At 49.4% G+C, this 72,089-nt stretch overlaps 1 long non-coding RNA gene across 1 annotated transcript; it reads left to right on the top strand.

Annotated features, from left to right (window-relative positions):
- The first annotated feature begins 24,775 nt into the window (after positions 1–24,775).
- LOC146870111 (uncharacterized) lies at positions 24,776–68,650 on the top strand. The gene is made up of 3 exons (XR_014958988.1): positions 24,776–24,906; positions 25,459–25,570; positions 68,586–68,650. It is a non-coding gene; the product is annotated as an uncharacterized LOC146870111 (long non-coding RNA).
- The last annotated feature ends 3,439 nt before the right edge of the window (positions 68,651–72,089 follow it).

Genomic DNA, 72,089 nt, shown 5'->3' with positions numbered 1-72,089 from the left:
GCCGTGTATGTACGCACCGAACCCCCACCCGTGTATGTACGGCCGTACCCACACCCCACCAGGGAATGTACGGACCGTACCCCCACCAGTGCATGTACGGACCGTACTGACGCCAAAAACACACGTACTGAACCAGGACAAACCATATTTACACAAGGAGAGTCAATTAGAGTTTCCCCACACCACCAAACATGCCCAACAACCCCACAAACATCACATACACTCACCTGCAACTGCCAAACTGCCAAACAGAGGCCCAAAACTCAATCACTCCTCATAACACACCCACACAAATTTCAAACACAGCCACACCCACAAATGGACCAATAAGAAATGGACCACACACACAAACCATGAGCCTTTGCAACAGACCCACTGCTGCCAGAGCCCACAGACGACCCACACCACCATACTTGAACCTCACACTTGCATACCTTCACACAACCACCTACACAAACACCCCCTCATCACATTCACACACACACCTCCACTACCACACCCACACACCCACAACCATCCACACCCACACCCCACGCCATGTCCACCACCAAGAATCCAAAGTTCACAAAGGAGGAGCTGGAGATCCTTGTCGACGAAATCCTCAGAGTCGAGCCACAGCTCTTTGGGACATTGGTCAGACAGACCAGCATATCCGAAAAAACGGCCATGTGGCAGAGGATTGTCGATTCTGTGAATGCTGTTGGGACCACCAGAAGGACCAGGCACGAGTGCCAATCCAGGTGGTACGATCTGCGGAGGACGGTCAAGAGGAAGATGACTGACAATCACAACCAGGGGAACATCACTGGAGGAGGGCCGCCCCCCAGACCGGTACAATACCATCCCTGGGAGGAGAAGGTGATGTCCACGCTGGCGGTGGAGGGACTACACGGACTGCCTGGACTCCCAGACCCTGGTGAGTACACAAACAACTCACCTCACATGGGGGGGATGCCATACACAATCAATCATGCATGCCACCCCCCCCCAAGCCACCACCGCACACAACAACACTCCACAAACACACACATGCCACTAGCGCCTCCATGCCCCATGCATCAATCAGGGCCATGCCAAGTCACAGGCCACACAAAACACCAACACAACACAGGATGTGGTCGATGCTGGGAGTGGGGGCATCAAAACTAACATTGAGCAACTCACAAGCATACAACAATGCCCTCAGCCCATATGGCCCAGGGCACAGCCATACAAACTGTGTGTACCCACACAGTACTGTCTTGCCTGCAAATGGTGGCTGCCATGCAGGATGACATGGGTCTGAAGGCACAATTTGCACATTACAGCAGACAATGAAGATGCATCGCTCTGATAGAGTCTCAGCACACACCGCCACAGCAGCAGCCTACAGTCAGACACACTGCCCAATGGGTGCCCGGAGAACAGGGACTAACTCACATGAACAAGCCAATGGCCATTCAAAGACCGGCTAACTGTGTGTGCCCAGGAAGCTGGCCTGAGGTGACAGAGAGTGACAAAGAGAGGGAGGGAGAGGGGGAATGAGAGGTAAGGAGACAGAGGGGGACACAGGGAGACAGACAGAGGGAGGGAGTAGGGTGACAGAGGGAGACCGACAGAGGGAGGGAGGAGGGTGACAGAGGGAGGGAGGAAGGGAGACACAGGGAGACTAAATCACCCTTGGGTGGTGTGGCCATGTCCACTCGTCAGCCGGTGGACTGTGTGCATGCAGACCAGGTCTGGCAGTGCCTCAAACCCCCCCTTCCGTAGATGAAGACCGGTCCATGTGTCAATCTGTGCACGAGTCCATCCGTGCTGCAGGCACAGACCAAACCACACACCCAGTATACCCACCCACTGTGTCGGTAAGAACCCTGTCACAAATGCTTCAGTCCCCTACCTGCAACATCAAATTGCCTTGGCAAAACACCATTTGGCCACGTACAGTGCAACACGTAAGGCGCCTCTGCATGGCTCGCTACGCCCGCACACCACACTGCTGACTGTGTACCCAAATAGATGCATCAACTAAGATTGTGTCTCACACATGCGTAAAGCCCTGACAGCTGTGGCCAAGGGACATACCCATGCACAAGTGCACTGTGAGAGGAATGCAAGACAGATCCAACTACCCAGAGGAAGAGTGCCAAATCAGAAATGCATGAAACATGGATGCCACATGTGACACTGTTAACATTGTCTCTCTCACACACAGGTCAACGTCGACGAACACCCCCCAACACTGGGGGGGAAGTCTCACAGGACCAGGCTCCGCGGGATGAGGACCCCACCGCCAGCGATGACTCTCACCACTCCGTGGATGACCCAGACCAACCTGGCCCCTCTGGTGTCCAACCACCTGCAGCACCTGCGTCAGGTACAACTGTGCCAACCACCACCCCCATTCCTGCCACATCCCAGGAGACGTCCAGGAGCCCTGCCCGCACACGACCACCCAGCCAGTCTGCCCAGGAGGGACACGGTCCTCCGGGCACCCAGGAGGAGGCAGGCGGCAACGCAGATGCCATCCCTCAGGGGTCCCGGAGACCCGATGCACCCACAACGGCAGGCCAGGTGCACGTGGGCAGGGGTGGCGGGAGTGGAGGACGGCGGAGGCGCGAACCTGACCAGGGAGCTCAGGACCCGGTAGTGTCCCAGGTCAGCAACATCCTGGATACATACCGGCGTGACACCAGGGGCATGGACCAGATTGCGTCCACCCTCAATGACATCAAGGGGACCCTCCAGGAGATGAAGACCCTGCAGGCCCAGCAACATGCCTGTCAACTGCAACACCAAGGAAGGATGGAGGATAGACAGGCTGAGCTCGTGGCGGTGCAAACCCAAATGACCGGTGTACTCTGTCGGATTGCCGACAACATGGGCAACCCTCCCTGTGGCACCAGGCGAAGGCCATTACCAGACACAGGGAGGGATCAGGAGGAGGAGGATTCATCCGACGGAGCGTCACAGACATCGTCACGGCCTGCTTCCGAGGGTCCCCGCAGGAAGGTGGGTCGTCCACGAAAAAGACTGTGAGAGTCAGCAGAACATCACCATCTCCCAGGTCACCTGGCCTGGCACCTGGCCCTCTGGCCCAATAGCAGCACATGACATTCTCTGCCACATGGACTTGCTGGTCACTGTCTGACCTATGTTGACGAAGACTGTGGCATGGACTCTGACATTTCGCTACGGCAAGGATACCAACTCCCCCAGTGAACTTTGGATTCTACACTCCCGCTGTGCACCTCTTGTCATCCCCACAAACCCGTACCCCACCACAAATAAATTAATCACACTTACAAGATGATGCCGTGATTCTGCATTATTACAATACATGTGTGTGTCGTAAAGTCAAAGCATGCCTGATCTCAGAATTAACTCCAACCATCCAAACCGTGGGGTCTCAGTCTTGCCCAGGACACACATGGGTCCCAATGTATCATCTGATACAGACATGGAGTACCATACTCACCTGTGCTGGGCCCAACCAGCTGAGTGGTTCCCGCACAACTGTGGCTACAGACACATTCAGGGGAGCAACAGTCATGCGCAGAGGTCAGGGATCATGTGGAGTGACCTGGCTTGCCGCTCCCAGGTATGTCTAGACATGTGTCCCTACCATGTCCTGCATGCTAGCGTCAGGCGGATGTTGAGAATGGTGGCTAGGCCAAGGTTGGATGCATGGAGATGCCAGAATGCAGTTTTGGATCACAGTGTCACAGTGCCACATGGTTGTGTTGGGGTTGTGGGCTGCATCATGAGTGTGGGCGTGGATCGAGAAGGTCATCCTGCAGCTGGCTGTGAAACATTCCCCCCATCCCATTTGGACGTTGATGTGGCCTGGTTGCCCGACGCAGTAGCAGAGCTGTGCAGATGCACTCCGGATATGGACAAGTATCATGGGAGTCGTAAGGCACATGTCCGTAGACTGCAGGGTAGGATTCGACACGGATGTTGTAGTTGCCCTGGGGGATGGTCTCTCTTGCCTTGAGGTGGATGGAACTGTGCATCTTGTGCATAATACAGTTCCCACTCCCTGACAAACCCCTAGCATCTTGTCACTCTACACATAGACACATATGCACCACCTCTGAAAACTATGCCAGACATGCCGCACGCACAGTGGCAACAGGCCACCATTGACAGGGAAGAGGCACCTTGGAGACAGAGGGACAAATGTATTAGTCATGTGTGTTGGAATGACAATGATACTCTGTCAACACATACACAGGTCATGTGGATGAACATGTGGGAGCAACACTGGCACCCCCCATTGCAACACAGATGCTGGTATTCCATTGAACTGGCACACAAGTGACGGATAACAGCTAAACACCCCCTGCTGCCACGGAGAGGCCGCTATACACCATTGAGGCCCTGATGGGGCAATCACACACCATGTCAACCCGGTGCAACCTGTATGTTTCCGAGGTCAGTGTTACACACAATGATGGCCTCATCACAATCCCCAATCCCCTGCCACATGACAGTCACCAAGTCTGACCATGGCTCCAGGTGAAGCCTGCCCCATGTCATGTTCCCCATGTAGGATCCACATGTATGCAAATGGAACACACATGAACCGGAGAAGTGCACACAGACTACAAACAATTCACACACCCAAAACGCCGTGAGGCATCCCTTACCCTAAGGAGATTTCAAAACTTGCCCGTGCATGTGACGCAGAATCAGCACATGTTGCTGTGTTCATGAGGAGTAGCAGGAGCACAACAATGCCACCAGCAGACAGCATGCCCATGGACCTGTGGAAGAGAGACACACAAGGAGTCAGCCCAAAGGAGCACATCCGCAAGCATGTACTCAACACGTATCATGTTGTCAACATGACAGGTGACAATGATGACCCTCAGACAACATCCTTCCATTGCGCCATCACTCGAGTGACACTTCAATACACACCACTGACTCACTTGGCAGACATGCAGATGGACACACACATTGCAACACATGCCACACACGGCCCAATGCGTGCACACTCAGACACTGGAACTCACCACTAAGCAAAGAAGTTGCGCATGTCCTCCACAGCCTCCTCCTCCTCCACATCACTTGCCCCGTCACCAAGGCCTTCATCCTCCACGGGTGGATGGTCCTGGTCATCTTGATCCAGTATGAGTGGAACAGCTTCCTCCACTGCCATGTTGTGCAGCATGCAGCAGACGATGATGATCTTGCACACCTTCACCGGGGCATATGGGAGTGCTCCGCCGGTCTTGTGGAGGCACCGGAATCGGCTCTTCAGAAGTCCAAACGTCCTCTCAATGACTCTCCTGGTCCGCCCATGTGCGTTGTTGTAGCGGTGCTCGGCAGCCGTGCTGGGGTTGCGGACAGGCGTCATCAGCCATGGCATGTTGGGATAGCCAGCGTCCCCTACAAGGAAACATCATGGACAGAAGTGTGTCAGCACAGGCAGTGAGATTGGAAGATGACGCCAAACACTGAACTGCCAGAGTCTACCCACCAACAATACATGCTCGCTCGTTCCGCAGCTGCAGCATCATTTCAGGCAGCCTGCTACGCCTCATGATGAAGGCATCGTGTGCTGATCCTGGAAAGCGAACACAGACATGTGAAATCACCATGTTGGACAGACACACCACAAGGGCATTAATGGAGTGATAATGTTTGCGATTCCTATACACCACCTCCTGTGCCTGTGGTGGTACCAACGCAACATGTGTCCCATCTATGGACCCAATGACATGGGGCATCCCTCCCAGGGCATAGAACTCACGCTTGACATCTGTCAACTGCTCACGAATTGGGAATTTAATGTACTCATCCAGGTGAACCAACATGGCCTCTAAGAAATCATGCAGAACACGGCTGAACATCGTCTGGGACATGCCCCCGACATCAGCAATGGTATGTTGGAACGTACCCGTGGCAAGGAAATGTAGGGCTGCCATCACCTACAACTTGGGTGTCAGTGCACTGGGATACCTGTGGCGCGGGAGGAGTTGTGCTTCCAGCCGGCCAGTCAACTCATCAATCAACCGTTGGCTGAATCTGTAGCGGCGTATACAGTCCCGTTCATGCAGGGCAGCCATGTCTGGCATACGTCGAGGGAGAGGCGGAGCCCTGCAGTGAAATGGAAGGAACACCGAAGAGTGAGCACTGTACAACGACATTGTCAATGCACTGAGCACATGTTACACAGCCAATACACATATGCCACATTCTGAGTCAGGTCTGTGCCACATTTCCTGGACACGTACGCCAGTCAGGTGACACTCCTACCAAGGGACAGCCACTAACGGAGGGGGGCAAGATCACGATGACATGGCATGAGACTAGCTGTGGGCCAGTGTAAGTGAACATGCACACGCATCACAGGAATCACAGACATCCACACATGTGCAGAAGTAGTATGCGTATGGTACAGACAGGTTGTTGGATGTGATATGCACTGGTCACATGTCATAGGAATAGGACAGGCCACACACATTGCCTTGGAGGAGTACATGTCGAGACAGAACATACATAGAGAGCATGTGGATATGTACTTGAGTTGATACTCCGTGTAGTTGCATACATACACACCTCATGGCAAATCACATATGTGGGCTGGTGTGCGGAACAGTGTGCCATGGCCATCTACACACAGACACATGTTGGCAGCAGCAACTGCTGATGCATTGGACCACACACCTACAGCAAAATCATGGAAAGACATGCCACACACATGACATGGTTGCAGCGTGCAACGCAGCCATACACATGTCATGTGTAATATTCCGTGTACCTGGCATCAGGGGACAGGTGCGGGTGTCCGTGACTGGGACATGCAAGTGACTCATGGCTCCACTAGTGTGTACGACATGCACACATGTCAAAGGAGTGCAGGGGATGTGTGGTACAATGCGCACCATCACACACGACATGTGTACACAGCTCATCGTACATGTGCTTTGCCCACACCTCAGGGGTAAAGTGCCACATCACATCCTGACACACCTGTGTCACACACATGTGGTATTGCACAGACAATGCATTGGTGTCCACCCTTGGCAATACCTGACCGCTCCATTCCTGTCTGTGTGCCGCCTGTCACCACTGACAGTTGTGAAACGCACCGTACATACGCTCGGAGTGCGTGTATAGGGTCCCTGGGCCAATATTGCCGCTGGCGTATGCGTACGCCACAGTAGTACGGACTGTACACGCGCTTGTACGGTCCGGATCACAATATGGGCGCTGGCGTATGCGTACGCCACAGTAGTACGGACTGTACACGCGCTTGTACGGTCCGGATCACAATATGGGCGCTGGCGTATGCGTACGCCACAGTAGTACGGACTGTACACGCGCTTGTACGGTCCGGATCACAATATGGGCGCTGGCGTATGCGTACGCCACAGTAGTACGGACTGTACACGCGCTTGTACGGTCCGGATCACAATATGGGCGCTGGCGTATGCGTACGCCACAGTAGTACGGACCGTACAAGCGCGTGTACAGTCCGTACTACTGTGGCGTACGCATACGCCAGCGCCCATATTGTGATCCGGACCGTACAAGCGCGTGTACAGTCCGTACTACTGTGGCGTACGCATACGCCAGCGCCCATATTGTGATCCGGACCGTACAAGCGCGTGTACGGTCCGTATCACTGCTTGTGGGGTGCCCTAGGGCGTGGAACGCACCGTACCTGTGTGTAAATGTATGAAAACACATAGGGGACACATGAGGGACAAGTATAAGGGCCTAAATGCATGATGGTTGCCATGGAGACTGAGTTAGATTTTTGAATTTGAGCACCAGGTGCCCAGCAGAAGTCAGTTTGAAAGAATCTACATTGTTGCAATGTGGATGTTGACTTGACATCATCATCAAAACTGAAACCATGCAAAGCCACACACTGGGGTAGGTTTGAAGGGATTGGATGAAACGTAGGATGCAAATGTGACTGACCAATCAATCTGTACTCCTATACATGAACAGGCCAGCCAGGCATATATAAGGCAGCCAGGTCCCATGAGAGAGCACTTGCCTGCACATCCATTCATCCATGACCACTGCTGCTGATAGTGATTCCTCTGGCACCATGTCCAGGACTGTGGAGAGGTCACAGCCATTCACCCAGGAGGAGAACCTTGCCCTGATAGATGTGATCCTCCCACAGTTCCAGAGCCTGTATGGTCGACCAGGGGTTCAGGTGAGTGCAGACTCCACTAGCTTAGACTGTGCCCCTTTTGTGTGACAGTGACTTCTGGCATTGTGTCCATGTGTGACAGACATGCACTGTTGTTTGGAGTGGGTCCCAGGGTGTGGAAGGCCTCATGTCACCCATGCAGAGCATGCTGTGTTTCCTGTGTGCACTCCTCACTTGCATAGTGCCTACTGTGACAATGAATGCAAGGTGCATGCCACATTCTGCCTGCATACTCCTCCTGGGGATGTTGTTACCACAGTCCTGATGTGATCCTGTGTTCCCCCCAGTGTGACAGGTGTCAGTACCCATGGATGTGTGTTTGTTCAGTGTACCTGTGCTGTGAGTGTCCAAAGGCCGTGTTCGTCCCCTGCACATTGGTGTGTGTGTAAGTTCCCTGTCATGTGGGTGAGTGCATATGGGGAGTGTTGCACACAAGCAGCATGAGGGATGGATATAGCCTGGCCATCCGATGTGAGCAGGGAGCAGTGCTGTGTGCATGCCGTGCTGAGCCAGCCCCACACCTGTGACACCCCCGTCTACTGGCACATGGGCAGAGTGAGGTGTGTACCCGCAGTTGGCAATGCCATGTGATTGTCCTGTACCTGTGTGTGTCTGTGTACTCTGCTGAGGTAGCATCAGTGTGCTGGGGCAGGTGACTGCTGTGAGGTGCTGTACATAATCCTGGTGTAGCCTGTGAGGCACAGTGTGATCCCTGGTCAGTGAGTGTGTGGTACCCCTCATGCCACCCATGTACTTTCAATGGCACGTAGTGCATTTGGCCTTCCACAGTGGATAATGTCCCTATGACAAAGGTGCAATTAGTTGCATGCATACCATGGCCTGTTCATAAAGAGGATTGTTCTATATGTGTGTCTCTGTGTCTTTGCTCATGTGGATTAATGTATTCTCACTTTTGCATCCTCACAGGTAGGCGCCATTGCCAAGGGGGAGATCTGGAGGGAAGCCGTCAGTGCCGTGAGGGGTACAGAGGGTCGGAGGCGGAGCCTGTCTCAGGTGAGGAAACGCTGGCAGGACATCCGGTGCTGGACGAGGAGGATTGCACGGCTCCTGCTGGGGGACTCACCTGAGAGCCGTAAGAACCGTGGGCGCCGTCGTCTGACCCACATCCAGAAGCGTGTGCTGGCGGTGGTCTTCCCCGATATGGACAGGCGCCTACAGGAGAAGCAGCAGCAGGAAGGGGGTAGGTACATGTGTGTCAGTTGTGTGTCCCCAGCCAATGTAAGTGCGCAGTTGCATGGATACACTGCCAGGGTTTGATTGTGCAGTGCGTCAACTTGTCCCCAAAGTAGCCCGGTGCTGTTCTCACTCCCTCCCTTCCCCTCCTTGCCATGTGTTCCCTGGTCTGTGTGTAGCCACTCTTGCACAAGGTTATTTAAGCAGGCAGTTCATGCAGGTGCCCTATGCCATCAGCATCATGTGTGGGGGTGATGTGCCACAGGTATGGGGACCTTGCGTGTGCCATGGCCAATTTCAGTCATTGTGGTGTCCATGTCACTTGGCACTGATTGTGAATCACGACATAGGGGTGTGTCTCCAAACTGTACAGCCTTCCAGCATGCATGTCCAATTGTGTGCCCTCTGACATGATGTGCCTGAGTGGGAGGCCTGCTAAGTGCAGGGACGGTTGCTTAATTTGCAGTCATGTCCATCCTGGACCATGGAGGAGTGTGGGCAGTACTGTGCCCTGGGGCACCTCTTCCTAGGTCTCATGTGCGTCATCCAACAATATGGCCATTCACTGTGTCTTCGCCATGGGTTGGATAGGGTGGCATTGTACCCTGGGCTCAACTGTTGGACCTACAGGTTGCTACATGTGTCCACTGTACAGGGGGACCCATTTTGCTTGTGCATACTCACAGTGGGCATTACCTGTGTGTGTTGTTGAGACAATCTGATTATGTTTGCCTGTCAATGATGTGTGGACATGGCCACCAGGGGCTGTGTGTGTACAGTCATCAATTGGTGGAGGCCATGTGTTTTCATCCCAGAGTGAGAGGTGTACATACTTTCTCCGTCTCAATGAGATTGTCTCAGGTGTGGGTGGTTTGTGCGTACAAGGCCTACATGTCAGGAGCTTCATCCTCCTTGCTGGGTTTAGCCTGTGTGTGATGTTTGACTGGACATACGCTCAAGGTGCAGTGACCCAGTCATGTTTTGCCTGGTTTAATGTATTGCCTTTGCAGCATGCGGCAAGAGTAAATGTATATCATTCATGCTCATCCCTTTTTGACGACGCAGTGTGGTGCAGGTGCTGTGCACATTTGTCCCCAGAGGCTGGCTCCTCTGTAAAATTTCAGGTGCAGTGATTTGCTGTTGTGTCATGCTCTCCATTGTGTCTCAGTGGCATGGTGGGTCGAAAAACTGTGTGTTCCATGGCCTACATGTGTACATTGTTTTGTAGGTGTTACTCCTGTTGCTTTTCAGGCTATGCAATGTGACCTATGTATATTTGACTCATGTGACATATGTGTACAGGTGTCTGATTATCTCCTGTCTCTTCACCTTACCCACAGCATCGCCGGGGGACACGGAAGGAGACACTAGAACGGACCGGGAGGAGGGATTGAGCACCAGTGCCAGCAGTGCTGTCCTGTCTGGCACATGGAGTGGCACGGAGGCCGAAGGGAGTGAGGCAGAGGACCTGTCGACTGCCAACACAGACTATGACGCAGACGGGTCCGAGGCTGAGCTCCAAGAGGTGGCGGAGTCTGCCCCCCCAGCTGATGGCAGCCCTCCACATCCCCCGCCACCTCAGGTTCCATCACCGGCCTCCCACATGCTCGTGGCCCTTCCTCCGTGCTCGGTCCCCACATGTCTCCTTCCTGCCAGGCACCGCACCCCCTGCCCCTGTCACCACTGCTGCAGTGAGTGCGGAGTCTGTGGACATCCTGAGGCAGTTGCAGGTTGGTCAGACTGCGATGCTAAATGTCCTCCATGCCCACACCCAGGTGCTGACCCAGATGGAGGCATACATGGAGTGCATGTCGGCTGCGCAGTCTGACCAACGGCAGTTGCTGAGGTCCATAGACTCCACACTGACTGCAGCACTGAATCTCCTGCAGCGCTGTGTACCCCCCCCTACCCCTGCCCCATCCACAATTCCCACTCCCGTGCCTGTCACACGCACATCCAGACATCAGCGTGCATGCACCCCAACAGACACAGGCACCACACCACCAGGGAAGTCGAAGCGCACACCTCCTGTCACGCACACACAGGGTGAGGAAGGCACACCCACTGGGTTGGGGGGGAAACGTAGAACACGCAGCCACAGTGGGAGTCCGCATTCCACACAACCCACTCCCTCCAAATCCACTCCCCTTAGCTCTCCTGGCCAACAGTCGGTGACAGCATCATCCACTGCGAGTGTGCCCCCCAGCCCCAGGATGACACCACCCCGCAAGCGGTGGAGGCGGGACCCGGCCAGGGGAGTTGAGTCCCCCACCCTGTCCACACCCTCCCCCAGTGGCGCTGCGACCCATCCCTTTGCCCCCCCCCCTCCTTGGGGCCTGTGGTTGGATTGGGTGCGGGGGAGTCGCTGGGGGAACTTGCCGCCGTGTGCAGCGCCATTCTGTCCTCCACCTTTGGCGCTGGCACCCCCCCGTGGCAGAATCATCCCTCCCTGCACCCACAACACCTACCCTTTCCCCTCCTGTCCCTGCGGTGCCTGTTTCCACCCTCCCCCCTGATGCCCCCTCTTCTGTGGATGAAATGGACTTGTGAACTGTGCAGGCAAGCTAGGGGACACACGTCCCGATGTGTACCCCCCCCCCGGACTTTGCTGCTGGGCTGGCCCATGGCCCTTGTACATAGTGGACATTTTCTCAGAGATATTTTCCTGCTGAATAAAGCATTTTCTTTTTGTTTTGCACACTGATGCTTTCCTGGACTTGCTGTTGGTGCTGGTGCTCCCTGCGTTGGGGTGGTGATAATGTGTTAGGGGTCTGTGAAATGTTGGAGTGTGCTGCTCATGGGGTGTACCCTGCCATCTGCGTGCCATCACAAAGGTCTCTGCCAATGGTATTTGGTCATGTTTGCTCTCACTGTATGGTGACATTGTCCCAAGGTGTGTTCCATCCTCTGTGGAGCAGGCCATTTTCCCTGCAGGGTGTCTCCCAAATGCTGTGCTGTGCTGTGTCTGCATTTCCTGGATGTGTGAGGGTTGCCGTTCAATATAGCCATGCTGGCTCAGCGATGGCTCCGCCTGCATCTGGGGTATCACCCTTGTTGGTCACTGAACTTGTTGATGGGGTATATTGTCCTATGTCTGGGCACTGCTGGGAGGACTCTGCACCCACCCCTCCTGTGTCTGGGCACTGCTGGGAGGACTCTGCACCCACCCCTCCTGTGTCTGGGCACTGCTGGGAGGACTCTGCACCCACCCCTCCTGTGTCTGGGTACTGCTGGGAGGACTCTGCACCCACCCCTCCTGTGTCTGGGCACTGCTGGGAGGACTCTGCACCCACCCCTCCTATGTCTGGGCACTGCTGGGGGTGTTTGGCACACACCATTCTTATTGCAGGTTCGGTGCGTACATACACGGGTGGGGGTTCGGGGCGTACATACACGGGTGGGGGTTCGGGGCGTACATACACGGCTGGGGGTTCGGGGCGTACATACACGGGTGGGGGTTCTGTGCGTACATACACGGGTGGTGGTTCGGTGCGTACATTCACGGCTGGGGGGGGTTCAGTGCGTACATACACGGCTGGGGGGGGTGGGGGTTCGGTCCGTTCATTCACGGGTGGGGGTTTGGTGCGTACATACACGGGTGGGGGTTCGGTGCGTACATACACGGGTGGGGGTTCGGGGCGTACATACACGGGTGGGGTGGGGTTTCGTTGCGTACATACACGGGTGGGGGTTCGGGGCGTACATACCAGGGTGGGGTGGAGGTTCGGTGCGTACATACACGGCTGGGGGTTCGGTGCGTACATACACGGCTGGGGGTTCGGGGCGTACATACCAGGGTGGGGTGGGGGTTCGGTGCGTACATACAGTGCTGGGGTGGGGTTTCGGTGCGTACATACACGGGTGGGGTTTCGGTGCGTACATACACGGGTGGGGGTTCGGGGCGTACATACACGGGTGGGGGTTCGGTGCGTACATACACGGGTGGGGGTTCGGGGCGTACATACACGGGTGGGGTGGGGTTTCGGTGTGTACATACACGGGTGGGGGTTCGGGGCGTACATACACGGGTGGGGGTTCGGTGTGTACATACACGGGTGGGGGTTCGGGGCGTACATACACGGGTGGGGGTTCGGTGCGTACATACACGGGTGGGGGTTCGGTGCATACATATACGGGTGGGGGTTCGGGGCGTACATACACGGGTGGGGGTTCGGGGCGTACATACACGGGTGGGGTTTCGGTGCGTACATACACGGGTGGGGGTTCGGGGCGTACATACATGGGTGGGGGTTCAGTGTGTACATACACGGGTGGGGGTTCGGGGCGTACATACACGGGTGGGGGTTCGGTGCGTACATACACGGGTGGGGGTTTGGGGCGTACATACACGGGTGGGGGTTCGGGGCGTACATACACGGGTGGGGGTTCGGGGCGTACATACACGGGTGGTGCTTGGGTGCGTACATATACGGGTGGGGGTTCGGGGCGTACATGCACGGGTGGGGGTACGGGCCGTACTTCCACGGGTGGGGGTACGGTCCGTACATGCCCCTACCCACGCTCTGCGTGCCTGGGTACGGGCCGTACCCATGCCTTTGGTGGGTGGGTACGGTGCGTCCCCCCATTGTTGCGGTGCCGTGGGGTCCGCACCGTACACAGGCCTTGGGGGCGTGGCTACGGGTCGTACCACGCGTACCCCTACATGACCCCAGCAATGCTGGTACGAGCCGTACCAAGGCATTTCTGACGTGGGTACGGGCCGTACCGCCATTGTTGGAGTGACGTAGGGGGACGCGTGGTACGTTCCGTTCCCACGCTCTTGCGGCCTGGGTAGGGTACGTACCGGTTCGCGTGACCATCCACTCCCGTTGTGGCGGACGCTTGCGTTGCTGGCCTCGCCCCCACCCCCTGGAAGTGACCAGGCCCTGATGGTCAGGTATGTCCAGGCCATGTGTGATTTGGTACCATGTGTTGGTGTTGTGTGTCCTGCCCCTGCCCCCCCCTTTGCCCCTGGTTGTTGTGCTGACCTTCTGCGGCGTCTGCGTCGGTTCCTGTACGCCAGGTGGACTGCTAGGAGGGCAGGGATGGCACGTAGGTTCGGGTCCATGTCTGTTCGTCGCGTCCAGCTGCTCCTTGCGTGTGTCGTCCTGATTTCCCGGCAGTTTTTGGCAGCCGGTAAATATTTTCCGTGCGGGATGACGTCGGTTCGAATCGTACTTCCTGGTTCGTGAAACGTAGGCTGGATGCGTACCGACGTCACGTCGGCGCCTTTCAGGATCGGAATTGTGTTTAGTTTCTGTTCGGTCGGTGTTTTGTTCGATTCGTACGGAAATGGTGTTTCCGTATGAATCGTACTTGCATTTTCGGATGGATTTCGCACCGGGTACGAGTCGGACGGAGAAAAGGCTCCGTCCGACGGTTCGTACCCGGTTTTTACCGGATCGGAATTGGCACCTAAATCTACTTACGAAAAAAGAAACTACAAAAAATAAGACGAGATGAAAGGGATTATCGTAATGGCGAGTTTATACTTTTGCGCGTAAGTTTGACAACATAAAACCATTAATGAATAAAGATGGATCAGACAGCACATCTCAGACGACAGACTTAACAACTATGTCAGATGTCTCTAGCAACAGTAGTATGAGAAGTGGGGAGTCATCAAAATTTCAAAACGGCGCAACTGATGCAGCCCCCGATCCCTTTTTTTTAGAACTCCAAAGGTTCAGGAAAGGCAACAAACACAAGAAAAAGTAAGGGTAACCACGAGATCAGGCGCCCGCAATCAGAAAATGTAGAAGATCCCCAGGCTGCTGGATTGTTTGATGCTATAAATGTTGTGAATCTTTCTGTATTGTCAAATGTGGAAATAAACATATTAGCAAAGGATTGGGTTTCTGTCCAAGTGCTATACCAGATTTTACATCGTTTCATATTAGCTGTTTTAAATTTGTTAGAAACATGAAAGTATTTAAACATTTTCAGGACAGACCAAGTATTCCCAATATATGTGTTGCCTCACTACAAGGTGAGGATAATCCATCTATAAGAGAAATCAAAGATGTACACTTATTGCTTAGTCTAGATGATCGGGAAGATAATATAACATTAAAAACAGTGGCTACTGATTTGAATTTGGACACATATACAGGAATTGACAGTGGATTCAAGGTTAAATCAAGATTTACTCCCCATTTACAGGGAGCAAATTACATTGATAAATTCCAACAGAATGTAATGCTTGACTTATATAAGATAGAGGATGAATTGTATTCCAAACGTAAATTTTATAAACAAAACATCACTGTGGAAGAAAGAAAAGCTTTAGACATCTTAAAAAACAAGGACTCCCTTGTCATCCGAGAGGCAGACAAGGGAGGGAATATAGTGCTAATGAATCACCAGGACTATATGTCTGAAATAGACAGACAGTTAGGTGATAAACTAACATATGTTAAACTTAGCAACAATCCTATAAAACAGACAAGAGAGCTCATACACAGTCAATTGAAACGTTGGAATAATCTTGTTGAAACAGTTTTTATTGTTTTCATACACAGCAATACAACAACCAGCTCTCAATCCCCGCCCAGTCAGGAAATACCCCACATATACCAGCATTCCCACTCAGCTGTCCCACCCGGCCCCTTCCCCCCCCGCCCCCCACCCTCTGTCAGTGTGCCCCCTCCTGCTACCCCGGTCCCACGCTCGATGCTTCCCCTCCCCTCAGTCAATGCAATACAGGAGCCCCACCTCTCCCTACAGCCACAATACCTTTCCCCCAACCCTATCCAGAGTGCAGTCGGTCAGGGCCCGCCAGTCGCCTCCACTACTCCCCACTCCCCACTACCACTTCCTCATCAGGCCCGCTCCCTTCCTCCCCCGGCTCGGACATCAGCCCCTGGAGTTCTACCACCAACGCTTCCCACGCCCGGGCTGTCGCTAGCGCTTTTTCGTCATCTCGCCGGAGGGCCAGTTGCACCCGGAGCGTGCCCTCAGCCCCCGCCCAGCGCTCCAGGGCTGATCTCCAGCGCAGGAAACTGGGTCCCCCCCGGGATTTCCAGTGCAGCGTCAATTCCCTCTTGGCCAATATCAGCCCTAAATCATAGAATTTGCTCGTGACCTTCGTGCGACGGGTGTGGGGGAACCAAAGCAGCAAGCAGGTGCCCATCTCCGGACCAATGGAGCGATCCGTAACCTGGTTCAGGCACTCCACCACTGCTTCCCAGTAGTCCCCCAACTGCCTACAGGCCCAAAACATGTGTCGAAAGTCTGCTCCGTCCGCCCCGCACCGCGGACACTGAGAGTGCGCTCCCCCGAAATATTGTAACACCTTTGCCGGCGTCAGGTACGCTCTGTGTAGCGTAAAAAACTGGACAAGCTGGAACCTGGCATTCCTCGTCCCCTTCCATGCCCTCCGCACCAGCGTGGACCATGTGGATTCAGGGATCTCCTTCCCCAGGTCCGCCTCCCACTTTCCCCTCAAGGCGCCCAATGGGGGGAGGCTCTCCATTGACAGCCTACGATAAAGGCATGTGATGGCCTTGGTCGTCCCCGCCGCCATCACCACATATTGGCAACCCGTGGCAGTCGGGGGCTCCGACAGCCCCACATTCCAATGCCTCTGAAGGCTCGCCACCAAGGCCGCATGGAGCAGGAAGTCTCCCCGCGGAAGCCCATAAGAGTCCTGCAAGTCTTGGAAAGGCAGCAGTGCTCCCTCTCGAAATAGATCCCCTACCATCTGGACCCCCATTTCCTCCCAGACCGCCAACCCCGACCAGTCTCCTCCATGCGGGAACGCCGTGCACATCCCCAGGGGGATCTCAGGGGCATAGGGGTGAACTATGGCGGCCTTTCTCTGGCATCTATTCCAACATAACCGGAGGGTACGCTCCTCCATGGTGAGCTGGGCGAGGTCCAGCCTCTGGTGAAGGACTATAAAGGCCAGCACGTGGCGCGGGATTAGCCTGCCCTGGGGACCGTCCGGGCCCCTGTACTCCCTGGCCACCGCCTGTGTGAGCCACTGGAGCTGGGCCGCCAGATAATACCATTCGAAGTCCGGAGCCGCCAAGCCTCCCTCCGCCCGCGGTCGCCGCAAGGTGGTCAGCGCCACTCGACGCCTCCCCGAACCCCAAATGAAGCTCGTAGTGAGTACCCGCAGTGCCGCAAAAAATGACGCTGGGATCCATATTGGAAGGGTGCGAAAATAGTAAAGGAGCCGCGGCAGCGCCACCATTTTCAGCAGCGCCACCCTCCCAGCACACGAGAGCGGGAGCGTTTTCCAAAATCCCATACTACCCCTTAGGCCCCGAAGCGCCCTACCCACATTACCGTCCAGCAAATCAGCCTGGGTATGATAGATGTTAACCCCCAGATAACGGAGACAGCTGCCTTCCCAGCGGATTTGGCCTAACGCCTGCGGGGGCTGTCCCCCTCGCGACAGCGGGAACAAACAGGTTTTACGCCAATTGACCTTAAGCCCGGACAGCCGACCAAACACCTCCAATAAGGCCACCGCTCCCTCCAGTGCACCCGCCGCGTCCTCCAAGAACATCAGTAGATCGTCCGCATAGAGGGAGATATAATGCGTATCCTCCCGCAACACCACCCCTACATACGCACCCGCTCGTCGGGCATGAGCCGCCAATGGTTCAATGGCCAGCGCGAACAGCAGGGGGGAGAGGGAACACCCCTGTCTCGTCCCCCTCCGGACATGGTATGAGGCCGATACGGTGACCCCTGTCTTCACCCGGGCTGTAGCCTCGCTATAAAGTAACGAGGTCCAGCGCACAAAGTCCTCCCCCAAGCCGAACTCCCGCAACACTCGGTACAAATAAGGCCATTCCACACTGTCGAAGGCCTTTTCTATGTCGACCGACAGCGTACAGGCCTCCGGGAAGACCTCCCGGTCCAGTTCCATCACTCGCAGCAACCTTCTCACAGAAGTGGCAGTGCTCCGTCGAGGAATGAAGCCCGCCTGATCCGGGTGGACTAAGGCGGCCATATGACCCAGGAGGCGCGACGCCAGTACCTTGCTCAATATCTTATAGTCCACCGTCAACATGGAGAGCGGCCGATAAGCCGTGTGCGCGTCGGCCTTCCCTCCGGGTTTTAATAAGGGGATCACAATCGCCTCCCGAGCAGAGGCGGGTAGACGCCCACGTCGCCAAGCTTCGCTGTAGAGGGCCTGCAGCTGTGGGGCCAACAGGTCCGAAAACGCCGCATAGAACTCGACAGGCAGCCTATCCGCCCCTGGGGTTTTCCGGCGCGCCATATGTCGAATCGCCGCCCGAATTTCACCCAGCGAAATGGCACCGCCAAGTTCTTTCCCCACCTCCGGGTCTAGGCGAGGCAGGCGGGCCTCCAATAAGAAGTCCACTAGGCCCTCCGGCTCCCCCGCCATGGTGCTGTCGTATAACCCAGCATAATAACCAGCGAACTGCTGATTTATCCCCTTCTGGGAATACACCGGGGCGCCCCCCGCGTCAGCCAGGGCCAGTATCGGTTCCCCCCGGGCCGCCGGGTTCGCCAACCAAGCCAAGAGGGATCCCACTTTATCACGCTCCGCGTGCGCTCTCATTAGGTAGCCTTTATGGTCAAAGCAGCGGAGCCTCTCCACCTGCACCGCCACCGCCTCGCGCGCCTCAGCGACCGCAGCCAGCTCTCCGGTCCCCGACTGACGCGCCTGTTCCGCCGCCCGCAGCAGGGCTTCCGCCCCCTCCACCTCCTTCAGCAGCGACTTCCTCACCCCAGCCGTGGACGAGATGCAGACCCCCCTGACCACCGCCTTGAGCGCGTCCCATTCCGTCGCCCGGCTTGCCGTCGTACCCGAGTTTCGCTCGAAATATTGTGTTAAGCAGTCGCTAACCTCAGCCCGGAAGACCGGGTCCTCCAGGAGCAGGGGGTTAAGACGCCATGTGGGAATAGCTTGCCGCTGCCTGGACCACTGCAACACCCCCAGACAGGGGTTATGATCCGAGAGAGTTTTCGCTAGATACTCACTATGTCGCATCAGCGGTTGGACGTCCGAGGAGCACAATATACCATCCAATCTGACATACAGCTCATGGGGGGCAGAGTAGAATGAGTAATCCCTGTCCAGCGGGTGACGAGCACGCCAGGTATCCACCAGACCCCAGATGCCCTGCCAGCTACTCCGAGCAGTGGCCACCCGACGCACCGCCGACTGTGCCAGGGGGGGGTGGGATCTATCCAACTCCACATCCGTGACAGAATTAAAGTCCCCTCCCAGCACAACCGGCCCCGTCAAATACGCCGCCAACTGCCCTGACAGCCTAGAGAAAAACGCCGCCTGGTCTACATTAGGGGCATATACGCTACACATGCTCAAGTCCCTCCCATCCAGCCGCCCCTGCACTGCTACAAACCTGCCCTCCGGGTCCACCAATGTCATCAGGGGTTGGAAAGGGACACCTGCTCTCACCCAGATCAGAGCCCCCCGAGCAAACCTCGAGAAGGTGGTGTAGTATAGTTGGCCCCGCCAGCGCCGCTGCAATGCCTTCCCCTCCTCTTTATCTAAGTGGGTCTCCTGAAGGAAGGCTACCTGGACCCCTCTCCGCACTAAATATGCATGGATTTTATGTCTCTTCACCATAGAGGTGAGCCCTCTCACATTCCAAGTCACAATTCTCAATTCAAGGGGGGTCCCCATCCCATCGTCGGATCAACCATCCCTTCCTACCCCTCCGAGGCACACTGACAATCCCTTGACTCCCTAAAACACCCCAACTCCCCGAATCCCCACCCCTCCCCAGAACAGGCTCTAAACCGCAGTCACCCATCCAAATACTCCCCCAAACAGAAACCAAATACTCTGGTAGCCACCAGAGTCTCACTATGTCCGTGAGGTTGAGGTGGTGACTCTACGCCTGACGGGTGGACAGTGGTCCTCCCCAAAGCATCCATGCCCAGACTCCATCAATGTCACCCCCCCCAGCAGTCCATCCCCCGCAGGCTCCCCCACCCCCACCCCCGGGGTCCCCCAGAATCTCCAGACCGTCCAGCCATGGGCGCCACCCACTATTCGGCCCTCCGTAGGCCCCAGTGAGCCCGAAGCAGTGTCCCTTTCCACACGTACCCAGTCCTCCCAACCCAAGTCCCATAGTTCAGGGCCCAAGCACTCCCCAAACCTTCAAGCGTCCAACATTCCATCTGCCGTCCCCGGGGTAACATCTGGCAGCTCCTCCACTTCGTCGACAGCGCCATCCGATTGGGAGTCCTCCGTGCCCTTCCCAGAGCCCGAATCCTCGCTGGGCTGGGAGGCCGTGGCCCCGGAGATCACAGAGACCGCCCTCAGCGCGGCTCGCCTCTCCAGTGCCGTCTGGGACGCACCCGGAGATCGGGCCCCCACTGTCCTTGCCCTGTTGCGTCTGGTGCGACGGGCCTTCGTCGGAGTACCCCGTGGCCCCTCTCCAGCATCATGCGCCGTCGCTCGGGGCCTGGCCGACTCCAACCAACTCCAGGCTGCTGCAGGGTCAGTGAAGAAGACCGCTTCCCCATCCATCACCACTCGGAGACGGGCCGGGAACAACAAAGAGTATTGCAGCCCCTCTTCCCGCAGTGCTTTCTTCACCGCCAGGAATGAGGTACGTCTGCGCTGCACCTCCATGGGGTAATCCGGGTAAATAGAGACCCGAGCGTTCTCTACCTGATAAGGTCCCGAAGTTCTGGCCCTCTGAAGGATAATGTCCCGGTCTTTGTAATGCAGCAGTCGGGCCACCACCGGCCGGGGCGGCCTGCCCGGGTCCGGGGGGCGGGCCGGTACCCTATGCGCCCTCTCCAGAGTAAAGAACCGCGTGAGTCCCTCGGGCGCCACCACCTCCTGCAGCCAGGTCTCCAGGTAGGTTATCATATCTCCCCCTTCGATCTTTTCCGGTAGCCCGACTACGCGAATGTTATTGCGGCGGTTGCGCCCTTCAGCATCCTCGGCCCTCTTCTCCAAAGTCACCACTCGCCGTAGGAGATCCGCCGTCTGATCCTCCAATACCTTCTGCGCTGGCTCCACCCGGTCCATCCTGTCCTCTGTGGTCTTGACCCTGTCCACCAGCTTCCTGTGATCCGCCCGGAGCAGCCCCAGGTCCGAGGATACCTGGGCGATATCATTCTGCAGCGCCGTTTTTGTGTCCGCTATGGCCTGCAAGATCTGGTCAAGCTGTCGCTGCTGGAGGCCCGCCGCAGATTCGGCGCCAGCGCCACCCCTGCCGCCATCGGCAGGGTCCCCCGCCGACTCCACCGACTGCCCTCCCGGCTTGAGTCGTGGCTTGACCATGCTCCCGACCAGGCGGTGCGTCCGATCGGCTCTCCCCAGGCGGCCTCCGGGCTGCTCCCCAGACCTGCGGGCAGCGCACCCCCTCGTCGGCCCCAGGGGCCCGCTCCACCGTGTCTGCAGTCCACCGGGAGACCAGCGCCCTCCTTCTGCTCACCAGGCTCCTCAACGGGGGGGCCACCAGTCGCCGCTAGAGCCGCTGAGCCCCGGGCCGCGTCCGGCCCTCTCCCCCGTCCTCCGAGGGGCGTCGGGGTCGTCGCTCCACCCAGGGGCCAGAACCGCCCGTCCGCTGCCTGTGGGCAGTCAAGCCGCTACCACCAAGGGGTCACTGCACCCACCGCGTTGGTCCACCTAGCATGTGGCGTCTCGCTGCGGGCGCCCCAGGCCCGGGTCCTCCGTCGCCGACACCAGCCCAGAGCCTTCCGCCGTGTCGCCACTGCTCCGTTATGCAGCCACCGCCTCTAGGTCACTCTCTACTGCTGGCCCCTCAGCCCCAAGCTTCGCACCGATGGTGATCCCCGCCGCCACTCTCCAGCAGGACCAGGCCGGCACTTCCGGCGCTCGCGGCCGATGCAGCCTCACTTCCGGCCCGCTCCGCCTGCACTGTGGGCCGCTGCTTCCCGTCCCCTCAGAGGGCGCCTAAGATGGCCGGCGGCCGCCCGCCTCCGTCACCTTTTCGTCGCTGCGTCCGCCCCCTGCGCCGCGGTCCGCTCCGTCTGACTGCTCCAGGGGTCCCGAGGTGGCAGGGGGAGCCCTCCGGGAGCGTCAAACCGCCCGGGGGACACTCGTTTCAGGATTTATGGCTGGGCTGGATGCGGAGCTCGTCGCTCACGCGTCCATGCCCGTCGGCTGCCAAGCCACGTCCCCAAACGTTGGAATAATCTATGCTTGATTTCAGATTTGGAAACCAAATATCTGCACCATCCTACCCGTGCATCTACTGTCTACCTAAAATACATAAAGGAGGAGATTTTCCTCCAGGAAGGCCCATTATCGCAGGTATTGGGTCCTCGACAGAGAAAAATTCAGAATACATTGATCTATTTTTACAACCTTTAGTGACCAACCTTCCCTCATTTATTCAGGACACTAGAGATGTCCTGAATAAAATCGGTGATGTGGATTGGGTATATGGACATTTTCTAGTAACAATGGATGTGTGCTTCTTATATACGAGCATTCCAGGCAAACTAGGATTAAAAGCAGATCAACATTTTCTAGATACAAGATCAATAGAAACCTATGAGCACTCAATGATGTTACTAGAAATGATAGAACTTGTCTTAAATAACAATATTTTTCTACATAATGGGAACTGGTATCGCCAAATAAGAGGGGTGGCCATAGGGGCAAAATTTTCGTCATCTCTGGCCAATGTCTACATGGGATACTTTGAACTACTACATCTATGGCGCAAAGGCCCAGTTAATTTGATCAATAACATCTTATGTCTAGGAAGATATATAGATGATATATTGATGTTTTGGTCTGGCACCAATGAGGAGTTGGATCAACTTTTTCTGTACATGAACGATAATCCTTTTAATCTAAGCTTTACTAAAGAACAAAGCGTGAACAGTATAAACATTTTGGATATCACTATTGTGGTAAAGAATGATAAATTACTATCAATACCCTTTAGAAAACCTACTGCATGCAATGCTCTTTTGCATGCTGAAAGCTCACATCCAATATCAGAGATTAGAGCTATTCCGTTTGGTGAAATGGTGAGAACCAAAAGAAATTGCAGCGATGTTAGCAAACTGGATGATGAATTATTACAGGTTGAAAAAAGATTTAGGGCCAGAGGATATGACAAAAACATAATTGACAAAGCACGTGACAAAATAAATAAAAGAGATAGAAATACTCTGTTGACAAATAATAAAAACAAGCACAAAACATCAGATATAAGTAAAATCAGATTTATTACACCCTATTCGCCAGTCAGTGCAGAACTGTATAACATTCTGAAGAAGCATTGGCATTTGCTTTTGGAAGACTCAAGTTTGCATGATAAAATAGGATTGAAACCCTCAATAACATACAAAAAAGGTAAAACATTAAGACAAACACTATGTCCAAGCTACATCCCACCATTGAAGACTAACACATGGTTACCCACTGCACCGAAGGGATTTTACAAATGTGGGATGTGTAATGTCTGCTGTTTTGCAATGAATAAAACAAAGGAGTTCAGATACAACACCTCTAAAAAATACATGATAAAACATTTTATTAATTGCAATACAACACATGTGGTATATTGCATTAAATGTATTTGCAGTAAAATCTATATTGGAAGTACCATAAGACCCCTCAAGGAAAGAATACAAGAGCATATGAGGGCTATAAGGAATAACAATACGCAATATCCCCTTGCAGTGCATTTTAATACCTTGCACAAAAATATGGAGAATATTAACACAGGATTCCATGGTATAGATGTCATACAAGCAGGTCAAAGAGGTGGAAATAGAACATCGAGATTACGTCAAACTGAAAGTAAATGGATTATTTCCTTTCGGTCTGTAGATCAGGGAATCAATGTTGACAAGGAACTCTTTGAGTTCCTATGATGAAGAGCATGATCATTGTGATAACGCAGACAATCAGTTTAGGGTAGCTGTTATAGGATAGAAGTACTATGAATTTGAATTATGGAGGATTTGTGACTCCAAATGAGAATTGAGTATACTGTACTTACATAATGCTTCATGCATATAATACATACTAGCATGCTTTCAGAAATTGAAGTCATACATACACTAGTAGTGTGCATATATTGTTGGTAGGAATATTGTACATGAAAAGGTTGTATCAATCAAAATCCTGGAGTAGGAAATAAATGTTAAAAGTAATATAATGAGTATTACCTTGATAAAAAAATCAAAATGGGATACTATCTAGAGAGTATAGTCTTTTCACAAAAAGCATTACGTGCTTTGCAAACAATTATGTCCTACATCAATGTCTAAAGTAAATGATGCTAATTGCTCAAAAAATTAAAAAATTAAGAAGTGATTCTGTGTATAATTGAAATATTGTTAGCGATAATATATTTCTAGCAAGATGCGCTGTGAGGGAGATGAAAGGCTACTTATTTCGCATATCCCTGAGAGGAATTGATAACGCTATGTCTATGAGCTCCAAGATGGCTGCCATATTCGTAAAGACAGTTAGCCCTCGAGGCGGCATTGTCCTCCTTCTCTGGTTACGTTACTAAAATGGAATGGGTAGCGTCGGGCATGCGAAAAACGGAATTTGGGAAACTAAGATGCCGCGAAGTTTGACGAAGTACTTGGTGAGTCTCAAATACTAGGAGGTTGAAACTCTTTCTTTTTTAAATACTGGGGTTTGGACAATAGTATTAATATTGGAAAATGAGGCTTGTAAACATGATTGGAGAAGGTCATGGCATATGCTGACTTACTCGCTACTGAAATACACTGGCAGTTGTTATCGTAAGGCTGGTTTTTACAAATACGAGAGAGACATAGCTGGAGATTGGTCGGCGGGATCCTTTGTAAATAATTAAAACATACAGCGATATAGGATCACATTGGTGTATGTTGCCTTTTAGTAGCATGGGTGTTTTTAAATTAGTTTGTATAAGACGTTTCTGTTTGGAGTACAAAGCAGAATGAAACTCGCATATAAAAACTGGCGAGAAGGACAATGACGCTAAGTATATGTGAAGTCAGATGTCTAAAAAGAAGTGCCAAGATAGAATAGTAACATGACTTTTAATTAGACTTGTATACCAGAGACAATAATTAAATAAAGTGGAAAGTATATTAATAATAAGAGAGAGTGTTGAGAATATAAGAGGTTACGATAATGTTCTTCTATTCAGATGGAACGTATCATGGCTCCATGAGGACATTGAGATTGGAAATTGGATATTCAGGAATACCAGTGCAAACCATAAAAGAATAATATAATGAGAACGGGATTACAGTTCAAAGGTGGGTGTTTTGGTATAGTCTGATATGCAATGGACATTGTCTTGTGAATATAGATAACTTTTGGTGACTTTAGGAAATTCCAATACTATTTTAAATATTTTTGGAGGGCATTGGATTTCCAACAACTTTGCAAGTGGAAACAATATTTTGGAAAAATTATCAAATAGCAGTATGTGATCTACGATACAAGTATGGTGAGAAGATTAAACTTTAGCTCACAAAAAAACTCTTTTCTCTCTTGGCACTCTACGTCAAGGTTAAATGGGAGGATTTTTCCTCAACTTTTTAAAAATTAAATTGCCACAGGGTGGTCTGTTCTTATTTTTTGAAATATGATATTGTGGCCTTTCAATTTCCCTAGCGTGCATTCTTGCTAGTAGATGTTGTGTGAAATCATAGATTTTTCACAGTCACTATCAGCTTCTTTTTTGTCATCACTTTTGGGTAATTGATGGTCGGTTTTTGATATTTCTGATATTTTGAATATATTCTTTGTGATTGAGCTATGCAACTCATTACTGTTTAAGGATTATGTTGCATACTTTTACAATTTTTACATATGTTGCAATATATGTTTTTATATATGATTTGCAGCCTTGAAGAAGCCCAAAGCGGGGCGAAACGCGCGTCTGCTGTTGAAATCCATAAAGAAATAAAAATAATCTTTGAATAATCTACAGCAACGTGAATATTGATTGACGTGGAACTTTCTCTGGCTATGATGATGTGGGTGTTGAAAGTATTTAAAACATATGAGGATTAGAGTTACTTTTGTATGGTGTGCTCTTGTGTCTTTGCTACTCACACCGGTTCTTTACCTGGCTTCAGCAATGATATTAGGTGAGCCTCGCGCATGGAGGGCGGAAGCTGCCGAGAGTCCAATGCAGTGGTGAGGACAGTACCATGACGCTGCACCAATGAGACACGATACGCCTTATAATACTCTGCCGGTAGCCTGTCCGGCCCTGTGATCTTCGCGGATGCTAGGGATTGTAAGGCTTCACCAATTTCCTCCAGCGAGATCTGCTCATTGAGCATTTCTCTGTGCTCCATAGTCAATTTGGGCAACTGCAGACCATCTAAAAATCTCCCCAGAACTTGATCATCGCAGCTACTGTAGGACGGGTATAGAAGTGTGTAGTGTAGCGTCAGAGCCGCATGTATATCACGCTGCGTAACTAAGAGTTATCCCGTGTGCGCACGTAGTGCTCTGATCGGAGCGCGGGCGTGGTCTTGCTGGGTCAACCAAGCTAGCAATCTGCCAGCTCTATCTGCTGCAGAGTGAGTACGGGCTGTGTGTGCGGCATAATTGTGGCAGCGAAGTCACTCCATGTATTCCGCCACGAATCTCTGCCTGCCCCTCCCCCTCATGTTCAAAAGGCAGAAGTCAATCTGTGTTAGGGAATCGGAGAGCTGTTTGTGAACGTTCCACATGGCCCCCATACACTGGCCCCTGATGGACACTTTAAAGGCTTCCCATTCAATGAACGCATCGCTGGCCGTGCCTTCATTTAGTTCAAAATATTCTAAGATTGCTGTCCCTAGTGACGACCGGGATACCGGATCTTCAAGGGCACTAGGTTGGAGACGCCAAGCGGGGACTGGAGGTTGATATGCTTCCCATCTGAGGTGTAGCAATAGAGGATTATGATTGGAGTGGGTCAGCCCTAGGTAGTCAGCACCCCGGACTTGTGGGAGTAAAGCCTGTGAGGCCACCAGCCTATCTAGGCGCACATGTAGCCCGTGTACTTAATGAGAGTATATGCGGGCGGTGGGGTTAAGAATTCGCCACACATCATGTAGGGCCCAGTGTGTTAGCCAGCCAGAAAGAGCCTGTGCATTGGACGCAGAGAGGGTCCTGTTGAGGGGCAGGAATGATCTGTCAAGGTCCACATTTAAAACAGAGTTAAAGTCTCCCCCCAGAAGCCAGGGGGTCCCACTCCAGCAGACCACCACCTCAGATACACGTGCAAGGAAAGAGGCCTGATCTGAGTTTGGGGCATAGAGGGAGCCTAATAATATCTCCTGGCCATTAAAGCACCCTTAAACAAAAATATACCTGCAGTCTGTGTCATTTATGTCTTCTTCACAAACAAATGGGATTCCCACTCTGACCCATATTAGTGTGCCTCTCGCATGCGCTGAATACGTGGTCCCGAAAATCTGGCCCTTCCTCCTTTTGTGCAAGCGCTCCAATTCTACTTTGGACATGTGTGTTTCCTGAGGTAGGGCTATTCCCACTTTATGGTGCTGCAAGTATGAGAATATGGAATAGGGATGTGTGGGTGTGTGCATGCCGCGTATATTCCACGAGGCTAGTTGAATCTGTGTCAGTAACTACACCAATTGAGGTATTGGTATGGGGTGGGCAGTGTGTGCCTAGCTAGGTGTGTTGCTTATACCTCTATGATGTGGCGTTGTCGTCCATGTCCCCAGCTTGTGCGCTGGCGTGCGTGTGTGCTATGCATGTGTGACGTCAGTCGTGGTCAAACTACGGTAGGTGCGTATATGTGATGAAATGCGACAATAGCAGTGATGGCATAATTGCAAGAGGCGATCAACAATACAGATAATCTACCTAGGAGAGGCACCACTTATGTGTACGACAGTCTTGTAGCATTAAAGATCAACATCAGTATCAAGCAATGCAACATTAGTCTATACTTGCTTGTGGAGCCCCCTTCATTACACTAACCGATGGAAGTCTCTCACACAATATCATCAGCAGTCTGTGGGGTGACATTGGGCGGTCTCCCCCCCTCAAAGTCCTCAGGTCTAGAAGTGGACGAATCACTGGCAGTCGCTGATTCCAAGGAACTGATTTCTTGAGCTTCCTGATATGTCTGGGTTCCCAGTGTTGCAACTGCTGCCAGGGCATTACGGCGTTCTACTTCGCTCTGTTCCAGTCGTGGTGCTGCTGCCGTCGAGGACATGTCTCCTAGTCTTCTTTGTTTCCCACGACGGTGAAACCTTCTAATGACTGGCCGGGTTGCTTCCACGCTTGAGAGGTGGGTCCTACTTCCTCCAGCCAGTCCCACGTCTCATCAGGCGAATCAAAGAAACGGGTAGTACTCTTGGCTATCACCCTCAGTCTGGCAGGAAACAGTAGGGAGTAGGGGATTTCCAGTTCGTGTAACTGGCGTTTCACGGCAGTGAAGGTGCTTTGTCGTCTCTGTACCTGTGATGTGTAATCCGGGAACACCATGATTGGATTGTCACCAACTCTAAGATCGGAGAGTTTGCGAGTTTCCCATAAAACTGTTTCCCTGTCTCTACAGTTCAAGAGCTTGAAGAGGAAAGGTCTTGGCCGAGCCCCTGGAGGGGGCCTTTGGGCTTGTGCTCATTCCACCACAAATTGCGGTGACAGTGTTTCCGGAGGCAGAATGTCCTGTAGCCAGCGCTTTACATATTGTTCCGGGGCTCAGCCCTCCTCTTCTTCCGGAAGGCCTACTATGCGGACATTGTTGTGGCGAGAGCGCCCTTCTGCATCTGCAACTCTATCTTCCAAGGCGTGCACACAATCCAGAACATCTTGTAGGGTCTCAGCATGACTGTGGGTAACAGGCTTCAGTTCAGACAATGACTGGGCTTGTGATTGCACCTTCTCTGCCAGGTTATGATGATCTACCTTTAAGAGAGAAAAATCAGATGCCACCTTCTCAATCCTGGCTTCAAGTGACGTTTGTGTCTGCTCCAACGTAGTTCCAATCTTCTCAACAGCTGCCAGTACCGAATCTAGCTTTGCCACCAGAGTCGCATTCGGAATGTCCTTAGTTGTGCTGCCTTGCGCGTTTGGTAGGTCCAAAATAGCAGCGCATGTTGCATTTTGCTGTGCATTGGTGCGAAGGGGGCCCATTGCTAGTTTTTTTGCGGAGAGCATTGACCCTGGGCACTGGGTGACTGTGCAGAAATAGGTATCCAGGCAGGCTACAGGTGTACAGTTGCTCCTGCGAGCTGTGCGTGTTGCAGTGTGAGTAGCGTTCAATGCTGCAGCGTAGTGTGTTGTTGTTGATGTCCCATTCCAGATTTTTGGGATCAGAACCCTTGCCTTGGTTCACTTCTGGCCCAGAACCACCTCTAGTAGTGCGGCCACATATTTAAGGAAGTGAATTACCAGCAGATCGCCCACTGTACCAGATCTCGACACACGGGCCCAGTGTCAGGGTGTTATACACAACAACACCAGGGAGGATAAAGCAGGAAGGTACTCGCCTGCTACCTCAAGGTCTCATCATCAGCTACCACCACTCCGAAAGGAAAAAGTGAAAGAGAGGGGGGATGGGTAGAGACCCAAACAGACAAGGTGCTAGGGTGTGTGATGAAGGATAGCTGTGCAATAATTTGTGAACCAGATACAAGCCCACAATTAGGACCTGGGGATCAGGAAATCACTTCCCATGTCCCTATATACAAACTGAGCTAGATCACACTTGCTCTCAATCTTTTATTCTGTGCTGTGTGTCTGCTCATTTAAAACGCCGACATGTTTCATTGCCACTGGAAAAACTCACGGCAATTTCTTCAGGGCGTGGGTTTTATAGCTCCACCCTGCACCAACACTTGTCTATTAAAAACAATTCTAATAGAGACACAGGGAAACAAAAGATAGAAAAACAACACATAACAAAATTAGTTGGCATCTAGTCACAAAGAACGTAATACAGTATGTGAAACTGATTTTTGTCTTAAAAATTTACCGGGATGTAGCCCATCATGGGCATACCTTTACCCTCGAGCACTTATGTGTGTCTATACAATCACTCCTTCACAAGGCTCTTCCAGTCACTTCCTGTCATGAATCTGTAATGCATAACAGAATGTCAGGAGACCATAGGTGATGCAAAATCCGCAGTTTCCCTACCCTATATTCTCCCATTGTGACCTTAATCTTAAATGACGGTACAGATACTGACATGTATTAGGTGTATCTACCCCTCTATGGCACATACTCTCACTATGGCTTGTACAAGTGGTAAGATGGGGAATATCCCTATGCTGTATTGTGACTGTCAATCTGAAAACCAGTCCCCGTCTAGTTTCTTGTCCTCTTATAGCATATACTCTCAATGTTACATTGATAGGTAAAAGAAAGGAGCTCTCCTGTTACTTAGCGGATGTACTAATTATCAATATTCCTTAAAAAGCCTCACGCTCGTCGAGCCTATTTTCAAAGCAGACCTCCCAAAGTAGTCTTACCGTGACCGAGTCCGTGTCCGGTATTGACTCAGCACCGATGTCTACTCGGCTGTTCGCTTCCGTGAATATAAACATACTGACGCTCAGCACGTGACCGCGCCCCGTCGTCCCCGCCTTCAATGAAGGCGTCAGTCGGCACATCCAGTTACTGTTAGCGCCATATTACAATGGAGGGGTTGTCATTAGAGAGTTTGTTTTTTAGGATTTATTTACACAGACTGGAGCTGTTTTCATAGCGTTAATTGGCAACAGTAAGTGAATTATTTATCTGTGTCAATTATGTAGGCTTTATCATACGCTTACCGACAATTAGACATAAAAAGATTTTGGGGCCACATGGTCATATACAACAGTGTATAGCCCTATCTAAATGTCATAATTTACAGCGCTGTGGCTCGATGTATATAAACTGCTTTTTATCAAGGTCAAACAAACAAACATCAAAGCCCTTACTAGAAGTATGGGTTTCTGTTCAAAGTCTGATAACTTTATTGATTCCAAAGTGTGCACTCTAGGTAAGACTGTGTGTAGAGTGCAATTTTCAACAAAGGGCATTTTTAATGTTACGTAAACGAACAGAGCAACCCTGTTTATCCTTAGCTGCTCCTCGCATATGAGGACTGCACTAAGAAAAATATACAGCACGGTAAGACAGAAGGTAGTGTCAAATCATGTTCGATCAACATTGTGTATTCCTTTTTGTATATCCGACTACAGCGGATTCAATAGAGAGTTGGGTATACACATTCATGAAAAGATCCTTGTGGCTAAATGGATTATACATTAACCTTATTCCATTCGATAAGATCGTTCAGTCCAGACTGATCCACACCCTCCTGTGACCACATTCATTCTGACACCAATCTCTTCCAGAGGAACATTGTCCTCTGGAAGAGATACATAGATGATGTACTGTGCATATGGTCAGGCACGGAAGAGAGACTCAATGAGTTTCTTACATGGCTAAATGGTTTAGACGGCTGTCTAAAGTTTACGTGGTCAGTGAATAGAACATCTTGTCTATTAAAAACAATTCTAATAGAGACACAGGGAAACAAAAGATAGACAAACAACACATAACAAAATTAGTAGGCATCTAGTCACAAAGAACGTAATACAGTATGTGAAACTGCCCTTACTGGTATTTGTCTTAAAAATTTACCGGGATGTAGCCCATCATGGGCATACCTTTACCCTCGAGCACTTATGTGTGTCTATACAATCACTCCTTCACAAGGCTCTTCCAGTCACTTCCTGTCATGAATCTGTAATGCATAACAGAATGTCATGAGACCATAGGTGATGCAAAATCCGCAGTTTCCCTACCCTATATTCTCCCATTGTGACCTTAATCTTAAATGATGGTACAGATGCTGACATTTATTAGGTGTGTCTACCCCCCTATGGCACATACTCTCACTATGGCTTGTACAAGTGGTAAGATGGGGAATATCCCTATGCTGTATTGTGACTGTCAATCTGAAAACCAGTCCCCGTCTAGTTTCTTGTCCTCTTATAGCATATACTCTCAATGTTACATTGATAGGTAAAAGAAAGGGGCTCTCCTGTTACTTAGCGGATGTACTAATTATCAATATTCCTTAAAAAGCCTCACGCTCGTCGAGCCTATTTTCAAAGCAGACCTCCCAAAGTAGTCTTACCGTGACCGAGTCCGTGTCCGGTATTGACTCAGCACCGATGTCTACTCGGCTGTTCGCTTCCGTGAATATAAACATACTGACGCTCAGCACGTGACCGCACCCCGTCGTCCCCGCCTTCAATGTAATACAACAAACGTTATTTACAGATTGACATGCCCGTGTGGTTTACACTATATTGGCCTCACCACCAGGAAGGTCAAAATAAGCATACAAGAGCATCTCAGCACATTACGGGCAGGGAAACTTAGTACCAGATTGGTGCAGCATTTTCAAACTCAAAAACATGCCCCTAAGGATGTTCGTTGGGTGGTCCTCGAGAGGGTGATGGGGGACCAATGCAATATGGAAACAAGATTGAGCACCAGGGAAGCACGGTGGATTTATCAGGAGGGTGTGGATCAGTCTGGACTGAACGATCTTATCGAATGGAATAAGGTTAACGTATAATCCATTTAGCCACAAGGATCTTTTCATGAATGTGTATACCCAACTCTCTATTGAATCCGCTGTAGTCGGATATACAAAAAGGAATACACAATGTTGATCGAACATGATTTGACACTACCTTCTGTCTTACCGTGCTGTATATTTTTCTTAGTGCAGTCCTCATATGCGAGGAGAAGCTAAGGATAAACAGGGTTGCTCTGTTCGTTTACGTAACATTAAAAATGCCCCTTGTTGAAAATTGCACTCTACACACAGTCTTACCTAGAGTGCACACTTTGGAATCAATAAAGTTATCAGACTTTGAACAGAAACCCATACTTCTAGTAAGGGCTTTGATGTTTGTTTGTTTGACCTTGATAAAAAGCAGTTTATATACATCGAGCCACAGTGCTGTAAATTATGACCTGTAGATAGGGCTATACACTGTTGTATATGACCATGTGGCCCCAAAATTTTTTTATGTCTAATTGTCGGTAAGCGTATGATAAAGCCTATATAATTGACACAGATAAATAATTCACCTACTGTTGCCAATTAACGCTATGAAAACAGCTCCAGTCTGTGTAAATAAATCCTAAAAAACAAACTCTCTAATGACAACCCCTCCATTCTAATATGGCGCTAACAGTAACTGGATGTGCCAACTGACGCCTTCATTGAAGGCGGGGACGACGGGGCGCGGTCACGTGCTGAGCGTCAGTATGTTTATATTCACGGAAGCGAACAGCCGAGTAGACATCGGTGCTGAGTCAATACCGGACACGGACTCCGTCACGGTAAGACTACTTTGGGAGGTCTGCTTTGAAAATAGGCTCGACGAACGTGAGGCTTTTTAATGAATATTGATAATTAGTACATCCGCTAAGTAACAGGAGAGCCCCTTTCTTTTACCTATCAATGTAACATTGAGAGTATATGCTATAAGAGGACAAGAAACTAGACGGGGACTGGTTTTCAGATTGACAGTCACAATACAGCATAGGGATTTTCCCCATCTTACCACTTGTACAAGCCATAGTGAGAGTATGTGCCATAGAGGGGTAGATACACCTAATAAATGTCAGTATCTGTACCGTCATTTAAGATTAAGGTCACAATGGGAGAATATATATACTCTATGCATTGTCTATTTGATCATGTTTTATTGTATATAAATATTAAGGGTGGGCGTAGTTCGCGAAGTAGCACTTCGCGAAGCTACGCAAAGTGAAGTTCGCACTACGCGAGCTACGCGTAGCACTTCGCGAACTGCGTAGTAACATGTTCGCACTGTGCAAGATGTTGTTTTCAATGATTGCACAGTGCGGACAAGCAACCGGCACTGTGCAATCATTGAAAATGGCATCTTGCACAGTGCGAGCTGTAGTTTTCTGCTGCTCGAGTAGATTTTTACTCGAGCGGCAGCTTTCTCAACGCGAACTGGTAGTTTCTCATCGCGAACGGTCGCGAGCATACGCGACCCCTCGCAATGAGAAACCTCGCGTTGGGAATCTCGCCGGGAGGTTTATTTTCCATGCTCGCGATCGCCAACTTGATGTTGCTGATCGCGAACAAGGAAAAAGTCTCGCCGGGATGTCATTTTGCTTGCTCGCGGTCGCCAACTTGACGTTGAGGACCGCGAGCAAGCAAAAAATGACCGCAGCACTACGCAACACTACGCTACGCGTGTTCGCACTGTGCTACGTGCAGTTCGCGTAGTGCGAAGTAGCGCGAACTTCGCAAACTACGCGAGCGTAGCGTAGTGCTTCGCCCAGGCCTAATAAATATCTTGTCTTTTTATGGTATTTTACCGAAATAAAAGCTTTGACTGACAGAATATAGGGTAGGGAAACTGCGGATTTTGCATCACCTATGGTCTCATGACATTCTGTTATGCATTACAGATTCATGACAGGAAGTGACTGGAAGAGCCTTGTGAAGGAGTGATTGTATAGACACACATAAGTGCTCGAGGGTAAAGGTATGCCCATGATGGGCTACATCCCGGTAAATTTTTAAGACAAAAATCAGTTTCACATAGTGTATTACGTTCTTTGTGACTAGATGCCAACTAATTTTGTTATGTGTTGTTTGTCTATCTTTTGTTTCCCTAAGTCTCTATTAGAATTGTTTTTAGACAAGTGTTGGTGCAGGGTGGAGCGATAAAACCCACGCCCTGAAGAAATTGCCGTGAGTTTATCCAGTGGCAATGAAACATGTCGGCGTTTTAAATGAGCAGACACACAGCACAGAATAAAAGATTGAGAGCAGGTGTGATCTAGCTCAGTTTGTATATAGGGACATGAGGAGTGATTTCCTGATCCCCAGGTCCTAATTGTGGGCTTGTATCTGGTGCACAAATTATTGCACAGCTATCCTTCATCACACACCCTAGCACCTTGTCTGTTTGGGTCTCTACCCATCCCCCCTCTCTTTCACTTTTTCCTTTCGGAGTGCTGGTAGCTGATGATGAGACCTTGAGGTAGCAGGCGAGTACCTTCCTGCTTTATCCTCCCTGGTGTTGCTACCGTGAGGCACCACCATTCCATCTTCACATCTTTTTCACCACATTTAGGTTTTCAGAGACACAGGTCACTGGTTACAAAGATAGCTTCTAATTTTTAGTAATCTCTCTCATTCTTTGTTGGTGATCCGCTCCTTTAGAAGTACAGATGGTGTAACCACTGACTCAATAGATTGTCTATATATATGACAACTATGTTAGGAGTACGAGCTGTGACATCACCGTGTGAACAGGTCATTTATTGTGTATAAGTCTCAGAGTGAGGGAAGACCTGTTTTCTGCCCCTATAGCTCCTTATTGTGTTTGGCCCAGTGTCAGGGTGAGCAGCTTACAGACAAGGGGGGGGGCACTCTGATGCACTTCAAGACATGTGCCTCTACCGGCGAGATCTCGGGTTTCAGTAGTATTTGGACCATCCCCGCATCACAGGGCGATTGACACTGGACCTGCACATCTGTGGTGATGGGTTAGCGGGGCCAGACTGGTCTCAGGTAGGTACAGGGCGAGTGGAGGATGTAAATCACAGGGTTGTCTAAGGTTGTTGTAGCAGACCTCTCAGGATGTTTCAGACTCTTCACTGCAGGCAACCATGTAGCAGACCCCACCGTCTCAGCCTCAGAAGTCGGGCCTATGGGGAGCAGTGCACACGCGGCATCCACTCCTAGGCCGCTATCCCAAATGGCTCGAGGACAAGATGTCCTCAGTTTCTCAGTTTTCGCAGCCGTGGCCGCATCTGCACACCTTGTAGCGCTGAATCAGTGGCTCCACCCCCGTATAGAGGACTGACCATATCTCCTCCAATGATATTTATTCAGGGCCTACCTTCCAGAGTCCCCCCCAGGGCCCAGTCCAGATCGCCACAGCTCCTAAGTGGGGCCTCTCAACAGTAGGCCGCACCGTCACTGTTTTGGAAGTCGGGCCAGTAGGAGGCCAAGCATAGGCTGCACCCGTCCTCCGGCTGCTCTCCCAGGCCAGGCCGAGATCTCCGCAGTCACCAGGCCGGGCCTCACAGTCAGAGCAACTCTGGCAGGAGCACCGTTCACGCTGCCCAAAACATCGAGGGGACCCAGCACTCTCCTGGGCGGTTAAACTGCTCACCTTCACTGCATGCAGCATCCACAGTCCCCACCTCAGTGCACACTGGCCAGTATGCACAGTAGTCAGGTCTGCTAGGGTGAGACCTTACCTGCAGCAGTTCTCTGATCTCCTTGCAGCAGGCTCCGCCGCGTGTCATGCTGCCTGGGGCACAAGGACACAGCGCTGCAGGATTACCTCAGAATGCGGTCTGGACGGTCACTCTCCTCACGTCACTGCTGCCCACAGAGCCAGCCGCAAGGCCCTCAGGTTGTGCCACTCCGTCTGGTCCCACCATGTCAGCACCAGGAGGGTCCGGGGCATGAGACATGGCGATCCCTGAATCAGTGGCCTCCGGCAGGGGCCCATGCTTGTTCCTTGACAGCGATAATTAACAACAATGTCTCAACCGGTTTAATTTAAGGATGACAAGTATATATGTATGTACAAAACATTACAGAAAGGAAAAGGGAGACTCGTGGTGTGTTTTTAGAAGGTGCTCTTGGCATCATATATTTAGAGAAACAAAAATTGTTAGAACAGTTGTGTCAGAACTGTGTGCATTAATGCAGGGACAACCCAAAATGTACTTGGTGCACTACTGTGCTCGGAGTCGTGACATAAAAAAGTGACAGCGCAGGTGACAAGTGAAGGAGCAACGGAAGACGCAATGTGACAAGGTGACAAAAAGAATATATACAGAAATATATGGTTCAACTTGGACTATTCATGGAATTACGTCGCGATTCATTAAACATTATGTGTGAACGATAGTTGAATATGCGCCATGGATTGTTCTGAATGGTCGACGGCATTTCGATCCTATTTAATCAGGATCATCTTCAGGACCAGGTTGTCAATGAAGAGGTGCTGGAAGCGGTAAGTTATGGGCATCAAAGGGCAGCGAGGCTAACCCTATATGGTAAAGCATGGTCCAGGTAGGTACCAAAGCTGGGTGCAAGGTCAAAGGGCGTATCCGCAGTGTGTGGGGGCATCCGTTAGGGAGGGCCACGTACGAAGTAAGTCGGAAGTTCCTAAATGCCGGGTATTGAAGTCTGGCTAGATATATCACAGGGTCGGAGCCCCGATTCACTGTGAGGTGGCGTTATGCAGAGGCCCACGGTCCGATGAGGGGAACTGTGAGGTGATGCCTGGGGGACTTAATCCAAGGACAGGAAAAACAGCCACCCATGAGCTTTGCGCCGCCAACAGACATGTTTGTATGGTCCGGTGGTCCTTGACAGCGACAAGCGTAATGCAGGGTGGAATTCAGGATAATGAAGGGATTCACAGCGGAGCTTCAGTCAGTCGCGTCCGCAATGTTGGCTCACTGGTCCTTGAAAACTTCTTCTATGATCGCCAATACCTACAAAATCGTTATACCTCAGGCCACCAACTTCTTCAAGCAACACAATTACCCCACTACCATCACTGTCATCCGACTAACTGAATGAAGCTAGCTTGCTACACAGGACCCCGCCTCCATCATGAACTCAGGGGCCCCAACCAACCAATGCCCTCACCACATCTTCAATCTAGGTGAAGTCAGAATAAACCATATGCTTACTGCCTTGTTCAACACCTCAATTGCCATGGCCACTTTCCCCGAGGACGTGAAACAAACAGAAGTCAATGCCCTACTGAAGAAACCATCAGCCGACCCAAGAAAACTCAATAACTACCGACCAATCTACCTGCTCCCATTGCCAGTCAACATATTAGAAAAAGCCATCAAACAACAACTCTCCTCACATCTGGAACTGAACATCCTACTCAACTTCTCCCAATCCGGATTCCGCAGCAACCACAGCACCAAGTCAACCCTCATTGCGACTACCAACCACATCCGAGCCCTACTCGACTGAAGGGAGACTGCAGGTCTGATCATGCTAGACATCTTTGTAGCCTTCGATATGGTCTTCCACACACACTCCTCAGAAGACTGCACAACATAGGAATCCAAAGAGCTGTTCTCAGATGGCTTGCCTCTTTCCTCACTGCAATAACATAAAAAGTCTGCCTTCACCTCTGAACCCAAGGAAATAATCTGTGGAGTACCCTAAGGATCCTCACTCAGCCCCACCCTCTTCAACATTTATATGATACCTCTGGCAAGCTTCAGCAAAACCCACGGACTCAACAAAATATCCTACACTGACGGCACACAACTCATCCTCTCCCTCTCCGAAGACACCACCAAGGTCAACTTCCACAACTGTATGACAGATGTTGTCAACTGGATGAATGACAACCACCTGAAGCTTAACCTGGACATGACAGAGGTATTGATTTTCAGAAACAAAGCTCCCTATGGGACGCGTCCTGGTGGCCCTCAGAATTAACCTACTCCTCCCCCACTGACCAGACCAGGAACATCATTCGACATCATTCTGGACAACAAGCTAACCATGATGACTCAGTTCAACTCTATCTCCTCCTCCTGCTTCTTCATCCTATGGATGCTTTGTAAGATATACAAATCACTTACCCAAAACTCAAGATGCGCCATCTGCAGCTAACTGGATAATGGGAATGCTCTCTAAGCAGGGATCGTAGCTTACGTCCTCCAACAACTACAGACCATACAGAACCCACAGCCAGACCCATCCTGAATCTCCCTAGATGAAACCACAAAGCACCCTACTTCAGGGAACTCCACTGGCTCCTTGTAGAGAAAAGATGCCAGTTCAAGCTCCTGGCCCATGCATAGAAGGCTCTGCACAACGGTGGACCCACCTACTTGAACGATCACCTGAACTTCTTTCAGCCACCAGACACCTCTGCTCCACGTACCTTTCTCTAAATTCTCACACCCTACACCTAATGTAGCAGATGTGGAGGTCACTCCGTCTCCTACCCAGCAGCAAAGACATGGAACAAGCTATCCTTTCATCTACGGACCTCCCCATCTCTTCTAAGGTTTAGAACATACCTGAAGCCCTAGCTATTCAGTATTCAGCTAATCAACTGGACTCTGCCAGTGCCTGGATACCCTCACGGGTGACAAGTAGCGCTCTACAAATCTACTGATTGATTGATTGATCTGGCTGCTTGACCTCAGGACTACCAGTGTGACTCCAAGGGTTAGCTGGCTGACATCTTGTTCTGAGATACAGGGACACAACAAGCTCCAGAGGCCTCCCTGTGACTGCCCAGCTTATCTGCCGTACTGGACGTGTCTGGACTTGCAACTGGACCGGCCTGTGCCACGCTGGCGTCTGCTAGAGTGAGTTCCTGGTCCCTAAGAGGTGCCTCCATAGGTCCTGGACCCTAGGTGGGTTTCAGTTGAGTTTCTCCTGTGACTAAAAGTAGAAGTCCTGAACTTTGCAACCCTGAAGAGGCCTGTTTGTGCCGAGATATTGCCGCACTTGATGAACGCCAATGAAAAATACCAGTGAACCTGACTCATGCTACAGCGACTGCAAGCAACCACAGGCAATGCAAAATCTGTGCTTTGTGCTACAGCAACGACAGCCTATATTGACTGCCAACATGTAGCTCCAACAATGTCTGTCTGCGATGCCCAACAGTATATTTGCATTACCTCGATAACCGTCTGTGACTTCAGCGTGCTCTTCGCACTAGAGCAGCAAACATCTGCGATGCTCTCCTCGTGTCCTCTGATGGAGCGGGTTACCAGCTTGGGTTACTCACACATACCATACACTCACCTGGGCCCATAACATGCATACAAGTAAGCTAGTAAAAAAACGCTGGCATCAATTCTGGGTTTACTTGTAAATTGGTATTCACCTTTACCAAATCTTACCAACTCGATCTCCTTGTCAATAATTCTCCTCTGCTCAATGGATCTGGTTGCTGAGTTAGTTAAAGGTAGAAATTACATTAATTTTACCTCCAAAATAACCACAAAATCAAACAAGTTTTAAAATCTTTATCTAAATCAATAAATTTGTGAGTCAAATTTAACTACAGTTAACACCTTCTTCCTTCATGAAGATTTAAAGTCAAGTAAAGCAAAGTCACAATAAAAGATTAATGATGACGGTACCTGAAGAGGTAGAAAAATAGAGAGCAGTACAAGGATATACTGCACAGATTTTATAATTACCTAGGATAATGCGATTACAGAACCCCTGGCCTAGGAGTCGGGTGAAGGTCTCCCAAACAGGACGGGAGAGGAAGATCAAGACAGGTTCAGGACCGGGTAGGTGACCTCTTCTAAGTGCAACGCCTATGTCGCACCCCTCTCTGGCACTACTCTCCTCGAATAGTTCTTCCACAACTCCCCTTCTAGATGATAGGCTTTCGATCAGTATCTCGTTATCTCAAGTAGTGTCTCTGGAGTCTGGAATAAGCATAGAGTCTGTGGCTGTCCCTGCATCTGTGATCACGTTGTCATCACTTCTCCTCCTGTAAGTGCAACTAACTAAACTTACCTCAATTATACTATTTTACGTGTATGTTCCACCCCCAATGTTTCAATTTTCGCAAAAACACCTACTTCTGATTGGGCAAGGCAAGGAGAGGAGGTCATCACACCATACTAGATGTAATAATTTTTGAGGGTCTTTTGTTCAATGTTCCTGCCCCTTAATTCGGTTTTCCAACCTTTATTTCCACTCGCATTTTACGTTATGATCAATACATTTTGACACAATTTGTTTTAAGTGTCTTCCTTTGTCCAGGTCAATAGGTTGAGTTCTCAGGCGTCTCTGTCCAGTGTGGCCTTGGCTGTGTTTCAACTGTGCCATCATGGTTCCGGCAGGTTTCTGTGCGCCTGCGCGCCAGTCAAGTGGGGTAGGGATTCAGTCACCCTCCGAGGCCCAAATATGAACTAATAATAAAGTCAGAAAAAGACACGTTAGAATGCGAAAATAAATGATTTCACTGCATACCACATATCTCTACTCTATCCACATTTACTTAATTTTATCTTTCGCATTAGTGTTTAGTAAAAGGTTTAGTTTAAGCAATAGCATGCGCATTAACATGTGAATTTCAAGCGGCCATATTAGGAGCTATTGCGCAGTTGTAAAGTTTTTCCCCCAAGCATAGAAGGCGTCATACTACGTAGATGCAGTAAACACATGCGCCGTGAAAATCCTGCATTTTTGGTTGCCATTTTAAGACACTCGGGTTACTTGTTAGTAATACACATATAAAACTTCCCCTAGATACAGTATGTTGTGTGTAATGCGATATTAGTATTTACAAAAACAGGTTGGTTACGTTATTACGTGTTATTTGAGAGGATTGCATACAAGCAAGTTTCTTTTATACTAAACCTTGCTCCATCACCTCCTCCACCGCAACTTGGAGTCTGAGCCATACATAGAGATGGTCATTTTTTCAGCAGGACAAGTATGGTGCCTCTAACATGTCCCTGTATCTGGCTCGTGCTCCATAGTGATCAACCTAAGCTTATGACATTTCCCCGGTTTCCACAATCAGATGACCGTGAGTCACCCTTTGTGCTTTAGACACTATACTTAACTAAATTGAAATGACACTTCTCCAGTTCTATTGGATTTTTGTTGTTTTATTCTCAAATAATTTATTATATTTTAGTCTATCTTAATTAATATGTTTTTTCCTGTGTTGTGTTTTCACTTTATAACTGTTTGAGTGCTTCATAAATACTTAACACATTGCCTCTAAGTTAAGCGTGACATCTTTCATGTCAACCCACCAGAGAGTTAATTACAGGTTAATTTAATGACTTTTGTGGTTCACCCCGATAGGGATTGTGGTTGTTGACTGAGCAGGGTATTCACACTCCCCTTAATTAAAATTCCTACACAATACTAATAGTAATAGACATTCATTATAATGGCACATGATTGTTCACAATATTGTTAATGAAGCATATGAATTCCCGATTACATGTGGGTCTGAGTCTTTGTTTACTTGCTCCAGGACACAATATTTAGCCACAGGACCAACCACTGGGGGTCCCTGCATTCTACAGTGGAAGAAGCTCTATCTCTAGCTGTGTTTGAAAAGAGGTGTGGTTACTTAAAATAAAAACATAATTGGGAAGTGGCTCCTGCCTTTCTGCAGCCCCCCCCCATTCACTCGGACACACATTGATGGTGCCCCTGTATAATTGTGTGGCATTCACCGTTAAAGGAATATGTAAATAAAGGCCATGCATGTGCACTTCATACCAGAGTGGTGAATTTTCCAGAAGGGGCATGTTCTGCTCTATTCTTTCCAAGTGGCCTCACGCTGCATGCATTTCTGTGTGTTATTTCACAGCTTCCCAAATTGTTGGGAGTTGCAGGGGGCACCATCCGGATTCCTGCTAATAGGTCCTGTGCTGTGCGGGAGGAAGTTGGCATCTGCATTCTTGCTCACTCTGAGGCAGGAAAATATTCGCTCAGCACCCACAGCAGGAGCCGTTCTCTAGTGCTGGCCGCACCCGGCTCCCACAGACATGGACATGGGAGCAGCATATGCGGACAGCAAATGTCTCCTTGCATCGAAGATGGGGTCCCTAAGGCAGGAAAATAATATCTGGGAAGATGGGGGTCCCCAAGGCTAGAGGGTAAGCATGGGGATGAGGTCTCACCCCCCCCCCCCTCATCAAAGAGGACTAATAAAAGAAAGATGTGCTGTCCCCAGGAACTGGCCTACCCCTGAGGTAATTTTCAAAAATCCGTCAGAGCACAACAATCTCATTTTTCGTAATTCCTTTATCTTAAAGCAGCATTCTTTAAAGTGACATAGCCCTGGCCTCATTGGCCACTTTTTCTCTATACCCAGCTCAGTTTGCTTCTGATGGCCAGACCTTGATACTAAGAACTGCCAAGTGCATTTTAATCGGGCTTGCTGACCTCTATTTTCTTGATCCCTGCTCCAACCTTCTCCTTTGTCTGTTTCCAGGTGCTCCTCCCTTGCTGCTGCGGGCATCTTGCACAGCCCCTCCTCAATGAGATATCAGAACACCTCCTTGCCACACTCCCCTAGACGCAGAGCCTTGTAGATGTCATGCGGGGGGCATTGGAGTCCAGGTCTTTTTCCAGAGAGATGCTTTGAGACCCATTCAGTGTCCCCAGCAGGTCCTTTCACCTGACTGCCCCTCTCCAACTGGTCCTCAGGGCATAAGAGCTGGCAAGCACCACTGGCTCTGGAGAGACCCATCCTCGTCCTGAGTGTAAGCTTGAGTCAAAATCCTTAGTCCATCTTCACGGGTCACCAGGTGGCTTCTCTGTCCAGCTGGGCATCCTATCTGCCATCATTGTCTCCCAGGTACAGGGGCATCTCAACTGTCTTTCCCTTATGCAATAATTTGTAAGTGGGGGTGGAAAGCTCTAGTTGCTAGGAACCACTGACCAATCCTAGAATGTTACATCATCCCTTCATCTCTATATCAACCCTTCTGCACAGCATTCTTGGACAATCCAACATGGGGACTTCAGGTTTCCTCTGGAAAGAGCTGCTCTGAGGGCCTCTATTTAGTCCTCCCTAACATCACTGCTTAATTCCCTTTCCGCCAAAACTTTAAAGGTCAGCCCCTATTGTGCTGGCTCCAGAGATCTGGCCCTCTCCGTTGTACTGGTGAATCTGGGCTGTTCCAGCCTATGTGCAGTGTGAATAGTTAATTATAAGATGCAGATATTCCACACTCAACTTTTCTCTCCCAGCAAATTGCTCCTTTTGTCAGGTGATTCCTTTGTTCCATCTGCTGGTGAGCAAAGTGATTATCTCGGCCCAGTAGGGGGCACACATTTCTGGAATCCAATTATGATCCGAGCCAGAGTATTATATGGCAATTTTTGAAGTCCCATAAGATGTACATGTTTTGTGTTGGAATCTGCAAATTCCAACTCAGTGTGAATGTTTTATCCCAGTTTGAGACCTTGCACAACCGTCTAAGTCTAAGTGGAGCAAAATTGGACTTTAGTTCTCGTTTAAGTGAAAGCACTCCATATTTTCCAGTAAGCCCTGCACACCTACACTATGAATTCACACTCATTATATAAGGAACATCCAAGGTCAGCACCAGTCTTTGCAGACTCCCTTCTGTGGCAGGCTATTTTTGTGGAGATATTGGGCTGTGCACAACAGTAGTCTCATAAGCACAGCTCACACAAGTGCACACATGCATGTGCACATGTTGTGTTCACATGTAATAAGCCCTGTGCCAATTGCCCTAAATGCACAGAAGCAGCCTTATCTTAAAAGGTGGACTGGCGGTTACCAATTGTCAGTCCAATTACCATGAATTTACTGTGGCTGAGTCTCAGGTGGTGAGACTCGGTCAAAGTAAAAGTAAATAAATATTGGTAGTCATTTGAGAAAAATGTTGCTGGACTAAATGTGTCAAACCAATTTGTTACAATCAAACAGTGCCAAACCTATTACCAAATAAACACTTAATATTTTCAAATGGGCCCTGACTTGATGGACCTGCATACATTTGAAAATACCATGAGGAATCTCAGCATATTAAGATTCTATGACAGTGTAGGCACATTCATCAAACCAAAGGTAGGAGAAAATAAACAAACGGCTTTTCAAATGACTAGATATACAACATTATTAACCCTTTCACCAGTCACATTTTTCAAACGCTAATATCTCAATACACCAGTGAATTGGTCTACACCAAAACAACAAAAACACACGTTCTGAGTAAAATTCTACCCGCTATGGTTGGTGTATTTCTTTAATGTAGGTGCAAACAATACATCCTATGGCGGCTGACATGGGAAAACTCATCTTTTTTTTAACCCCTGTTAAGTTTTTTTCCACTCCAAGGAACTGATCAAAGTTTTGCCTGCAAGAACTTAATTGTCCTTGCAAAGCAAGTTCCAAATTTGACGTAGATCTGTTGAGAGCATAAACAATCAAAATCCAATGATTCCTTTTTGATGGAGAATGGAGCTGAACCACAACTACACAGTAGTGACTGCCACTATGTAACATATATATCGTATATTTAGGTTTTGAGAAATTTAGGTTCAAAAGGTATGGATATTTCACAAGATTTTCTTTTAAAAACGTCCATAAATCTAAGGTAAAATATGAAAAAAGGCATGCTTAAAAAACACAACCCCAGGGTTAATTAGGGCTTGGTGGTCAGGACTTTGAAATTTTTTGGAGATGGGACATGCATCACCAATCGTTTTTCTGGCCCTGGGGATCTTATATCAAGGCTGTATTTAATTAACGGTGAGGGTGACAAGCGGCCTTCCTTTCGAAAGCCTTTATCATATCTTGAAGACCAAACCCCCAGGGCCACATCTTAAATTAAGGGAGGAAGCACATAGCACCCCCTCCCTGAGCCTATAAGAGGCCACAGGGTCCCCATCCTGCCAGCCATTAACATTATTAAGGGCGAGAGACATGCAACCCCTCTCCTTGTGCCTGTGTGAGTCATGAGGTGGTTTCTTTAAAATTAGAAAGGGGGTTTGTAGCTCACCTCCTCGTGCCTCTGTGAGGGCCCAGTGACTCAATCCCCTGGGGTCGTTTCTACCAAATTAGGGGAGAGGGGTGCGCAGACCCCTTCATGTGTAATAGATATCCCGCCTGCACTCTCCCAGGCAGAAAACACATCTTTGTTCCTGCGCGGGTGGGATCAGTGAAATCAGCTGCTTCCATCCGGATGGGAGCAAAGGAGACTGGTGTCAGCACCCACGAGCACCACAATGCTGGCTGGTGAGGCAACTGGGGCTGCTGGAGCCTTTAGCCTCCCCCTGCAGCTCCCAAAGTTGTACAAGAAGTGAGTGCCCCAGGGGCACCATATTTAAAACAAAAACATATCAATGGTAGGATCCCACCATTGTGGTGGCTCTCCCTCCCCTCCCCATGGCACCCAAGATTTTGTGGGTGCCCACAGTCAGAACTGGGGCACCCAAAACTAGGAGCGCCCCATAATGCCCTGCAAGAGCTTTTGGTTTATCTTTGTAGTGGACTCAAACCCCAACTTGTCCACTCAACGTTTCATTCTTCTAAAGTCAATAAAATGAGTACCATTGTACTACCACCTGCGGAGTCCCCCAGTGGTCCTCCCTCAGCCCTACGCTCTTCAACGTCTACATGGCTCCGCTTGCCCCCAACGTCAGAACCTACGGACTCAACATTGTATCATACGCAGATGACACCCAACTCATTCTCTCTCTATCCAACAAACCCAACACCGCCAGACACAAATTTCGAGAAGGCATGGAAGCCGTCGCCAAATGGATGAAAAACAGCTGCCTACAACTAAACACCAACAAAACGGAAGTACTCATCATGGGCCCAAACCCAGCCTCCCCCACGGACCACGCACGCAACCTGGGAATCATCCTGGACTCAGAGCTCAAAATGGACCCCCAGATCAACTCCGTCTCCGCCTCCTACGTAAGACCTTCAAATGGATCACCCTCAAACACAGAAAAGACCATCACTCACTCCCTGGTCACCAGCAGGCTCGACTACGGCAACGCACTCTATGCCGGAATAAACAAAAACCTTACTCACAACCTACAGAACATCCAAAACGCCGCCGCAAGACTGGTCCTCAACCTGCCAAGACACTGCCACATCTCCCAGCACCTGCGCACACTCCACTGGCTCACCTTCGCAGCTAGAGTCACGTTCAGGATACTAACCCACGCTCACAAGGCCCTCCATAACACCGGACCAGCATACCTGAATAGCCAACTCAAATTCCACTTGCCCCAAAGGACCCTACGATCAGCCCAGCTCTCCTACGCCTTGGTCCCCCGCACCAGAAAGACCAGATCGGGAGGCCGCTCCTTCTCCTTCCGTGCGGCCAGAGCCTGGAACGACCTTCCGCTCCACCTCAGACAGATAACGTCGCTCCCCATCTTCGCAAGAAAACGCAAAACCTGGCTCTTCGACAGACCCCCTCCTTGATGGACTGGAACCTGCAAACCCACCCCACCCCCCCAGCGCCTTGAGACCCTTACGGGTGAGTAGTCATGCTTAACAAACACCTGATTTGATTTGATTTGATTTGATTTGGGTATCAATTAACATCTGTTGTTCAGCACCAAGATACCCTTCTGGGTGAATGTGTGCTTTTACAAATGCACATGTTATGTTATGTTGTGTAATCTGACTTTACATTAAAAAAAATAGAAATTCACTGAAAAAAACAAAGGTTAAAGTGACATTATAGTTAGGATTTGATATAACATGTTACTGTACATTAAGAAAAGCCTTAGAAATTCACTGAAAACAAACCTTAAAGTGACGTTATAGCTATGTGAAAATGTCAGTTAAAAAATGACATTTCAAACAAACAAGCCACTGAAATTCACCAGGTTGTCATCTCAAGTGTGCCTTAAAGTAACTATAACTTGTGCCCTCGCCCTACACTGCTAATTACCTCACATATAACATCACTCATGGCATTTTCTATGACCTCATTGAAAAAAACTACTGAAGCATCTGAAATTACATAATTGATGACTGTGCATGGCGGGGGTGCAAGTTATAGTTACTTTAGGGCAAAAGTTTTAGTTGCCTGAGATAGCTACAGTTGGTGAATTAGAGTGTGTTTTTTGGTTCAAAAGGGTATGTTTTAACTGACATTTTCATTTAAATATAAAGTCTGCCCATGAGCCGTGGGCACGCCGGAAGTTTGGCCAGGTCCTGGTGCCCAAACCCCTGCTGGTCCGTACAGCTGAATATAAAGGATGTTATTTTAAGTAAGGCAGACCTACTGACTTTGTTAAAGGGCTGGAACACTAAACTATAAAGTGAGCTTATTTGCTTTATTAAGGGGTCAGGACATAAATATATATAAAGTATGTGTATTCATTTTGTCAAACAATTCTTAATAATTATAATGAAATGCATATTTCATTAATTAATTAATTGACACAGTGCAATGTTTAATGAAAGAGATTGTCATAAAGCAATTCATAGTTTTATTAAAAAACATGAACGTGTCTTTGAGTCTCTTTTTTAAAAATTTCAAGCTAAGAAGTGCAGCCATAGAATCAACCACAAATGGGGTCAGCACTCCAGCTGAAAAACATAGAGCTCCAGCTAGGAGTCCTTCAGAAAACATGGAAATCTTTCTTGGAGTCATGGATGTAATGACCCAGTAAACTTACTTTTTTAACGTTGCAGTGGGGCTGCTGCACTTACTGCAGCCTCCCACAACATAAAACCCACCAGGTTCCATGAAATATATTTAAAAAGCCCTCACAAGGCATTATGTAATTCTCCTTGCAAGAAATGATAAACGAGTGACACCTGCTGCACCTTTATAATCCATGTATTTACATTTATTTGTGGGTGTACGGTGCCCACATGGGATATCCAGATCAGTATTTTTTGTCAGGGGTTGTGGGTGGAGCCCCAGGGCCTCCACAGCACCTGCAGCTCATTGCAAGCTTCCCTATGGGCCACGCAACAGCCGGCAATTCTTTTCTTTAAAAAAACTAATTTATACTTGTTGAGGAGCACAGGGGAGCCACAAGCCTCTGCAGGCCCGCTAGCTCCCTGCTACTGCAGGAATTGGCTTTTTTCTTTTTTTTTAAGTGGGGTGCCTCAAGGTTCCCACCCAGGGCACCCTACAACATGTCCCATGTTGAAGGCTGCAAGGGAAGTCCTAAGGCCCCTGCAGCCCCACCAGCTCCTCAGCTCCTCTGGCAGCACCCATCCCAGGTGCAGTGGGAGCCAGCATTGCCGCCATTGCACAGGAGTAGCTTTTCTTTGGCTCCGGGCAGGAACAATTCTGTTTTACCCTGCTCGAGAACACAGGCATGGAAAATGTTATGTGTTCCCCTTAGGTGGAAGTTGCTTTCTGCTCCTGCTGGATGGGAGCACATTAAACTTCCCTGCCTGTGCTTTCAGGCATGGAAAAGATGGCGTCCCAGGGGTTGGGGCCCCAAAGACACGGTCCCTGAGCCAGTCACCAGGATGGGGTCCGCAGGACCATATTATGGCACCTGGGGGGGGACCCCACCCCATTTTGAAAATTGCAGCCCCCTGGGATGTGGCCCCCAGGAACATATTGAGGCTCAAGGAGGGGTGCCGAACTTCCCCCTCCCTATTTATAAATCAACAGGCCCAAGGGATTGGCCCCTGGAAACCATGTTGAGACAGCTCTATTCTGACTATGCATTATGTAGTAAATTACTTCTCTACTATTCTCCATTGTACTGCTCTATTAGAATGCACCATGACTAACCCTGGGCGTAGTTTGCGTAGTAGCGCTACGCGTAGCTACGCGAAGTGCACTTCGCGAGATACGCGTAGCACTACGTGAACTGCGTAGTGCGCTGTTCGCGATGATTGCACAGTGCCGGATGCGTGTCCGCACTGTGCAATCATTGGAAACGGCATCTTGCACAGTCTGAGCTGTCGTTTTCTGCCGCTTGAGTAGATTTTTACTCGAGCGGCAGCTTTCTCAACACGGACTGGTAGTTTCTCATCGCGAGCGGTCGCGAGCATACGTGACCACTCGCAATGAGAAATCTGACCTCCCTGTGTTGAGAATATCGCCGGGAGTTTTATTTTCCACGCTCGCGATCGGCAACTTGATGTTGCTGATCGCGAACAAGGAAAAAGTCTCTCCGGGATGTCATTTTGCTCGCTCGCGGTCGCCAACTTGACGTTGAGGACCGCGAGCGAGCAAAAAATGCCAACTACGCTACGCAATTTTGCACTGTGCTATGTGCAATTTGCGTAGTGCGAAGTAGCACAAACTACGCAAACTTTGCGAGCGTAGCGTAGTTGTCCTCCCAGGGTTAACCATGTCATCATAGAATGCCTGAGTGCTTCTCTGTGTTTAGAGTGTCAGTTAGTAAACTCAGGCTGAGGTGCTAGGAGCTTGCTCCTAGTGGGGCTGTACTTGTATCATCTATCTTCTCCTACTCTCCTATCCTGGAACCAAGTTACAATAAAGGATTATTCTATCTATACAGCTGGACTGTGCATCTTCCTTTACCACATTTTGGCGACGATCTTGAACCTACACGAGGAGTAAGGAGTAAGGACAACTGAGGAACTAAAGGACAAGGAACTAAAGACTTTAAGGACTTTCAAAACGTCAATTGAAACTCAAAGGTAACGCCCTGGCCAGCCCCACCAGTGTCCTGTACCATCTGGACAGCCTGAAGCCTGGGCGTTTGACACCTCATCAACAGTGAGTCTGCTGTCACCCATCTGTCTACTGTTAGACTCCTACTATCAATGGTCTCCCCAACAAGTGGCTTGCCCATCCTTCTGTGTTCCCTATTTTGTGTGGGCCTCTGTCCCATTGGGCCGGTCACCCCCTCGCACCGTGCACACTCCTCAGGACTGAGCCCAGGCTGCCCCTCGTTGCCACCAGCGCCGCCGCTGCCAGCAGCTGTGTTCCTGTGCACCGCTGATTGGTGCTCTGACCCCGCCTGCGCCGCGTTTGTATTTCGAATCCGATTGTCTGTGTAATTCTGCTCCTTGTTTTCTCCTGTGCCCGTGTAGTTTATTTTTTGTTCCTCTGTGTTTTTGTTCCCCTCCTGTCTCTCCCGGCCCCTGCCGCGCTTCCCGCCACCTCCCCGCTCCCCGCCGCTGCCCCCTGCGGCCCCGCCCCCTTCCCTATACAGCCCTTCCCATTCGCCGCCCCGCTCCCGCCTCCCAGCTGCTCCTCCCTCCCACTGGACCATTTAGGGTGTAGTGTACACGGTGGAGAGCAGTGACCTCTGTCCCATTGGGCCGGTCACCCCCTCGCCCCGTGCACACTCCTCAGGAGTGAGCCCAGGCTGCCCCTCGTTGCCACCAGCGCCGCCGCTGCCAGCAGCTGTGTTCCTGTGCACCGCTGATTGGTGCTCTGACCCCGCCTGCGCCGCGTTTGTATTTCGAATCCGATTGTCTGTGTAATTCTGCTCCTTGTTTTCTCCTGTGCCCCGTGTAGTTTATTTTTTGTTCCTCTGTGTTTTTGTTCCCCTCCTGTCTCTCCCGGCCCCTGCCGCGCTTCCCGCCACCTCCCCGCCGCTGCCCCCTGCGGCCCCGCCCCCTTCCCTATACAGCCATTCCCATTCGCCGCCCCGCTCCCGCCTCCCAGCTGCTCCTCCCTCGCTCCGCCCCCCCACTCTCCACTTATGGCAGAGTGGCAAACGCGCAGCGTTGACGCGCAGCGGGCGCGCCAAAGGTAAGCCCGTCTGCGCCTGGACCGCGCCCAGTGCCAGGACCCCTGGCCCCCGCAGTGCCCACCCCACCCGCCAGACGTACGACGCCGCCACCCTCAATGCACTCAACACCGGCCGATCCCCTGGATGCTACCGAGCCACCCCGAGACGCACCCACGGACCCTTCAGCTGCCACGCCTGCAAGTTCACCTGCACCCGGACCAGCACTGCACCAGCACCCACCAAGCCAAACACCAGCAGCAACCACCTGAAGTGCATCCTGCTCAACACCCGCTCCGTCCACAGACACGCCGTTCAACTCTGGAGCCTCCTCGACACCACAGCCCCTGACGTCGCCTTCCTCACGGAAACCTGGATGAACGACTCCTCAGCACCCGACATCGCCATCGCCATCCCGGACGGATACAAGATCACCCGAAGGGACCGCGTCAACCAGATGGGAGGAGGCATCGCCATCATCTACAGGGACACCATCCGCATCACGACCAACACCGACGACACCCTGACATCCGCCGAACACCTGCACTTCCAGATCCACACCGACCCCAAGACCACCCTCAGAGGCACCCTCATCTACCGACCCCGAGACCACGCACACAATTCAGCGACGACATCGCCGACTTCATCAGCCCACACGCCCTCCCCTCCGCTGACTACATCCTCCTCGGAGACATCAACTTCCACCTGGAGAACAACAACGACCGCAACACTACCACCCTGCTTGACAACCTCGCCAACCTCGGACTGAAGCTGCTGGTGACCACCCCCACCCACCTCGCCGGACACACACTCGACGCTGTCTTCTCATCCAGCAAGGACATCGTCTTCAGCCACACCACCGGACTCCACTGGACGGACCACAGCTGCGTCCACTTCACCTTCAGAAGAACCACGATCCACCACCACCAGCAACAGGTTGCTCGTAGAAGCTGGAACAAGATCACAGCAGACCAGCTCGCTGCTTCCCTGAGCTAGCACCCTCCCGCCAGCTCAGCGAACCCCAGCCAGGCAGCCGACAACCTCACGAAGTGGATCAGCGACTGCGTGGACGAACTCGCCCCACTGAGGACCCCGCCTAGCAGACCCAGCAGCAAGAAGGCCCCATGGTTCACCGACGAACTCAAGAGCTCCAAGAAGAACTGCCGAGCCCTCGAGAAAGCCTGGAGAAGGGAGCCAACACCGGACAACATGACTGCCCTCAAGCTCGCCACCCGAAAGCACCATCAACTGATCCACGCCACCAAGAAAACTGCATTCAAGGACCGGCTGGACAACAACGCACACAACTGCAAGGAACTCTTCAACATCGTGAAGGAGCTCTCCAACCTCAACGCCGGAACCAACGACATCACCCCATCGCAAGACCTCTGCAACTCCCTCGCCTCCTACTTCCACAACAAGATCGCAGACATACACAACAGCTTCAGCACACAACCAACGCCCCCCACGACCGCACCAACGCCCCCCACCACCACCCTCAACGCCTGGACCCCGATCAACACAGAAGACACCACCCGCACGATGAACACCATCCACTCCGGATCTCCGACCGACCTCTGCCCTCACCACATCTTCAACAAAGCCGACGCTGTCATCGCTCCCCACCTGCGGGACATCATCAACACCTCCTTCGACACCGCCACCTTCCCTGAGAGCTGGAAGCACGCCGAACTCAGCGCTCTACTGAAGAAGCCAACAGCGGACCCCACCGAACTCAAGAACTACCGCCCCGTCTCGCTCCTCCCGTTTCCAGCCAAAGTCATCGAGAAGACCGTCAACAAGCAGCTGGCCGCCTTCTTCGAGACGAATGGTTCCCTCGACCCCTCACAGTCTGGCTTCCGAGCCAACCACAGCACCGAGACCGCCCTCATCGCTGCCACCGATGACATCCGAGCCCTGCTGGACAACGGAGAAACAGCGGCCCTCATCCTCCTAGACCTCTCCACAGCATTCGACACTGTCTGCCACCGCACCCTAGTGCAGCGCCTCAGCAACGTCAGAATCCAGGAGAAGGCACTGGAATGGATCATCTCCTTCCTCAGCGGAAGGACACAGAGAGTCCGCCTACCACCGTACAAGTCAGAGGCCACCGAAGTCATCTGCGGCGTCCCTCAAGGATCCTCGCTCAGCCCCACCCTCTTCAACGTCTTCATGAGCCCCCTCGCGGCCATCGCACGCAAACACAACCTCTACATCATCTCCTACGCCGACGACACCCAGCTGATCCTCTCCCTGACCAACGACCCCGCCGCCGCCAGAACCAACCTCCACGAAGGGATGAAAGACGTAGCCGAGTGGATGACGACCAGCCGCCTGAAACTAAACTCAGACAAGACGGAAGTCCTCATCCTGGGCTCCTCGCCCTCCGCCTGGGACGACTCCTGGTGGCCCCCCGCCCTAGGCACCGCACCCAAACCGACAGACCACGCACGCAACCTGGGCTTCATCCTGGACTCCTCCCTCTCCATGACCAGACAAGTCAACGCCGTCTCCTCATCATGCTTCAACATCCTACGCATGCTACGCAAGATCTTCCGGTGGATCCCCACCGAGACCAGGAAGACGGTCACCCAGGCCCTCGTCACCAGCCGACTGGACTACGGCAACGCCCTCTACGCCGGAACCACCGCCAAGCTCCAGAAGAGACTCCAGCGGATCCAGAACGCCTCAGCCAGACTCATCCTCGACATCCCCCGACGCAGCCACATTTCCGGACATCTGAGAGACCTGCACTGGCTCCACGTCAACAAGAGAATCACCTTCCGTCTCCTGACCCACGCACACAAAGCCCTACACGACCAAGGCCCGAGCTACCTCAACAACCGCCTCAACTTCTACGCTCCCAAACGCCACCTCCGATCGACCAGTCACGCCCTCGCCGCCGTCCCCCGCATCCGAAGAGCGACAACAGGAGGAAGGTCCTTCACCTACCTGGCCGCCAAGACCTGGAACTCCCTCCCGACCGACCTGCGCCTGACCCAAGACCACCTGTCCTTCAGGAAGAAGCTCAAGACCTGGCTGTTTGAGCAGTAGCGGCACCCCCCCCCCCCCCCAAGCGCCTTGAGACCCTCCGGGTGAGTAGTGCGCTCTATAAATGCCTTGATTGATTGATTGATTGATTGGGCCCTCGATCTACGTGGGAAGCGTCGTGCTGTGGCAGCAGCAGTGTTGGTGTATTTTTCCTTCCACCACATGAAAGGTGTGTAGCACACAAGTCGAGTGTCGTGGTCCTGTGTGTCACCTGGCTTGGACCGTGTCAACTTCAACTTTGGTTAATTTGATAAAATTAATGACAGACATTGTGAGAGGCGGCACCTCTGGCCAACCGATGCACAGGTTAGGAAGGGCGGTGATTGTGGCCGCGTGTTTTACGGTGAGTGGAGGCATTTTACTTTCCAGGTTTGGATGCTCATGCAGTTATCTGAACATGGCAGTTTAACCGTGCCATTTAGACTGCACACGAGCCCCCCACAGCGCGCATACTCTCCACGTGCGCAGCCCTACCTGTCTCGTGTTGCCTCCAGCCATCTTCTGTGACGTCTGCCCTTCCTGTCCGGTGAACGCTTTGCCACACGCTGTTATCGTTAACCTCCTGGCGCGGTGTCACGAAGCGTGCCACCATCTTGTGCTTGGCTCTGCGCTTCTCAGAGCTGTGTCCCTGAGCTTGTTAATTGTGACAATTGGGGCAAGATCTTTGCTGCGACATATTCGAAGTGCTACGGCACTCCGTCTATGGCTGTACTACCCTCCGTCATCAAGAAAGTTCAAGAAAGTCATGGTGCGGAGGCAGCTATTGAGTTGGGAATGAGGCTGGTCGACAGTTTCGATGTGGTTTGTTCCATGGTAATGGGCAACCTCAAAGGAGATGCCATGCAGTTCCAAGTTGGCAATATGCTGGAGCTTCTGGCTGATGAAGACAAGCCTCGGCAATTCGCAAAAATTATTGCGAAAGCCTACAGGATGGTTGGACGTAGTGCCTTAGGTGTAAAACCCACCATCAAAATTCCAGATGTAGTGCAACAAACTAAGGTGAGTTCGTCTACAAAAGACGAAAAGCCCAACTTTCCTAAACAAAGTTGGCGAGCCAAAAAACAAGAGAAGCAGCAACAGAAACAGGTTTCTCGTCCTGCCTCACCAGTTCAGTCGTATAGTGAACGCACTTATGATTCGCGCGATCGTTCTCGTATTAAGTCACCTGATAGGTTTCAGGTTTCTGAACAACGCTCTCCTCGTTCTTCACAGGAAACATCGACTTCGCACTCTGGTGGTGGAGATCGTGGAAGAGGACGGGGCAGTCAAGGTCGAGACCAGCCCCGCCAGACTGACGGTAAAGGCAAGCAAGAAGACGCTGCCAGACCGCGTCCACCGTTTCAGAAAAAGAAAGTTGCTGCTATCTCAGCGAGATATGCCTCAGATGGTCAGGACACAGCTTCGGAACCTGACATGGGCACTAACGCTGCTAGACAGCGCGGCGGAGGTTACAGTAGTGCGGGAAGCATTGCGTCCATTTCTGGAGGCGACAGCAACTGACATCTATGTGACAGTTGAAACTGCTGATACTCGCGTAGCCCCCCCAGAAAGATTATTTGAGATAGTCCTTAATATTGAGGGTGACATACAACGCAAAATTAAGGTTTTTTTTTGGGATAATCTTACCACCACATATGATATTCTTTTGGCGGAGAAAGATTGGCCTCCGGCTTTCATTTTGGACGCCCCTAGGGGCGAGGAAGTTATACTTCCTTCCTTTGGGCACGCACTGCCCACGGAGGAGTCTACTAGGTTGGCCGCGGAGTGGGCACAGGTGCTTGCACCTGCGTTATATCATAATCAGGTTGGCTGGGATAAATGTTCTCCCAATCACGAGATTCCATTGCAATCCGATCCCCAGCCTCAACCCCAATATCCCATGCGTCGCGAGGCTAGACCTCACGTCGCGTCAATCCTTGAACAATTGGAATATCAAGGAGTAATTGAGACATGTGTGTCACCCATGAATAATCCTTTATTCACTGTAACGAAGCCTGACGGATCGTACCGCCTAGTTTTGGATTACCGGCATTTAAACTCACATTGCCGGACGTGTGGGGTACAAAATACTCATAGTTCGGCTCTCGTAGATAGTCTTGTGAGAAAACGTTTCAAAACTACGCTCGACTTATCCAATGGCTTTTATTGCCATAATCTGGCCCCTCTTAGTTATGAGTGGACAGCATTCACCTCGGGTGGCAAACAAAAATTGTTCAAGAGTCTCCCGATGGGCTATAAAAACAGCCCTGGAGTTTTTGCCGCTCGCGTGGTCTCTCTCTTAGAGATGGTAGACCCGGAAGCATACTCGTATGTCGACGACATCTATCTGACAGACGACGAGTTGCTTCCACACCTTGCTCGTGTGGATAACATAGTGACTATGTTTGCTGACTTCGGTTACAAGTTTAACTTTAAGAAGTCGCACATTGCTGAGTTCACAGGGTTGTTCTTGGGGTACGAACTCAATAATGAAGGTCGAGGCTTGGCACCGCAGTTCCTTGAGAAATGCGCAAACCTTCGTATCCCTACGACATTGAAAAAACTACAATCCTTGCTGGGTTTTCTGAATTTCGGTCGATCCTACATTCCTGATTATGCCCAGCGTATCAAGACACTTTATGCCTTGATACAACCAACTTATACCAGATCTTGCTGGCTGCCAGAGCACACGTTGGCATTATATACTTTGCAAACAGATCTTCTTACAGCTAAATATCTAAAAACTCGTGACAACCATACCAACCTGGTCATTAGAATTGTTCCAGGGGCGGAAGGTTTCACGTACTTAACGTTCAATGAGGGTGACACAGTCCCCATTGCTTACAAATCTCATCTGTACACTTCGGCTGAGCAACGATTTTCCACTGTTGAAAAAGTCTTGACAGCAGTTCAGATGGCAATCCTGAAAGAACGTGCGCTATCACAAGGAAAACGCATGCTGGTGGTAACACCATTTCCTGCTCTTGAAGCAGTCACTAAAGCTAGTGTACCAAATTCTAAGGCTTTGCATCCAAGGTGGATACAATGGGCAACCTCCTTAGCTTCGCCCGACGTCGAATACATCTTTGACGCGGCGTTGCAGACTCAGGAGAGTTTGGAGTATGAATTCGTTCATCCAGCTCCACAGTCATTGCGCCCTATTGAGGAATACCATTGTGTCATATACACAGACGGGTCGGCGCAACCCGCAACTGGATCATGGCACGCTTATTCAGCGGCTTGCGCAATTGTAGTCAGTACTTTCGTGAATGGAGAGTTCAAATCTGATGCAGTGCATACGCAGTCATTGGGTGATTGTACCGCGCAACTGGCGGAGCTTCGTGCTCTGGTGCTTGCACTGGAGTTTGCTGATCACAGAGCCACTACTCTTATAGTGAGTGACTCATACTATTGTGTTCAATCTTACAACGACAATATACTTTTTTGGATCACGAATGGTTTTCGTGACTCCAAAGGTTGCTCAGTAAAGCATAAAACAATTTGGGCTCGAGTGTCAGAACTCAAAGGGAGTTTGCCACTTGTGGATGTAATTCACACTCTTGGTCACCAACGAGTTGGTGTCCATGCTGTCGGTAACAGTTTGGCTGACGAGGCAGCTAAAACAGCAGTGGCGACATATTTAGTAGCAGCAGTTACAAGATCAAAATCTAAGATAGATGCAGACATCTTAGCAGCTATTGCGGCATCAGAGACAGGGACAAACTTCCCTAGAGGTTTCCCTTCTCGATACCATTATCACTTAAGTCCTGATAACGTCCCATTAGTGAGGATTAACGACGTTGGTGATAGATTGATTCCCAACGCGGACTGCAGACCAAATCTGATAACAGCTGCCCACGAAGGTGTTGCGTCTGCGCATGCTGGAGTGTCAGCAACTGTCTCTCTTTTGCAGCAACGTTACTGGTGGTACGGTTTGTATAAACAAGCGCGGGCTTATGTACTTGATTGTGACATTTGCTGGCAGATCAAACCTTCTTCTGTTGCGCGTCCACCTCCGATGCAGCTGCATATATCTAATCAACCACTAGCGTGTGTTTATTTAGATCACTGCGGTCCTTTTACCTCTGATACTGCGTACAAGTACATCTTGGTTGCAGTAGACTCGTGCACACGTTTTCTGTGGGTGTGGCCACAAAGGAGTGCTGATGCCAGGACTGTCATCAAAGCATTGCGTGTCTTTATAGGGAGTTTTGCGTGTGGTACCCTTCACTCTGATCAGGGCCCGGCGTTCGCCTCTAAGGCTTACAAAGAGGCAATGAGAAGTTTGGGGGTCCAAGTCAAATTTTCGTCTCCATACCGGCCTGAGGGCAATAGTGTTGTGGAACGGATGAACCATGACCTAAAGCAATCATTGACAGCCAAGGTGTTAGGTACAGGCCGGAACTGGCTTGCCCACTTGTATGACGTCCAACGTGCACTAAATAATCTCCCTAGAAGGTCTCTGGGTGGGAGGACCCCGTACATGATGCTCTTTGGAGTGAGAATGTTTGTTCCGGACCTTGATGGTCTAGACATGGCGGCGGCTGCCGCGCCTTTTGACCTCGATGACCACTGTGCTGTATTACAGAATCTACAAGAAGCAAGAGACACTCTAGCAAAGGAACACGTGCCCTCTACATCTGAAGAAGCGCTCCTGATTCCAGTGGTCGGCTGGCTGCCTCGAGTTGGTGATCTGGTCCGTGAGAAGGTGGAGAACAAGAAGGAGTTTGGCCCCTCTTATCATGCACCAGTCCCAGTGCTTGGTGTATTGGGTACACGTACATTTGTTTTACCACCACTTCCTGGTCGCAAAGAGAAAAGGTACATTTCAATTGAAAATGTCAAGCTACACAGGGTGGCCGATTCTCCATAGTATGACACCTTCGGTTTCCTGCCCTTCGATGCTGAGAAACTCCGTTGTGATGCCACCCTCTATCATCGTGCCTGAGGTTTCCATTGAAATGATCACAGTTAATGATCCGCCACCTACTGCTGGTGGTTTGCCCGCTGATCCTGAGTATGCTTATCCTACAGAAGTCGCTTTGCCCCTTTTAAATACAACAACACTTACCCATTCACATTCTTCCTTTGAAACTGAATCATTGACTTCCACTGTCCCTTCCAAAATCTCTATATTTTTTGCCTGGTTCAAGAGACATTTTTTGGTTGCACCTTGGACTTACATCTGGTTGGTGCTGATTTGTATTTTTTTATTCATGACAATTGGCTTTGTGGTAGTGTTTTTTAGACTTATCAATGGACACTACCTGAATGAGCGTTCTACAATTCAATTAATTGATGGAACTTTGGCCTCCCATTCCTCGTCACACATCATGAAAAGAGACCCGACATTTGTGAACATCACCGCCTGGCCTGTACGTGATGGGATTGCATGGGATGCAGTGAACTTTCAAATTCATGGTCCCACCGAAGTTATTAATGTGCCAACTGTTTTTCGTGTTTCTATGGGTGATGTAGTTAAACAAAACATCCGCTCAGATGATTGGGATGTACAAGCAATAGAAGCACTGTTTTCTGATTTAAAATATTATGCTGCATTTGATGCTGAAGATCTGTATTTAAATACTGCAAACTATGAGGAGCAGTTTTGTTTTCAACATTATGGCACACATTTCCTATACAGAGCAAATACTTTCAGAAATTTTGTTAATTTCACACAATGGGAACATTGTCCTGTCCCTGTGCCTGGCAGCTCTGCCACTTTATTGAAAAAATTCACATACTTTTCGGATTTTAGTGTGTCAACACCTGAGTCTTTTTATTTTAAGGTAGCGGTAGAACCCTCTTCTAAAGTCAGACTGACACACACAAAATTGTTGTATTCCAAAGCCTTTATGGAGGAATTGGCAATTGGAGGTTATGAAGTTTGGAAATCTACTATTGATCTTAAATCGGTTTGGGGAACTAAACCGTGGCAGGTACAAGGAACAGAAGCTTTGCATCGTGCCTGTCTTATCCCTAACCATATTTTATTTTTTAAATTCATCTATTTTTCAGACCACCTGTTTTGGATTGGCTATATCTAAAAAATTAATTTCCCCCTCGATCCCTGATCTGGGTGCTTATCCTGGTTGGGAAAATCACTCAGATCTGTCCCTTACTAGGTTGCAGTCGCTTGTTTCCAATGGCACCTTCAATATTTCAACATTGAATCCTGAGGGTTGGTTGGTATGGCAAACAAGCTCAGATTCCTGTCAACGTCGATTTCTGGATTTGACTCTGGGGTATACACAACTTAGGGTTGACCCTCGTTTCACATCTTCACACACGGTGACTACCTACTCTGTAGGTAAGTTATGTCAGTCATGGCTGCAACATTCCACGTTAACTTCAGTTAAACTTCATTTGTCACGTTTAAATGAAAAAATAGATTTGAATGATTTCATTAAGGGTCCTGTTAATGGTAGATCTAAACGATGGGCTTATGCTCTTTACAATGAAGTTTGGAAATTGTCGCAAATTGAGGCTGCTTCTAGACTACGTGCTATTGACCAGGCCAATATGGAAAAAGTATTGGCTGTAATAGATAATAGTATTAATACGTTGTCTTCTAGAATTTATACATTAGATAATATTGTTTCTTCTGTCGTAGACATTGTGCAAGATGATGTATCTGTGTTGTATCATGGTCAAAATCAATTGCGTTCAATTATGCAGTTTGCATGGACATTGCAAACGTTAAAGGCAGGGAAAGTCCCTTGGGATTACATGAATATTTCATCGTTGTTTCTTCCGTTTAATTTGACTGACAAACAGCAGTTCATGTCCATGAAAGATGCTACTTATGTATTGCTGCACATTGAACAATTAGAACCTTTACCTTTTTCTGTAGCTGAGTTAAATTCAGCCGTGTGGTTAGTTCACGGATTGGTAACTTTACCGTTCAGTTTGTTCAAGTTTAGTTCGTGCATGAAACACTATGCTATCGGCAGATACGAACAACTGGGTGATGCGTTTCTGCATGAAGTTTGGTCACTTCCGTTCACTTACAGATGCGTGGGGGATGGCAAGGAAGTTTACTTAAAAGGTGAAGAATGCAGTTCCGCTCCTGATCACTCTGTTGTTTGCAGACATATACAATTACATGGCGCTTGCAATATACACGCTCCTAATTTAGCTTGTGTCCTAAAAGGGATTCCAATGCCAGTTATAACGTCTTCTTTTAAGCTGCTTGCCAACGGTAGTTATTTGCTTTTAAATAGTGAAGCTTGCTGTGGGATGCTAGTGGGTATTCCTTACATAGTGACTGTTTCACAAAAAGTAGTTTGCTGTAATAACGTCCTTTTCCCACCCCCGCAAGGCCGACTCGATATATCCATCTGGCCAGCGATTCCAACCTTGAACGCGGAGTTCAATAGGATGAGCAGAATAAGGGCTCTTTTGTCTAAAAAAGAGGTTGCGTTAACTTCATCCCGTGAAACATTTCTTCTTAATGTTGCAAACACACGCACTGAGGTACAAGCTCTTTTAAATACTGACCTCCCCCTCCATTTTGGAACTTTGATTCAAACTATCTTTAATGCTTCGTCTACGACTGGCCTTGTTAATTTTTTTTAAATTGTGGGCTTCGGCCTCGTGACATCTTTCCAGACTGTTTTTGGTGTGATCCCCGTATTTTTACATTCTATTTTTTCAAGTGTCTTCGGAGGGTTCCCCTTGCTCCTCGCTTTGGTGGCTGGGATCCTCTTGTTGATTTGCGCTCTTCGCTATGGCTGCACACCGGGAGTTGCAAGACAGAATGCTGCGCTTGCTCCAACTTCATAGCCGGATGCTTGATTTCTACGGCACCTTACCACTGGCGGTATTAAGCGTCAAGTATGGATTGTCTTTCCGGTTTCCCTTTTTTACGTGTGTGCAACCTGTTTTTCATTGCCTAGATTGTCCCTTCCTATGGGCTCTGGACTTGTGCCTGTCAAACTTGGCGTCGCCTGACCCGGATTTTGATGAACTAATGTGTCCCTTAGTGGCTCATGAATTCGACTGTTCTGGTGTCGCGTTTATGGCTTTGGGTGCGGCACACGGAGTCCGTGGAAACTGGGATATCGGAGAGGCAGCTATTGATTTCCTTGAAAGGAGTTATATTGAGGAGACTGACAGTTGTCCTATCATGGTGCTGGATGCTCCGATAATTGACGAACATGTATGTTCCTTTCACTTGCTCAACTGGATGGCTGATACTTTTGCGGGACGCTCCAATGATTTCCTCTTGGAAGCAGTCGCAACTTACGGTGCATATACCTTCATGAATTGACTGATTGACATTGTCAATGCAGCTTGCATCCAGAATTGTTGAATTTCTACGAAAATTTTGCTTCCCTTTTACCACATCATTTTTCATTTTCTAAACGAACATTTTTTTTATTCTCGGACTTTACACTTACCTTATATGCCCTTGAGTCCGTTCTGCATCGCTTGAACTCTGCGTTCTTGATAAGTGTATCCCTATTGGTTAGTGCTCCGATCATGGGGGGGTGTGAGATGGATGAAGCCACGCCCTATTTACAACACTAAGTTAGCATAACCGAGATCATAGTTAACAAGCAAGCTTGTCGTTTCTGCTGCGCTGCACACAACACTGTTGTTATGTGTTATTCATTTTAGAAATGCTGACTCGACTTTGCCTTACAGGATAACAAATTGTTGTTTCACATTCTTAACCGTGAAATGTGCCCTTGGTCTGTACATCATGCAAAGAACGCGTCTGGGTCACTAGAAGGTACAGAGTGTTGTATTTAGATTGATCGTACCACTTGTTAGACATATCATGCATACAGCTGCCAATATTTGAAGGACGAGCGTCTTTAATATTGCAGAACAGTTTGGTTTTACATTCATTCGAACAAGAAGAGCTGATGCATGCTGTGAGAGCTGATCCTTTGATGTGATTCTACTAAGCTGATCTATACGGTATGGGGTCCCCCCGGTTAGCCTAAGAGACCTGCTAATAGTCTAATAATAATAATGTATTAGATTATAGTGAAAGGAGTGTGGCCGTATACCACTGTCATTAATAGTATGATTGCTCCTTTCATTCTATATGGTATTATAATAATGCTCATGATTCTGATCTGTATTGTTAGTCTGCTAGTGTTAGCCAAAGTACTGCATCTTAGGACGCGAGGTTTATAAAATAAACTCTTTAAACTTTACCGTGTCTGTATTATTATGTTGTGGACTAATAAATAAGTACGAACAGGTATTTCGGACTCCCACCACTCCTGAGAAATATCTAAGTCGCTTGTTCTGGTTTGTCTATACATTGAGACCACCTAGCTAGATCTAGGTTAACGAATGAGATACTAAGCTAGTCGGATAAGGGGTTCTGGGTTCTGAGGGGAGTTTTCTGGTACACCACAATTCTCTGAGGTCCTGGTCTCCTGCGCATAGCTCTGTGCAAAAGCAGAATTCCTGCAACAGCGATGCCCCCTAAACAGCGGTATCCTGAGGGTGAGCTGGCATGAGAGCGGCTCCCCGTGCTCCCAGAGGGCGCCTGCTATCAGAGGTCTGCGGCGAGGGGTTGCGGTTGGAGTTTCACACGGCGGTGGATGGCGGAGTTATTCTCGTGCCGAACTGTGTGGAGGTGCTGACCCCAGGCGCTGCAACAAGTGAGGTGCGTGTCCGGCTGCACTGGAAGTGTACGGGGCTGTGACGGATCAGCGCTCATGGCTCATGTGGCGGGGTGAGTGAGACGCGCATCATGCTAATTAGCAAATGGACCGGACTAGCTGATGACTGTGGAGCGTTATTATTGTTGTGCTAACCCCGAGAATAGTAGCGGAGCTGATCTCCTTGATGTGGAGTCTGGACATATTGCTTAAAATTGGCTGGGAGCATTGCGGGGCATGTAGGCAGGTGGTACCATGGTCTCCCTCAGTGACTGTTTGTGACATAGCTGCAGCTCCGGTTGCCAAGTGCTGGAGTCAACGCTGGAATGATAATGTGCATAGCTGCTGATTACCTCCTATGGGCTTAAATATTGGCGCTAGTCTGAACCGCCAGCATGACGGGTGCCAGTTGGTGATGGAGTGGGTTGGGGCACAGGTTTGAACAGTGTCATTGCAAAGCCAACCTCTTCACCATGGCGATCTTCATGCGAGGAGAGCCTGACCCTAAGATGGCGCGCGTGACTCAGATTTCAGCTCATCCATTCAGTGATATCGCCGTCGGACACTGCTGCAAGGTAGAGATCGGTTCAACCCTGTTCTGTTATCTCATGCTGGGGGGGATTGCACCAACATTACCAGTTTCTTATCAGATGATCCCTCAAGGTGAGGGTGCCCTCTACAACGCTCATGGACCTCAGCCCTTTAATGTGTAATTTTCCTTCTGCCAAAGCGTCAAGCTAACCTTACTGACAGCCACCCAAACATTTGGTTTAACACTGGGATAAAACAACATCGTGGAGACCGTAGAGACCTAGCTTTTTGGCCGAAGCCCGTGGAGCTACTTGATAGCTATAGAGGAGATGGGCTGTGGACTACCCCTTTGGCCATCACCTACCCAGCCGGTTATTGGGCAGACCTCACTTCGTCTCTCCATTGTACTCTCCCTCCTACCCCTTTACTCCACCTACTTTCCCCTTCTCTTTGCTCTCTTATTGTTTTCTCATCGAGACCTAGCCGCTTGACTGATCCCCGGTGGAGCTACCTGATAGCTATAGAGGAGATGGGCTGTGGACTTCCCCCTCGGCTGTCACCTACCCAGCCGTACTTTGGGCAGACTCTCCTTTGTCTATTCATCCATCCTTTCTCCCTCCTACACCTTTACCCCACCCCCTTACCCTTCTAAGCTCCATTTATTCCGTGTTCCGACGCCCTTGAAATGTTTTCTCGTAACTGATGCAACTTGTAACTGATGTAATTTGTAACTTTGTGGATCCTTATGTAAAGCGCTCTGATACCTTCGGGTCTAGCCAGCACCATATAAAACTCAGATAAATAAACAAATAAAAGATCTGAGACAGGGCAAAGTAAGCAGTTTTTTGGGAGTGAACCAGGCTGTAAATGGAACCAATCAGAAGAACCTGGTCCTGGAGGGCGATCTTAATATAGACAAAGTGACCATGGGGGTTACATCAAACTTGCAGAGTTTTGGCTGGCAGATGTTTGGCTATTAAGATTGCAACAATGCCCTTCCGAAATAGTTTAGTGGAGGGAGCATCCACCAGTTGGGTCTTGCGTGCCTTGTATTTGCGCCCTACCTAGTCCTTGCAGAGTTTCTGGCTCTCCTCTTCGGATATGTGTGTCTCTTACAAAAGTACAACATCAAGGTGTAAGGAATGGGTATATTGAAAGATTTTCTGGACCTTGGTATAGTGGGTGAGGCAGTAGCGGCTCGTGGAGGGAGTTCGGTGGGGCAGTGAGACGGGGTGGGGGAGGGGCAGGGTGGGGAAATGTAAACACCGGAATATGGATGAACGGAGGTAAGTACACATTTAAATAAATAAAACGAATTTCTTTGTGCGCTTCATCGCAAAATGCGATGCAGCGCGCACAAAGGAATTTGTTTTATGTACTTACCTCCGTTCATCCATATTCCGGTGTTTACATTTCCCCACCCTGCCCCTCCCCCGCCCCGCCTCACTGCCCCCACCGAACTCCCTCCACGAGCAGGTACTGGGGTGAGGCCATTAATATTCAGTGAGGTCACTGTCAATAAACATTGTGGGCGCATGGACAACCCATGGAGGGAAAATGTGGTGGAAGAGAGGAGAAGAAGAGGGAATGAGAAGGAGGAAGAGGGTTTTGTGGGGGAAAAGGTGGACACCCTACTTCTATGGGGGAACTAACAGCCTTTAAACGGATCAGAGAGAGAGCCTGAGCTCCGACGTGGGGAGGATGGGGCCACCTGCTGCTGTGTGTGAGAACTGGATGAGTCTCGTGGGGGGGGCGTTTAACATGGATAAGACCTAGAATTTGAGTAACTGACAGAGGCATGTGGCAGCAAATACAAGGCGGACAATGACAAATGATGATGGTCATAGATAGACCGTGTAGGCATAGGCATGAAGTTAGTGTGTTGTGTGAGAGTGAAGGAGTGAAGGAGTGAAGAGAGGAAAGAGACCTGACCTACAAGGGCTCAGTAGTGGGAGGTCTCATCTGGAGGTGCTGCCAGCTTCTTCTGGGGTGAACAGGACTTGCCTGGAGGGTGAGCATCTTTGAGGTGTGAGCGTGACTTCGGGCCCCCTGACTACTGTCTGGTAAGCTATTACAGGCATTTGTGCTCCTCAATGGAGGATCCAGAGGGTCAAATGGTTGGGGCAATGGGTGGGGTTCAGAAGAATCAGCAGGGAGGATCTGGTCCATGTTTTATCACTTATTAAATCTAATAAGGTAACCCAATGTTATCCTTTGGGAGTGGTAGGCCCCACAGTAGTGAAAAACGAATGTGTGAGTTTTTCACTACCATGACATATGAAGCTTAAAATTATATGTTCAATTTTTTAAATACACTGCACCCTGCCCCGAGGTGCTGTTTCAGGCCTGCCCGAGGGGTGGTTTATATGTGATGTGTTATAATGTGATTTTTAGTCCTGACAAGGGTTTATTTTGTCAGGTCAAAATGGCAGTATAGTATTTCGCACACAATGCAATGGTAGACTTGAGACATATTTAAAAAGACTACTTAAGCGGGTGGCACAATAACTGCTGCAGGGACACTAGTAGCTTTTAATTTACTCCCCAGGGTATATGAAGTACCAGTTTATTTGGGACTTATTAGTAAATTAACTGTGCCAATTGGAGTGAGCACAGGCAATTTAGCACTGGTTAGCAGTTGTAGAATGCACAGAGACCTAAAGACAGCACAAATGGAGACAGAAATACAGGAGGGGTATGTATAAAAAGTTTGGAGAGGGTGTCCTTACAGAGAGGTCAAGGTCCAACATGAGTAACATGAGCCAAGGAACATAGATCTTACCCTCCACGAGGGAGTGCTCATATATGAGTGTGTATTTCCATGGATAGACACAGTTCCCAAGAAAGTATTGCCCAACGTGAAAGGAACAGTGAGTCTCTTAATGAAATAGTCCCAAGGGGATAAATGCCAAGAGTCACATTTCTATTTAGGCAGCCCTCACAGTCCAGCATCTTCTCGTCTCTACAGCAGAATACACAAAACAAATTGGATGAGAGGCAATATAGTGGCACAAATAGCTCAAATACAACACAGAACAGATCAAAAAAGAGATGTATTATATCTTCCGTCTTTTATTGTTCTTGTTGTACTTCGTACAAAACAGTCAGCCAACGCGTTTCGCCCAAACACGGGCTTCTTCAGGGCTGAAATGGCATACAATACAAAAACGTTCTTAAAAAACAGACAAAGTAATCAAAGACAGACAATCATTCTAAAATATCAAATGTCCGTAAATGATAAGCTGAGAGAAAAAAGCGAAAGAACCACCATCTTAGCCACGTGGTTAAGGAAACAAAGCACATTCCAAGAAAATGTGTATGTGTAAGAAAAAAGAAAGAGACCCTATATACAAAAGTATCACACCCGTGAAAAGAAAATACTTAAAACATAAGTGACCCCTGTTCCACGCAGTTCCAAAGATAACGTGGATACACCAAGAAAGAGAAAAATGAGACAAATGAATGCCTGTAGCCTGAAATAAGCATGGCTACATCACCAATGCGTTATTTATTGAAGCTTACCAAAATTGTTTGTTCATTGGTGACTCAGTCACCTTAGTATGACAATGTTCGTTCTGAATATGCATGTGCCTGGTTTTCGATCAGTTTCAAACATGTTAGAAGTTTTTCTAGACTAGCGTCGCCGTTTGTGAAGCCCGACCTCAGTTGCGGGCAGTTTTTGTTCCTTTTTTCTTTCCTCTTTTGTTTTATGTTTCACCGTATTTTCCTTGGTATTTAATGCGTTTTTGCGTAACTATGGGTTTAGGATATTCGATTAGAGTGCTTGATATACAATTAGGATGTTTTAATTGGATAACATGAAGGGCGGAATGCATTATCTGCAGTTGCTAATTGTTTCATGATTTATGAGAGTGCGACTATTGATCCGATACTTTTGTCTTACAGAATTAAGACCTCAGACAAAGATCGTTTACTCTTGGGTCTCTGAGGTCGTTGTGTCTCATTGTCGCTACATATTGGGTATGTTTTTCTTGCTTATATTGGCTTTACAATTCGTTACTTTCTTGGCATTTTAGTATTAGTTACTCATTAAGGAAAGGCTTCTCTATCTAATACAGCTTGACGGATTTGACGTTTCTCTGTTTGCTGATCATCAAAGAAATATCCTACACTCTTAATAATTTTGGTAAGCTTCAATAAATAACGCATTGGTGATGTAGCCATGCTTATTTCAGGCTACAGGCATTCATTTGTCTCATTTTTCTCTTTCTTGGTGTATCCACGTTATCTTTGGAACTGCGTTGAACAGGGGTCACTTATGTTTTAAGTATTTTCTTTTCACGGGTGTGATACTTTTGTATATAGGGTCTCTTTCTTTTTTCTTACACATACACATTTTCTTGGAATGTGTTTTGTTTCCTTAACCACGTGGCTAAGATGGTGGTTCTTTCGCTTTTTTCTCTCAGCTTATCATTTACGGACATTTGATATTTTAGAATGATTGTCTGTCTTTGATTACTTTGTCTGTTTTTTAAGAACGTTTTTGTATTGTATGCCATTTCAGCCCTGAAGAAGCCCGTGTTTGGGCGAAACGCGTTGGCTGACTGTTTTGTACGAAGTACAACAAGAACAATAAAAGACGGAAGATATAATACATCTCTTTTTTGATCTGTTCTGTGTTGTATTTGAGCTATTTGTGCCACTATATTGCCTCTCATCCAATTTGTTTTCAAGTATTTATTCACGTTCTACAGGCAGCAGAACGTTTGAGGTGGGCAATATTCTACATTACTAGTGACTGATTCTGGTGGTGCAGTCTTCTGTGACCCGGCTGCTTCCTCTTTCTATGTATATAGCAGAATACACAGTACGATACTAGAGAGAGCAGAACTCCACCGCTGCACTAATGTCAGAAACATCCTCCAAGCAAAACAGCTGAAGTTCAAGGTCCTTTTCCATGACAGCCTAAATGTGGAACCTTTTCGTATGAGTACAAGAAGAACAGCTAAACTGTACGGCCGATCCAACCACATGACTGCAAACCATGAGCAACGCAGACTCAGACCCCCATCAGTATAGACAGTCCAAAAATCAATAGTGCTATTGAACTCTTGAGTACGCTGTGAGGGCAGAGGTGGAAAGGGTCATCAAAGACGCTATACTGTGCGCTAAGTTCAAAAACACTTTGAAGGACCTTTATGTCACAGTGTAAGGCTCGACAAATCAATCCCATCCTTTGGAATCAATGCCTGACAGTTTATTGAAAAACACTATTCTATTGAAAAACATATTATTTACGTCATATCAATTAAGATCAAATAATTGTGCTTACTTTGCATTTTTGCTTTTCAGTCCTGAAACGCGAGCAGCAGTCAGTAATTGGCTGGCGAGCACCGCGCGATGATGCTGTTCCGGTTGCCTCCTCTTCCTCCTGATCCTCTGCACCAGGTGCCAGAAAGCATAACCACAATCCCATTCCATGTGTTTTGCCAAAGCTGCTTAGCAATCCCTCTCATACCTGCTGCTTGCTGTGCTGCTACCAGTAACCTCTGGCCTTCATAGCAATAGACTAAGGGACTAAGGTTGGTAGAAAAACCACATAGAGGAGACCCGCCCACAGCAAGCACATGTGATTTTAAAGTCGCCCAAAGCTGCTTCTACGGTACCCTTATTTACCCAGACCCTCACGCAAACCCTTCCATTTACGATCCTACAAATAGTCCTATAAATATTCCAGCGTTAGTAACCAATGCTTAAGATGACGGGTGGGCTGGGTTAGAGTCAGAGTTAAGGTTAGAGCAGGGCGCAGTGAAATAACAGGTGGTTCGTGACTAGAATTGGAAAAAATGTCAGTGTGGGTTTGGTTTCTCTTTGGTTCGTGTCACAATACTGCAAGGTGTGAGGGATCATGTAAGAAGGCGGCACGGAAGAAAAGTGGCACACGCGGTGGTATGGAGTATCTCCTCCAGGGACATTGTATGTCTCGTCTTTATTTTCAATAGACATGCACAGGCAGTATGTCGTGGAAGAGGATATAGCAGCTTGGTTGCCATGGCTGCTATTTCACCTACCTCTTCCCCAGTCCACCACACTGAGAATTTATAACAACCTCACTTTACTCTATCACTATCAGCATTTTGAAGCAACTATGTTTGGAATAGTATGTTTGCCAGCACAAGTGCAAAACAAGCAACATAACTCCCTTTGCTTCCACTTCTATGGAATTTATCTTGAGGGAGCGAAATTGGATGTTGATGCACTGAAGGGTCATGCACAGGGAGAGGCTGAGTTCTGCTGCCGAGCAGTGTTCTTGTAACCCTGAGTGGCAGTAGGAGTGCTACTACAGTCCAACAAGCAATATGTATACTGACCCTTTTTTTTATTGTTTTAAGCTTCACCAGTCCTGCAACTCTGTAATCTGCTGAGTATTTGAAAAAAATAAGTAAAGTTGAGAGAAATGTGGCTTTGTAACTTTAATGGCAGGCATGTGCTGATAGACCAGGTGAAAGTATCCATACATTGATTAATAAATAAATGATGAAAGAAGAAACATTACATGCCACCATCCCGAGCAGAAATCTCCTTCAATTTATGTGGCTTAGGTGCTCCTGAAAATCAGTAAGGCCCCTTAAAGTAGTACATAAATCTGCGGGGTCAGTAATAGTACTCGTGTTTGCCCACTTCTCCCTTAGAATGTGTTTAGCGGCCCCTAAGTACTGCAATCTCTCTCCTAGTTGTAGAAGACTTGGCTGTAGACCAGTATAACCTCATCAATTTACCTTAATCATGCAAAACTCACTCTGATGCTGATGGTGGAGTACTACTATTACTCCATCCTCACGAGAGATATTGGGATTATTGTTTAATAACTCCCACCAAACATGGATGCCAGCAGGATTCTATGTTCCCAAGGCAAAAACCACAAACAAGGGAATAAAGAAATCCAATAGCAGATTCAAATTAAAATAGTACAACTTTAATATGTAAATATATAGGCATTACAGTATAGCATGTTTACTCATAATAAAATATACATCGAAAATTCATCATAAAACAATTATTAAAAAAACAAAATGCAATCTAACGAAGGCCTACTATAAATCTATGTAGACAACTGTTAAGATTAATAATGTTCATGAACCAGGAAGTACGATCCGCACCGACGTCACCCCGCACGGATTATATTTTCCGGCTGCCAAAAACTGCCGGGAAATCAGGACGACGCGCACAAGGAGCACCTGAACGCGACGGACAGCCATGGACCCGAACCTACGTGTCATCCCAGCCCTCATAGCAGTCCACCTGCTCTACAGGAACCGACGCAGACGCCGCAGAAGGTCAGAACAACACCCAGGGGCAAAGGGGGGGGCAGGAAACCAAACCCCCACCCATGTCACAAGTCATACATGCCCTGCACATACCTGACCTCCAGGGCCTGGTCACCTCGAG

Source organism: Triturus cristatus, chromosome 1_1 (genome assembly GCF_964204655.1).
Source record: "Triturus cristatus chromosome 1_1, aTriCri1.1, whole genome shotgun sequence".
In the NCBI taxonomy this organism is placed as follows: domain Eukaryota; kingdom Metazoa; phylum Chordata; class Amphibia; order Caudata; family Salamandridae; genus Triturus; species Triturus cristatus.
The sequence above is the reverse complement of the archived record's forward strand: the minus strand, read 5'-3'. Positions and strand labels throughout refer to the sequence as shown.